Raw genomic sequence first — 72,089 nt, forward strand, 5'->3', positions numbered from 1 at the left:
TTTCCCAGATGATGGACTTCTCCTTGATTCTCAGTTCTTTGCCACCACAAAGAGAACTGCTATACATATTTTGGAACATCTAGGTTCTTTTCCTTTTTCCTTGATATACTTAAGAAATAGACTCAACAACAGTATTGTTTGGTCTAAGGGTATACGTAGTTTTATAGATTTTTAGAAAAGTGGTTTTACCTAGGGCAGATGCTGAAGTCTATCCCTCAACTCCCCGGAGCTCTGAAAGTTTGTGTGATATGGGTTTGGGTCCAAACAATGGTAGATTGCTACTGGCTGCTGTCCTTCTCAACCTCTGAGAAAACTCTACTGGTTAAAAGTGACAAAAGTATAGGAGCTCTGTGGTGTGGGATTCCTGCCCTTGTTACTCCACTATAGGCCAGCCTAGATGCTGGAACTGAGATCCTGTTATGTTCCTGGAGTCTAAGCTACATATCCTATTTGATAATGCCACTGCAAGGCACAAGTCCCTTTCTCAGTCTACCACAGTTCTGTGACAGAGAACTGGATAGTGGGCAACAAAACTTCCATTTGTCTCCTGTCCCTATCACATTGTGCTTGAATAGGACTGGGACCTCCTCTTATACTTATTCATAGTCTCTCCCTTGGCACTATATTTATTGGCCCTTGTGCCCATAGTGTCTGTCTCTATTTGCCAAAATAAACTAAACGTGTGATTTATTTTCTTCATTTATCCATCAGTATTTACTCTGTTGAATTTTATTGGAGAATTTTGGGGAAGGGAACTTGCAGTACTGCTTCGAGCTACTCTACCACCTTGGTTTCTCCTTTCATCATTAGACATCTTACAACAACACATCCAAAAGAGAACTCATTATCTTTCCTCTTAAGTCTTCGCTTCTGAGGAGAAGCTCCTACCATATGTGGAGGATTAGAAACTAAGGGATCCCTAGTAGTCACTATATGGGAATATCAGTTCATATGGTCTGTTGCAAGGTTCTGCTAAAGTAAAAAATTTCTAAAATGTTCTCCCAGATATCTTGAACACAATAAAATGGTTCATTTATATTTAATATTCTCACCTTAGTTAAACCCTGGAAACTTATAGGTAATACTAAAGATCAATTACTCTGCTTGTTATGGATTAATAATTACTCTCATTTCTTAATTATTCATGTGATATTTGCATTTTAAAAGGAGAGTTGTAATTGATGGATTATGTAGTTCTGGATAGAGGCAGCCTTCCCCTGTGTACTTTGCCTACTCTGGCTGCTGACATATTTCACTTTTTTCTACATTCCAGAGATAGAAGAGCCAATCACTCTTCTGAATTGACTGAAAAATTTCCTAGGCTACTTTTTAAGCATCATTGCTTTGTAACCCAAAGAAATACTGAATTTGTGACCAAATTCTAGTTTTATTATTTACTACCTCTGTGAAAAATCACCTAACTTCTACTTTTCTTTAAAATGAAGTGATTTGGATTAGATGATTTTTAAGGTCTTTTTCAACTCTAAATCCTTATGAACTGGTAGAATCTTTCTGTCAAAGAGAATACTGTATAGAAAATATATGGGGACAGGAGAGGGAAAAAAGAACCATATCATTACCTTGAATGGAAGGTAGGGGGATCTTAACACTTTGCCCTCTGCTCTGACTCTTCCCCTCCCTCACCCCCGATAGATTCTACAATACTGAATTTTTCAGTTACTCTACTGGATTTCACATCCTATCTGTTCTTTCATTATTCCTCCTCCTAGCACATCACAATCCAAAGACCAGTAGTGGAGAATAAACCTGACTAGGAATGTCATGAAAATAAAGAATTAGCTTTATTCCCTATAGTTCTGTCACTTAGCAGCTATGGAATCTTGGGGGTAAATCATTTACTCTCTCAGTCTCATCTATAAAATGGACATATTTGCCCCGTCCATATCACAAGAATGATAGAAAGATGAAATGATATAATGAGTGTTTTGAAAACTTTGAAGTGCTATTTACTGGCGAGGTGTTATTTTCATCCCTACATGTTTCTCATAAATTTTGCTATATTTGTTTCATGTCTTAGTCAATTTATTTGAATCTAGGGTCTCATATTTTTTATCCATTTATGTGACAAAACTCTCTCAATTTCTTCTTTCCCCTCTTTTTAATTCATCTTGTTATATCTACCTGTTCTTAAGCATCCCATTCTTTGAATCCTTTCTAGGTTTCTTAGTGTTTTAGGTTTATTGTTCCATATTCCATCAATAATATACAAACATACAATGTGAACTTTTCTTAACCGCATCTGAAAATTAAGAAAGATTTTCCTGAGAACCTGTAAATTTCTGGCATTATACCATATAAAAGTACCAAAAATATTTTTCCTTAAAATTATGCTATATGGAATTTCATAGAAATTCAGTCATATTTATTAATAACAATTTTCCCTTCAAAGTAGACATTTAAAAATAAAATCCACCTAGAAGTTCCAGATCTCAAACTGTACTTTAAAGCAGTAATCATTAAAACAATCTGGTACTGACTAAGGGATAGAATAGTAGATCAATGGAGTAGATTAAGTACACAATATGCACGGATAAATGACCTTGACAACCTAATGTTTGATAAACCCAAAGATCCCAGATTTTGGAATAAGAACTCACTCTTTTTCAAAAACTTCTAGGAAAATGGGAAAACAGTTTGGCAGAAACTAGATATAGATTGGTATTTCACATCCTATACCAAGATAAGGTCAAAATGGATATGTGATTTAGATATAAAGAGTGACATGATAACTAAATTAGTGGAACACAGAATAGTTTACTTGGCAAATCTTTGGAGAAGGGAAGATTTTATGACCAATCAAGAGATAGAACATATTATAATATGTAAAATGAAAATTTTTGATTATATTAGATTATGAAGCTTTTGTATAAACAAAACTAATCTAACCAAGATTAGAAGGGAAACAACAAAATGGGGAGGAAATTTATAACAAATGTTTCTGATAAAGGGCTAATTTCTCAAATTTACAAAGAACCAAATCAAATTTATAAGAATATAAGCCATTCCCCAATTGATAAATGGTCAAAGGATATGAACAAGCAATTTTAGATGAAGAAATCAAAGTTATCAATAATCATATGAAAAAATGTTCTAAATCACTTTTGATTAGAGAAATGCACAATCAGATTTGCCAATATGACAGTAAAGGAAAGTAGTAAATGTTGAAGAGGATATAGCAAAATTGGGACACTAATATGCATTGCTGGTGGAGTTGTGAACTAATCCAACCATTTTGGAGAGCAATTTGGAACTATACCCAAAGGACTATAAAACTGTGCATACCCTTTGATCTGGTAATACCACTACTGGGTCTGTATCCCAAAGAGATAATAAAAAAGGGGAAAGGACCCATTTGTACAAAAACATTTATAATAGCTCTTTCTGTGTCAAAGAATTTGAAATTGATGGGATGTCCATCAATTGGGGAATGCCTGAACAAATTGTGGTATGTGTGAGCAATGAAATACTATCATGCTCTAAGAAATGATAAGCAAGATGATTTTAGAGAAATCTAGAAAGATCTGTGGGAACTGATGCAGAATGAAATAAGCAAAATTGGGAGAACATTGTACAGAATAAGGGCCATATTGGATAATTACTAACTGTGAAAACTTGGCTACTCTCAGCAATGTAATCATCTGGGACAATCCTGAAAGACTTATGATGGGAAATGCTATCCACCTCCAGAGAAAGAACTGTGGGAGACATCTTTCACATCAGTGTATTGTTGATTGTATTTTGGGGTTTTAATTATATATGCCTTTGCTGCTACAACAATGACCAATATAGAAGTGTATTTTGTATGACAATAAAAATTAAAAAAATTTCAATAAAGTTCAGGGGCAGAACAAGGATGGTAGAACAGAAAAAGCTCTAACACTGAGTACTCCCAAGATTCTCCTCTAAATAACTTTAAAGTAATGCCTTGAATTGAACTCTGGAGCAGGAGAGTCCACAAAAGTCAATGAGCCATTCTTTCAACCAAATACTACTTAGGAGTTTAGAAGGAGACATTGATGACACAGGAGTAGAGATTGGTCCAGAGCCTATATGAATGCAACATGAGGAGTGAGAGTTGGAAGTGGTGACAGTAGTAGGAGAAGAAGCTTCAAATGCTCTCAAGTCAAAGCTGATAAAGAATTAGGCAGCTGGCCAAAAAAGAGATTATAGGTACCCTTGAAAGCTGTTTGATAGCTCCATTGCCTATACTCATTTCTGGGTCACAGTTCAAAGCAGATAGGAGCAGTTTCAGTCACAAGGTAATAGGGCCTCTGAGGAGCAGAATCACTTAATATCTATCTCAAGGGAGTAGGGGAGGAGCACAGGCGAACAGTGACCATAACTCTACACAGACCACAATGGAAATACTTCAGAACTAGCTCAATAAAAAGCAATACAAAGAAGCATGAAACTTGAAACAGTGCTTTTTCCTTATCTCTAATACCAGGAACAGAGCCTAACTTTAACATCAAGTTTGAAGCCTAGAAATAGGCTGAAAAAGAGAGCAAACAACAAGCAAAAACCTAACCATAAAAATGTTACTAGGGCGACAGGGAAGCTCAAGACAAAACTCAGAAGAAGACAGTGATGTTAAAACATCTTGCAAACAAAGCCTGAAAGAAAAAAAATGTGAATTGGACATAAGCCCAGCAAGAATTCCTAGAAGAGGCAAAAATGATTTTTGAAATCAAATAAGAGTAGCAGATCGCTGAACAAATTGTGGTATATGCTGGTAATGGAATACTATTGTGCTCAAAGGAATAATAAACTGGAGGAATTCCATGTGAACTGGAATGACCTGCAGGAACTGATGCAGAGTGAGAGGAGCAGAATCAGGAGAACATTGTACACAGAGGTAGAATACACCGTGGTAGAATTGAATGTAATGGACTTATCTACTAGCAGCAATGCAATGACCCAGAACTATTTGGAGGGACATATGAGAAAGAATACTATTCACATCCAGAGGAAGAACTGTGGGAAAAGAAACACAGAAGAAAACAACTGCTTGACTACATGGGTTGAGGGGGATATGACTGGGAATGTAGACACCCTAGTGCAAATATTAATAATATGGAAATTGGTCTTGATCAATGACACATGTTAAACCCAGTGGGATTTTGTGTCAGATATGGGAGGGGGTGGGAGAGGTGAGGGAAAGAACATGAGTCTTGTAACCATGGAAAAATATTCTAAATCATCTGATTAAATAAAATTTAAAAAAAAGAGTAGCAGAAGAAAAATCTATTAAAGAAATGAGAGCAAGGGAAGAAAAGTGTGACAATTACCAGTTTGGTAAAAGGCACAGAAACACCACTGAAGAAAACAATTTTAAAAGCAGAATTGGATAAATGGTTAAAGAGGTATAAAACATCAGTTATGAAAATAATTTATAAAAAAGCAGAATTAGTCAAATGAAAAGAGGTACAAAAATAAAATCTACCCACTATAACTTGTTAATAAGATTTCCAGAAAATTCTATATACTTTTATTTTGTAAGGGTTCATTTAAAACACAGCCTTCAATTCAATAAACATTTAATATCCCTTACTACGGAGCAGGGAGTGTCCTAAGAACTAAAGAGACAAAGATTAAAAAAAAAAACCAGTCCTTGACCTCAAGGATATAATAGTCTATTGGCTTTGAATATTTACATAATTGACTAGAGTTAGGAATAAATATCAAAGGATGTAGTTTCTCAAATCTATGTAATTTTTTTACTATTATTGTTCTTTTTCTCCTTACTCAGGAATTTTCTACAATGCTTCTTATATATGGTAATGTGACATGAAAAAAGTGGTTAGAAAGTTTTTAAAATGCTCACATTTTTTTCTATCAATGATGCTTCTCAATGCTTCTAGTAGTCTCTTGTTTCAAAGTCTTTTTTCTTTCATTGTCATGTCCTTTATATTAAGAGGAAACTAAAAAAAAAAAAAGAAATCCTGTACTAATTATTATAACAAATCCCCATAGCACTCATAGGAGTTAAAACACAATTTCCTGTGGGCAATGGGATCTTAGCATTTGTCCTCCATCATGTTCAATCATTATTCTTGTCTTATTCTTTAAAATTATTTTTAAAAGAAAGTAGATTAAACAAAGCATAGAACTGAATATTTATGATACCAGTGAACCACAGGCAGAGAGGCAGTGTGGCCTGGTGGAGTGCATGCTGGATTTGGAGTTGGGACTATTTATATTTTAATCCTTTTTCTGATACTTCTTAACAGTGGGGAAGCCACTTAAACTCTATGGGCCTCAGTTTCCTCATTTGTAAAGGAGAGGAACTAAGATCTATTACATCTTGCCCACAAGGTTATTCTGAGATTCAAATGAAATATTACATTTAATATACTATTTAAATCAGTTGCTATTCAAAATTAACTATGTCCTGTGGAAATGGTATACTTGTTTGCTGTTTAACATCAACCTAAACTAAATGTTTGCTGAGAAAAGTACAGGTCTGACCAAATAACTATACACTTAAAAAGTTTCACCATCTCTCTATTGCCTCAAAGTATTCTATTTGATATTTGAAATCCATTAAAATCCAGATCTAGCAGACTTTGGGGGATTATTACATGTTGCTCTCTTTTATGTACTTTAGCTTGGAACCAAACTGACCTACTTTTTGTAAATACTTTAAAAAATGAATCCATTATTGCTTCAAAGTCAATAGTTTTCCAATCTTTTAATTCATTCATCCATTCAAAAAATATTCTATTATGAGGGATACTGTGTTAGCCAAGTGCTGGGTATACAAAGACATAAATTAAATAGTCATTACCCTCAAGGAGCTTACATTCTATTTGGGAAAATTCACAGGTAATGCAAAAAGTAAAAAATAAAATGTGTACAAAGTAACTTATAGGAATTAAATGGAGGGGAAGGAATTGTAACTAAGGGGAGTAAGGATCAGGAAATGTCTTCCTTAGGAGGTAACCCTTGAACTGCTGTGCCTAGCTCCTGATATTCAAAGTTTGGACCTTACTTCACTACCAGGACAATTCTGTTGAGTTTGACAGTGGGGCACCTTGGGTATTAATGCCCTACTTGGAAGAGCTGACATATTGAAAATGAGATTAACACCTTCCTGTTTTTACATTAAGCAAGGCTAAAGTGTCATTTGCCTTATCGGGGGAATGAATTCAAGAGACAAAAGATGGAGTTATGAGCAAGGTATTTTTTAAAGTGTTAAATAGTAAGTATGTTTTCATTTTATTTTGGTTCTTTGAAGATAAATGCAAATAAAAGCCATAATAATCTGAATGAATGAAAGCCCACATAGGGTATTTACCTGTAACCCAGTAGTTCTTTTCTGACCAATGCTAACTGACATTTGGCTCAATGTAAACAACATGCAGGAGCAATTAAAAATATTAAAAGAAAACACCATTTTAAAGAGTTGTGATACTTTGCTGTTTGTTGTCAATTTCTGACTGTTCTAGAAACAGAATGGAGCTAATACCAACGATTTATCCATTCAGATACATGATAGCACTTTTTAATTCTCATACTTCACAAGTCATCTAGGCAGCTATTTACTAAAGATGAACTACTTTTATGAAAAAATATTGAAGATTCCAAAGCAGGACAGTCTCAAAATCAAGTGTTAAACAAATGGAAGATGAGGGAGGTGTCCCTTGCAGTAGGCTAGGACAGGTGTGACTCTTCTTCAGAGAGGAAAGTGATACCTTGGCTTTGCACAAACATAGGATATCTAGCTTCAATTGTATGCTACTAAATGTTTAACAACCAGCTCTCTGGGGGGGAAAAGTGTGCATGCCACACTTTTACATTTAATATGCATAATTAAAATCTCTATCACTTTAAGTTCAGCCTATCAACAAGAAAAAGTAAATCAAGCCCTGATTTTTAGTACTGCCAATTTCTGAGGTGTAAATGCTAACACTGAAAATTTAACTATTGTCTCTCCTGAGATAGTTTGAGCAGGCTTCTGTAGACCTCCCCACCTCCAGCTAAGCTTAGTCCTAGATTCATCTCTTGTCTATAGGTTTTCATCTATTTCTTTATTTGCACATCAAGTATAATAACACTTGCTCATTTTTGAGGGGAGGTAAGTTGTTGATATTTAAATTGTGCTTTGACCAAGTGCTTAGATATGCTTTTGGATAAAATATCATACTCATGGTATAAGGTATAGTGGAATGAGCAAGGAAGGTACCAGGGGATGAAATCTCGGTTCTATTCCCGATACTACTACTACTACTACTTTCTACTGCCACTAATTAGTTCTACTTCTATTAATTAGCTGGGTTTCTTTGGCTATCTCATTATCTTCTCTGGATTTCAGCAGGTCTTCTTCATCTGTAAAAAAAGGCCATTGGATTCGATAATTTTCAAGGTCCCATGAAGCTCAAAACACTGTGATATCTAAAATATTTCACTACTTCTGAAAGGATCTTGTGAAATCCATTGTATTTTATATATCTTTGTGAGACCTGAAAATACAGCTTTTGTATCCTAGTGTCTAGCTTTTAATGCCAAGCACATAGTAGGCACTTAATAAAATACTTATTGAATGGAACTAAATTAACTGAAGAAAGATGCTTAATATTCCTCGACCAAATATTTACCCATATAACTATCAGAATTAAAACAAACTGGTTGACAGTTCTTTATTCAGTTAAGGACATCTACTCGATTGTTTTTGTAAGTAGTTTCCACAAGGAGTTGAAAAAGGTGTATTGGGGATAAGGGGCTTGAAATCCTCAAATGACCATTCCTTCTTGGAGGGATCCAGAGATAATTCCAGCCTATGCTGTAGAGAAAAGTGTGAGGACAAACAGGTTAGGGTAGAGCATAGGGAGGAAAACCTAATGCATCCCCAAGGAGAAACTGCAGAGGGCTATGCTAGTGGTAAGAATAGCTATTGCAATAAAAATAATCAAACTGAGTGTGGGAGGAAGGAAGGAGATGAAGGATGATCACTCTAGGATGAGGTTGGAGAGAGAGGAAAGAAAGCAACCCTAACGGGTAATCTAGAAAATGAGTCTGTAAGCAATGTGAAGAATGAAAATGCCTTGAGCGGAAGCCCAGGAGAAGATACCATGACAAGGGACCTCCTAGGAATAATACAGTGTACAGATTGCATCATCAGGATCCCAGAGACTCCAGCTCACTAGGGATGTCATGTCTTTTTGTAGGAGATGTTTTGAAGATGAGGTGGGGTGGGGAGGGTAAAAGAGGAGGAGAATACATGAAGAAGAATTAAGGAGTCTGAAAGGAGTGTAAGATTATGAAGATAAATGTTTACCTCTCAGATGCATTGTATCTCTTGAAATGAAACTGTTTATGAATAGTGCTGCATCAGTACTGCAAGAATGTGGGCATTGTCAGCAAATTGACTGTCACAGATGATTTGACACATTCTGATTTCCGTTTAGGAAAATATCTGTTAATCCTATTAGAGAGAAAGAGAAGGAGCCAGTTTTGAGCAGTAGCTGTGAAAGATCGAATCACTCACCAATCTTATTCTCCTAACTTCAACCACCCTAAGTGTCAGTGGTTTCCAAGAGTCACCAAAGCAATACTTCTGGCCAGTCCAGCATCAGACCTCAGGGGTCCTTTAAACATTATCCTAGCTGCGTTATTGGATAGGAGCAGGTCAAAATTGAGGGGCTGTCCTTTTCCTAGTGGAAGAGAAGTCTTAAGAAATCGTCACCTTTCCTTCTTTAGCTTTGCTACTTTCTAGTCCCAGGTTCAGAGTGCTAAGTATGTTTAGCAAGAGATGTGGCTTTGTCGGTTGGTCATTTTAGGAGTGAATATGATATGTAGGAAGCCATCTGGGTTAAATCTTCTCAGCAGCATTAACTGTATCTACTCTCCCTGGTAAGGGAAAAGGGTCTCAAAGCAGTACAGAGGGTATTAGCCATTTCATGGGTGCTGACTTATTCCTGGCCAATATTATTTTTCTTTCCTTGGTATTTTATCATATCCTAAGGGCCCTAAATCTAAGAAAGTCAAAATAAAAAGGCCAAGATGGAAGCAATAGTGATGCCAAGTTACAAATGGTAAGGAGGAGATCTAGAGAGCATATAGCTCAATATCTAACTTCCACATTTTACAGATGAGGAAACTGAGGTCTTGTGAGACTAAATCACTTCTTTAAGGTTGCACAGCTAATAAGTGATATCTCCTCTGTCTTCTTATATTTCTTCAGACTCCCAAAATTTATTTAAGGTATCAATTGACTTGTCTATATAGGGATACAGTTATTGTTCCCAGAACAAAGCTCTATTATACAACTCAAAAACATTTCTAGAAAGTCATTTGTTCAACTCTAGATAAATGTCCTCACCTAGAAAACTGCTCTGTGCTAAAGCTAAAAGCCACTGTTGAGTCTCTTCTTAAAATTAGAAAATAAAACAGAGAGGATGGGGCTGGAAGGAAGTCAGAAATCCATATATATTTGAAATTTTTTCTTAAAGAAAAAAACGTGGAATTTTCTCTTTTTTTTTCTTTTACATTTTTACAGTTACTAAGGGTAGTCCAGATTCTGTGGAGAGACACTGGGGAAAGCTTTTGACCTTTTATTACTCATAGAATTTTCTATGCTTTGGGTAAGAGCAAGTCATCAAACAGGAATTCGGTGATGAGATCAAATGATATTCAAATGTTGGCTCATTGTTTTTCCTGCATTTTCTGTTGTTTTTCTGTATGTACAGAGACATCCACATCCTCTCAGAAAGTTTCTCAAGAAAATTCTCAGTATATTTTTGGTGCGGTTTGGTGCCTGCCAAGTGATTATATGGAGGCTAGTGCCTGCCCAAGTGTGGGCTTGTGTGAAGTTCACAAGTCTATATTCAAAGAAAGTCCATTTAAAGAAGAATGGTGACCATTCAAAGGAGTAGGGACTTCTTCTCCCTCTTTCTCCTCTTCCTCTTCTTGTGTTGTTTTCTAAAGGTTGATTTTGAACTGGGGGCGGGGCGGGGGGGGGACTTTGCAGTTGTCTTGTCACTTAATGTGATTTGAAAGTGAGAGTCTGTGTAGTGCTTGAGCCTGCCCTCAGCAATCAGGCTTTACACTCAGGAGGCTTTGATTGTAGGAGTTGCCTTATTTGCATTGATGAGGATGAGCCAGCTGCTGGAGCATACAGAACTGCACCTGACACAATCACCGAGTTCAGGATTAGCGCAGGGAATCAGGAATCCACTACGCTATGTGGCAATCTCAGCCCTACATTAGAAGCACTCATGCAAAATGACCCAAATTTGCAATGAGCACAATTAGCAATCCAAAGATGCATGTTAATTTGGGGGTCGGGTATTTTCATACATTTTCCCTTATTAAATATCATGATAATATGTGCCTTATTAGAATGCCCTGAGCAAGGAAAGGATCCACAGGATTGGAAAAATTGTTCAGGCTCAGAATCGGTGGGTTATTCAGAATCTGGTTCTTTTAAAAAAAAAAATTTACTGGATCTCCTAAGTTTGGCATTCTGCATGGTGAAGTTCTGGTGATGTCATTCCCCTTTAGGAATAGTTGGAAGGCAACCCTTTATAAATAGAGAAATAATAAAATTGATAATAATGTGGTGTTCCTTGAGAGGAAAATGGGAACTTCAAATACTGCATTCTATATTCCATATATAATAAATGGCATAGTACATATTTCTACATCTCTATATATTATACATATAGTACTTGTAGGGTATTTTAGTATATATCTCTTTATATTCCCAAGGTTAGTCTGGGTCAGGCGTAGCCACACACAGAGCTATTTTACAATTCTTTAAAAGTGCAAATGATTGTGTTGAATTTTGATAAAGATAGTTTATAAATCAAATGACTGAACAAAATCAAACCCTGGGCTGTGTTTTTCATATGGTTGCACTCTATAGGTATTGAAATGCTCACCTATACTTTGAAAAAAAACATTTTGCAAAAATTGAATAAATGATCATTCGAAGCAAAAGCATGCAGTTCAAAAGCTAAACCTCCCATTGGAGAACAGAAAATTTAATGAGCTTTTAATGGAATGCAATGCTCAGAGTAGTAAATTATTTGTTAGTTGACGATGCAATCAGCATGCTGATTAAGGTTGCTTGGTTTTTTACTAAACATTAACTGAATGAAAACGGGTAGTGCTTGTTCTGCTTGGGGGGCTTTAAGGAAGCAAATGGACTTTCAGAACAGAGATTGTCAATAAAGGTGAGTGCACTCCAGGTGTCATTTGAATATGATGATAAAATACTTCTGATAAATATTTAAAAGCATTTTAAATCCACAATGTTCGCCTAGTGTATTGTGGACTCTGTTTAAAGAAACAGTGGGCCTTAGCAGGCCTTACAACAATCCCTCTATCTCTCTGTAGAAAGAAATATATAGATTTGCTTTCTTCTGCTGCAAAAAAAAAAGGGGGGGTGGGGATAGGATTTGAAAATATAAGCTAGGTTAGGCTTGAGGACCAGGAATTATTTGAGAGTTTAGAATGTAAACCGACACTAGACAAAACAAAACCAAAAAAATTCAAAACAAAGAGGAAAAGAAATACTGAGACAGGAGAGAAAAGGAGGGATGCCTGTGTCTCTGACTAGATTGAGATAAAAATATAATTAAGTAGGTTTCAGTTTTTCCGTATTAAGGGAGTTGTGCCAATAATTGTGATTTAAAAAAAATAACTTTTCATGAATGTATAAAAGATGGCATTGTGGGACAAGACATATTTTAATATTGGTGTTACAGTTTGTCTGATTTGGGAGTCCTGTGGGGGGTGAAGGAGCACCAGTAACACAATGGGGAGGGGGTGTTGTGACTGCTTATTTATTATTTTCAGACTGTAAATATTGAATCTACAATATGATGACATTAGTCACGTATTCTAATCAATCTGTGTGTTGGCTACATATGTTCCTGTTTAGAAGACAGTGTACAGTATTTTGTTCTTAAATCTGTTTAAATTGGTTGATTTATGTACAAAGGAGGGGGGGGATTTTTTTCCTAAGAATTGAAGAATTATAGGTTCGGGATTTTATTTTGTCTGAACAGCTACAAGTTCGTCTATAAATCCCAATTAGTTTCATCATCGATGATTCTCTGACAATGATCAGGTACCCTTAAAATCCGATAAATAACCATCTCTCAGTTTTAACTATTCCTGTTTATGACCCAAGAGGTTAAAAGCCTTTGACTGGCATTTGACTTCTGACCTCATATAAATGTTATCTTATCAGTTCCTGCTTGTTAACTTGTATTGAGTGCTTGTCCCTGATGGCTTTTAGATAAAGGCTTGTTGTGTGTGTGTGTTTTTTTTTTTTTTAATATATTTCCTAGTGGAACTGAACCATTTGCTTTGTTCTTTGCCTGTACTCTGAGCCCACAGAATAACCTGCTAACCAGTTCTATTGCATGGTGCAACCCCCTATCCCATCCAATATAGCTTTATTTATTCAGTATATTGTTTTCAGTTTAGCTTTATGGGTGGAATCTTGTGATTTAAAAAAAAATACACTATTATCATAAATAATAGTGGTAATTATTAGTCATCAACCCTTTAATATATTTGTCAGGGAAACTGAGCAACTTGATATTGTATCTTAAAAAAATAAACCACACATAAAATTCAATTTTAGCTTTGCATTTTGCACCAGCATGAGATGAGTTACAGAGATAATTTATGGAAATCTTGTCTCCCCAGACCTCAGAAGTCTGCCTAATGAGAGAGTCATCAGTAAGATATATCTTAAAAAAAAAAATCAAATCTAGACTATGAGCACTGCATTTTCTAACCTTTGGGGAGGAAGGTAGTGGCCCTGGTGTTCTGGTTTGCCCTTCTGTCCTAAGAATTAAGTAGGATTTCTGCCTTTTATTCTGTGTTGCAGCTGTATGTGTGTTTCACACATGCAAGTGTGTATGTGTGGGTCTATTCACTGTGTACACATCTAAATACATTTGAATGTTTGCATTTTAATCTCTCTATACCATGATTAGAACATTGCAGTATTCCAGGAAGCTGTGGGTGCCACTTGGTCTACCTCATTTGCAAATGACCTAAAATGTGATTTCTAAGCAAAATATTACATTAATTTTTATGTGGAAACTGGGCAGTAAGGAGAGAGGAGAAGGCAAAGGCAGCCATCTTGAAATCATTTTGCTTTTTAATCCTTAAGTCTTTCTTTTCCTAGGGCTCTGTTAAAGGGAGAGTGTCTTTTGCTTTAATTTGTCCAAATTATAATGAAAAGAATTTAAGCATAACACAAGGGATGTAAACATAAATAGACCACTGTAAAAGTTCCTGCCCTTCGTGGGCTATAAATATTAACCGAAGCTAGAAGCAATGTACATATCTTGTTTTTCTGCCTTAAATAAATGTAGTCCTAAAGAAAAGCATATGCCACAGATTGGGAGAGACCAGCACACAACCTATTCAGAGACATAAATATCTACTTGAACTGGTCACGTACAGGGTCCAGTGCTGCTGTTATCTACGTCGTCTCCCCACCTCCCCACCCCTCATGCCCAGAAATGGCAAACCTGCAAACTCTTTTTTTTTTAACTCAATACCCTTCCCCCCTTTCAGTTGGAACTAGGATATTTTAGAAAGAGTGAAGAGAGAATTGGGGCGGGGGGAGAGGAAAGGAGGAGGCTTTCTGTGAAGAACTGATCAATCTCCATGATGTCACAGACCTGCTATTCATCATGCTCATATTCTTGAAACATGTAGGTTTAATGTAATTCATCGTAACTTTACATTTCAGCTATTGCTTTTCTCAAAGTGGCCAAAATTTAAAGGCTGCAAAAGGAAAGGGGAAAAAAGAATACCATGGCAAGGGGAAAAACAAACCAACCCCCAAACTGATGCTGGCATTCACTACACTGACACATTCTCAAATGTTTTCTCTGTAGTCATAACACAAAAGCTCTTTCTTTCCTGTTTTGATGTATTAAAGACAGGAAAGAGAGAGAAGATACTTCCAAGTGTTAAAATAAGCATTTGGAAAGCCCTGTGAAGGTATTTCTTCCTTGAATCTCCCATGTATTCTATTCTAGCATATATGCTATTAACATGTAGACAGTGTGCAGTTGGATGGCAGTTAAAAGGGGGGAAAAGGAAAAAATTTTTAATTATTTCTGAAATAACTTGCATTTTTAAAACTTTTAACTCTTTGTGTATTTAAAGTGAGATCTTAAGATGAATATCCTAGTGAAAACAGTGATAACAATGATTCTGAGAAGAGAAGACACCTCTGAAAGGGGTGTGAGTGGATCAATAACAAATTATAGTCTGATTCTGACATTTGTTAGAACAAACCTCAAACTTCTGCCTCTTCAATGTCAGAGATCTAGACTAATTTTGTTCTTGCTTTATTATGCCCCATTATCATTTGCAGAAAATTAACAAAGGACTTGAATGACAAATAATGATCTGATTTCTAAATACCTTATCACATCAAAAAATTATCAAGTTACACCCCATGTCCTTTTCCTGCTATATCAGCTACTGTGATTTATCTAAAAACAAGTTTCAGATTTTTTAAACAGAAGAAACTTAGCTTGACAAAAGTTACACTTCTTAGAACAGATCTTGTTTCTTGTTAATTTCTAGTGAAGGTGCAAAATACTTGGCATAAATAGAGAGTGAGGACATCTGTGATGGGGGGGGGGGATTGTCTATGCCAAATCACACTCATAAAAAGTCTTTTTTATGTAGTATTTTAAATGAGTAGAGCCACTGCAGCAGATGAGTACAGAGAAACTAAGGCATTTCAGTTTCTCTGGATAGATGGACTGTATTAACAACCTTTACAGAGTTATTTCTAAAAATCTATTGAAATAAATATTTTATTTCCCTCTTTCCTATCCCCAACCTGCAAACTAATTTTCTATTGGTAGGAAAAAGCTTGGGCCCCTACAATAACAGACTTTTTCCTATTTCCGTAAATGGAATATGGGACTGAAAAGGGAAAATACAGAAAATTGTGCTGTCCTCAAGTTTGTTTTGCCATACTACCATTTTCTGCCTAGCCTTGGGAAGACAAACGTGCTAGGATTTCTAGATCTTTCTTTTTTTAACTTCTCCATTTTGTCTCCTTTTGTTTTCTTAATCGAAATATATCTTACCCTTGAAAAATAGAATGTGCTTCCTTCCAAGAATGATTAATGTATTAACTATCTCCCTCTTAGATTTTTCTTTGGAGGGATTATTTATTTAGATAAATTTTTTAAAGATTCATTGTAGGTAAGTCCTCTTGCTGGTCCTCTGGACATATTCAAAGTACCCATCGGAGAGCCTTGCTACAACTTCTGGGAACTGATGCTGAGGGCATTGCCTAGCATATAATGCCCTCTGACTCCCTTCTTCCTTACACCCTAGAAAATGAACACACCCATCCTGAAATTGATGATTTGAGATGCCTCGTGAGATACTGGCAACCGGACTGGGGGTCAGTTTTCCGTCCTGCTGGACAAAGTGCCCATAAATCAGGGCAGTGTTGGATGGGGTGAAAGAGGAAGGTAGCCTCAGATCAGGGAGGGAAGACGGGTAAACTGCACCCCCATTCCCTCAGCTTTGTCTGGAGGAGGGGGAGGCGGGGAAGGCCTGGGGTTGAAGCTCCATTCTCAGTAACTCCCAGTCCAGAGTGTTATTAATGCCCCAGCCCCCCTGCAGTGGGTGCTAACTTGTGGGCCGCTACCACCCTTCCCAAGCACTGGGCAGTTTGGAGAAGTCAAGCACGGCTGAGCCCTGATTTTCATTTAATAGTCAAAACCAAGATGCATTTGGGCTATTATGATAGGACAGCTCCCTTGAAAAGATTATTTGAACTACAAAGGCATTCATTTAGGGCTAGCGATGTTGCAAAAAGGGCCTGCTAGAAATTAGCAGCCTGTCCTGGTATTTGGAGAGCAAGAGTGACAACTTATTGGAAGTTCTCAAGGAATCATTTATATTTCACACTCCACTAGGCAGCTGATTTGAGATTGTCTGTTAGCATAACAAAGGATCTGAGCCTGTGAACTTCAGAAACCTTTCGACCTCTTAGCTACTGGCATGAATAGCCCCCAGCCCTGCCTATAGAGATCTCCCAAAGCTCCCCTGTTCGTGGCTAAATTGTTAATCAGGGTAATTTAATATAGTTTTCAATATGCCTCATCTCTTATTGGGAAAGGTATTCACAGCTTCCCCCACCCCAGAAAAAAAGTTCTTTTATTCAAGTGTGAGAGGGGCAGCTGCAGACAGGCCCCTACCATTGCCTCCTGCCTCCCTCCCCCAGCCATGTTCCAAGCCGCAGCAACTCCAGGGAAGAGCAGAAAGAGGAACTCACAGCAACAATCGTTTTCCATGCACTCCAACCTGAACCTGAAACTCCAGCCTATTTACCCCTGGAATCCACAAAAGAAAAAACGGGGGCCCCAGCCATAACTGAAGCCACCTCACCAATACATATACACATGCCACACCTCCCCCCCTCCCATCCCTAGGCCTGCTCCCCACCCCCAAGCATCTCTCACAGTGCCCAACAAAACCCACCAGACACACAGGCCTGCTAATTTTTTTTTCAATTAATTTTCTCCCTCTCCCTCTCTCTCCCTCCCTCCCTCTCTCCATTCCTCCTCCTACTCTCTCTCTGTCTCTCTCTGTCTCTCTCTCTCTGTCTCTCTGTCTGTCTCTCTCTCTCTCTCTCTCTCTCTCTCCCTCTCCTCTAATCTCTCCTTTTCTCTCTGTCTCTGTCTCTCTCTTTCTACCCTCACACCTTCTCTGTCTCTCTCCTTTCCATGGTCACACTCAGCCTGCATGCACTCCACACCCACTGTTACAGTCACCTACAGTTGCTCTCACAGCCTCTCCCTGACACACACTATCAATTCACATGCACATTAGTTAGTTGAAAAGAGCTCTAGCACAAATATATTCATTTTAATCCAGTTAAGACCTAAGAGACCTCATAGGACATTATTCAATAGTTTGAAAATCAAGTATAAAACAGATTTTGCAACACTGGCAATCTCAAAGGGGACCTACCCATTGCCTTTCTCTCACTTTCTACCAATTGCAGTTCCTAAAAAAAGAAGAAAAAAAATATAAACGAAACCATATAGTCTCAGGCAGGCACTCTTTGATCACATTGTCATATGTAGCTTTTTTTTTATTAATAGTGAATTTTTTCCAGTAGACATGAAGCTAATTTAGAATGTCTGTTTCTTGAGAAAAAATTAAATCAACAAAAACAAAGACAACAGAACATCAACCCACTGGAAAGCTATTTGCATTTTTGAAAAAGTAAAAGAAAAGCCATGATTGTTTATTCTTACTTTTCACAATCCTTACCATTTCAGAATTTAAAATTATATTGATTGGGGTTTCTTGGGATACTTTGCTAAATTTTGGTGATTATTTTCTGTGCTGATGATAATGACTCTGAGCTGAGTAGAAACCCAGTGGATCTGACTTGTTTCAGTTTCTCTGGTCCTCCAGGAAAAGTAACATTATCCTCTGCCTAGCTTTCCTTGGTTTCCCTGTGTCTCTGTTTCTTGAAAGTTGGGCAAACCTTGGCCATTATATAGAAGTTTCACTGATTTTGCTTTCTCCAGTCACAGGGGTCATTGATGGAGTAGGAGGTGGGGGAGAGAGGAATTTTTCCTCTTACTTGGTTTACTGATCCATCTCCTCAGGTCTGATGGTGATAGGAGCCATTTTTCTGTTTATAGGAAAAGAATTTTTTCCAAAAAATCTGAAGCCCAAATGCTGGTCCATATTTAATAAAACAAAATAAAACAGATGCCTTTCACAGAACTCCTTTCCCAATGTAATGTTTCCTAGAGTGGAAAAGAATCCAAAGGAAGAAAAGGGTGTGTGTGTGTGTGTGGAAGGAGTCATGATCTAGTTTAATCTCTAAACAATGCAATGAACAGAGGTGACTTTGAAGCAGAGTGAAAAACATTTCTGATGAATGTATTATATTGAGATCCAAAAATATACCTTTGCATTTTACTTTTTTAGAACTAGTTTGACAGCTTCCATATTAATTTCAATGTTGTGGAAGTTTGAGGATTGTAAATGCTTTGTGGCTAATGTACACAATAATATCAAGAAAGTCTCTTTTAATCTGTCTGGTTTATTTTTTTCTCTTTGAAATTAGAGGTTTAAAATTTGTGATGTCTTATAGTATTAGCTTACAGCAAAAAAAGAAGTATTAATTGAGAATAAGTCACTGGGTAAATATTTCTGTCTATAAAATGTACCCTAGAAAATACAAAAAAAAATCCATATCTGAATAAACAGAATTGTGACTCAGGCTAAATTTAATAGAAAAAATGTTATTCCTTTTAAAGCTAGGAGGGTGAAATAACATAATTTACATTTTTCAGTGCTTTTGCTTGTTATCACTTTCCCTTTTTTCATTAGCCTTTTCTTCATTAGAATTTATGATCCATGCCCATCATTATACTTTCACATCTCTGATTTCTGTTAAATTTTCTTTAGAGGTTAATAAATGTAAAAGGAGAAAAGACATATTTGCTTTTATCCAAGGTGCTCAATATTTTAGAAATGCTTGTATTTGCATTCTAAATTGTTTCCAGGTTTTTAATTAAAATCATTGCAATTTGACTAAAATTAATTCTGGTTTGGGTTAAGAAATAACAGGAGAATTTCCCAGGAATTAAACAGTATGATTTTTCTAAATTGTTATGTTTCCTTGGGGTCAGGTCATCTAGAAGCTCTTTCTAAAGAGGTACAGTTAGTTTGGGCCTCATTTTTGAAGATGAAGAAGGAGTTGGGGGTGGTATAAGAAAGGATGTATCTTTGGAATGGTGTTTGACAGGGGGAATGAACGCAGACACCAGAACAATTATATTACTATCCCATTGGGAATGCCAGCACCAAATTTAGCCAGACTGATGGGGCACTGTCTAGACGGTCCCTTTTGTGTATCAGCTGTTTTTTCTCTGCTTTATTGCCCTGCCTGAATGTATGAGTTGAACATGCATATGGATCCCCAAACATAACCATCCCTGTAGCCATACATTGCTATTAAATGTCTTATCATCCATCGAGTGCTATGTATTTCTACTGTATTTTGTTTTTCCACACTTGGCAATTAAAAATGCAGCTTGACAGAATTAGTGATTAAGCAGAGGTCAGTAGATAAATGCACAAGGTACCTAGGGCTGTTTCCTTTTAGGAAAAATGTAGAGAAACAGTTCTATCTCATGTGCCCCATCTCTTCCTAACAGAAGAAGGAAAAGAAAGGGAGATGGGGAAAGAATATAACAATCAGGTTATAAGAAGTCACAGTACATGCAAATTACAACCTTTCATTTTTGAAAAGGGCAAAGGATAAAAGGAAGGAATATTTATTAAATGTTTACAATGTAATTAACAGCAGAGACTCATGCTCTTTTTTTTTTTTAACCTGGTAAACCAAATAGAGTTCAGTAATCAAGACTGTTTGCAAAGACTTGGAAATAGACAAGCAAACTCTTACAAATATTCACTTCTGTGTTGGCTTTAGTCTTGTCTGGCAGGTAGCAATTTCTAGTTAAATTTAAGGTATCTCGAGTTGTTAGTGTTTTTTTTGTTTTGTGTCAAGATGATGCCAGAAGGAAAAAAAGTCTTATAAAGATTACTGTATGCTTTTGATCATCCAAGAGTGAAAGAATGAACCCAAACAGTATCCAGTCTTTATGGGTGAAGGAAACTAAGTTGAAAGAACATTGAAAATGGAAAAAAGGGGAAAAAACAAATATTTCCAACCAAAACATTAGAAATGTCACATTGTAAACATTAGACATAAGGAAGGATTTTAACGGTAAACAACATGGGTGTCTTGGGCTTCTCTCTGTGTCATCCCAGGAAAGATAGTGCTTCTAAGAATCTTTCTTCCCATGCCAACCAAAAAAGGAAAGGTATAAAGAGTTAGATTTGATACACTCTGTCTAAATTAGAGACTTAAAAAAATCTCACTTTTAAGAAATTGAAATCAAGTGAATCTATTCTTTCTAGAGAAAGAATTCCACATCTCACATCAAAGATCCTTTCCTCCTATACAAAATAGCCATGAACTTTGGGGAGAACAATTCCCCCTTTCTACTTGCTAGGTTTATTTTTATTTTAGTGGTAGTATAGTCTTTGTAAAGATACAGTTGTTGTCCGTGATAGGGAAGAAGATTTAAGGGTCTAAAATGAGAACATTTTGGTTTTCCACTTGGTCAGGGTTTAAGAAGAGGACTTTAGGTTTAAATTTGTGATTCTCCATGCCTTCTCTCCACTCCTGGGGTTTAACACAGTACCTCCTGCTGTGGGCAATTACGATTTTATCCATCTTTGGGGGTTAGACAAGATAGGGAATGAGGTTGATGCCTAATTTTAATGAACAAGAAAAGATGAGGTGTGATGTTCTCTAACTTGGAAATTGAGGGCATATATACCCCTAGCCCTCCATCCACCCCAAGGCCTTGAAGAAGAGCTTTGAGAGGGGAATCTAAGCATTGGTGTTAGATACTTCTCAGGCCTGACTCACTTAGAAGAAGAAAAATAGATCCAGAGAGAGATAAGCTTTGCAAAAGAAATTGAGAAACAAGAGGGGGGGGATTAAAGCCAGGAGGAAGGATGGAGGGGGACACATTTGCTGCTCAGAGAATGAATATTCTAAGCATTGTTTTAATCTAAAGCACAGAAGCTTCCAGGAGAATGAATTTCAATGGAGCTGAGCCAAAAATAATTATAGAGATTTTCTTGTTTTGTTTTGTGAATGAAGAGCATCTCTTTTCTCTGGGGATGCAAGAGTGAAGAAAGCCAGAGCCAAGAGATTGGAGTGATGCCCCTCTGCCCCTTTCCTTCCACATAGCACAGTGGCAGACTTTTCTTTCTTTCCCTTTCCGAAAGACATTGGCACATGGAATTGAGCAAGGATGAGAGGAAAGTGGTTGTAGCCTTCAAACTTGACTGGATTGCATATTCTAACAATAGCTTGGCTCACTTTGATTAAGCTCACAGTATTAAAATCAAGGGAAGGATTTTTTTAAGAATGCAGTTTTAAAAGATTAGAAGCATAATTTAGTTATTTATAGATGGGAATTATATCTGGGTTTGAGGTAACTCTGGTTCCTTTGTAATCTTATTTTAGTGGTAATATTTGTTTTCCTCTTTTCAGACATTTAAAAATACCTTCTAGTTGCCTTCAGTTAGTCTATAAGGTAAAATATTCACCTGAAAACCTTATTTTTTTAAGGAGGAGGATATTCTTGAGCTATCACTGGATTTTTGCTGAAGAAATATTAAATGCCCTGCAAAGCCTCAGGAAAAAAAAACTTTCTAATGTATGTGGAATCCAGAGAAGTGAGAGATCTTAAATCAAATTTCTTGAGACAATATCATGACAAACAGCTCTGTAATGACACCCAGAGACCCTTATTCTCACTAAAATCTTCTGGACTACAAATGATCATGGCAGTGAAGTACAGGCTGAGCCTCAGTGTCTTCTATATACTAGCTATATTTAGCTTAGGTGTTGTGGCATTTGGGATGTGGCATGCCAAAAGTCCTCTTTCTATCCTTGACATTCACATTTATTCTACATTCATTTGAAATATGCAGGTGATCTGGGCTATTGTAATTACCTGGGTGACTTCTTTTTTAGATACCTGCCATATCTAGAAATCAGGTCTTTCCTACCATATCTGACTTCATATCTTATAAGAACCATTGTTCCTGTATGTTTCAACCTGTTAACATTTTACTTCCTCAAGAACTGGAATAGGTTGGTGGGTTTTTAGAGTGGTCAGAGAAACATAACATTTTATTAAAATCCAGAAAATTTGTGAAAAGGATTTGTAAGAACAAATTATTTGGGTCATTACTAATAACCAGATAGAAGTATATACTATCTCAACACAAAATATATCTTTGAATTTAACAGTTTTTCCCCATATCTTCTGCATTATTTAAAAAAATATAGGTTCTATTTTTAAGGCACTTATTTGAAAACAGTTCTCCAGTTCAGATGTATAGGGGCTGACAATAACAGGTTTGATATTTGATTCAGTTCTACAATTGTTTTTTTCCCAAGTTCCATATGAAAAGGAAAATTCTAATCATCATTCTGATTTGCTTTAAAACATTTAAAAACATAGTTAAGAGTTACTGTTGATATTTTATGTAAATCTGAAGTGGAAAAAAAATTATATGACCTTAATTTAATTAAGCATTCATTTGACCTTTTTCTAAATGAAAGTCTTCTATTTTTTTCAACCTTCCAAAAACAATCCAGTTGCAATGTTAGACTAATTTCTGATGTAGGTTTTTTTTTTTTTAACAAAGTCAGACAAAATAGTTTTGGAATAATTTGAATCAGGCTTGGTTTTGTTTCATTTAAATAAATGCAACATTTAAGCTGATGTCAGAAATGCAGTTGTTCATTTCTGTAATTCATATGTTTAACATCTGTTAAGATTAGTTCAATTGGGTTTTCTACTCTTAGAAGTAATAGGAAATACATAAGAAATTCAAAATGTGTATTCTTATTAATCAATATTTTTGTCACAATTAATAGATATCATATGAGCATATGAAATTTAACAGTAATAACTTTCTCCTTTGGGGAAGAAAACCATCTCATTTTAAAACAAAGATAGCACAAAATTTTAAATGTTTTTAATATTTGTTTTTTTTTTAAGTTTTAATAGCTCAATTTAAGAAAATGAATTTGGTTATTTTGTATAATTTTCATTAGTTTCATTAGAGAAAGTACTTCTCTAAATGACACAGCATTAAAACAAAGTGTTCCTTAAAAATCTTTTATATTTGCAAGGATCAGGGCATCATAACTATTCATATATTTATGCACTAACAATCTATGTAAAAGAGAGGCACATTTTTTCAAAGTATATACTGATAGTAAAATATGGAGAAATGATAATAGCCCAATCAGAAATAATGTGTTTCCTTGATGGATACTAAGAAGATCTCCATGTTTTAGGGCCAAATTCGGGACACATAGCCTTCTTTTTGGTCGAGTTCCCACCTGTGATGTCTTCTATTAATAGGGAACTCCTGGTGAGGAAACTTTTTCTCCCAAAGATTATGTAAAATAGTCTGGGGTAGGGAAGGGGGGTGATTAAGCGGTTAAATAATTTGCTCACAGTCCTCCATGCTGTCTCCCTCATTAGACTGTGAGCTCTGTGAGAGCAGGGACTGTCTTTTACCTTTCTTGGTACTTCCCCAACTCCAGTGTTTAGCACAACACCTGGCACACAGTACAAACTTAATAAAATGTTTGTTGACTGGCAGATGGACAGCCAATACACATAGGACTTCAATCTATGTCTTCCTGTCTCCTTGGTCTGCTCTCTATACACTAGCACATGCTTTCTATGCACATGTGTGTATATATGTCTGCACACATATATGTACACACATGCATTCCTTTATGAACACTGGAATTGGAAGGAACCTGAGAAATCATTTAAGTCCAACCCTCTCATTGTATTGAAAAAGGAAACTGAGGCACAGAGAGATTAAAAGAATTAGTAGTAAGCAGCAGTTGGGACTTATATTTACATTTTTTAACTTCAAATGCACTGTTCTTTGAATTATATAGCATTCTGCTCTGTGTCTACCTGTCTACCTGTTCTCCTTTCATTTGTTTCCTTTGCTTTTATAAAAAGATTAGATTCATTTTTTAAATGGAAAAAGCAAGCACCCTCTCCTATCTTCATCACGTCTATTCTTACTGCACACTGGTGGGCCAATTTCGGAGCTTTGTTCAAAAAAGTTACATTTCAGCTAAAACCATCCATAGACATTTCCTTTCCCTCCCCACCCAAAGTCTCTAATTTAAGCCTCCAAGGACCTTTTTCTCCCTCATTTGCTTCTGTGGTTTCTGTTGTAGGTATGGGAGAGGTATGTAGGTGGGTATGGGAAGAGAGGAGGCAGAAGGAAATGAAAAGAAAAGATTAGGACGGGAAAGCTTCCTGAAGCTTCTTCACTGGCTTGTTTGCTAGCCACAGATGCCCTTAGAGAGGCTAGATAAGACATGTTCAATATTTAGACTTTGAAAAGAGCCATGCCACCCTGGAAAATTCAGAGTAAAAGCCGAAACTCCCTTTACCCCATACATTTCAATACTTTTGGTACAGCAAGGCTGGTTAAAGATAGTTTCATCTTGCTCATATAGATGGGTTTTGTCACTTTGTGTCATAACCTCAACATGACTTAAATGTAGTTTTAAAATGTGTTAACAGAAATGCTGATATAAGCCTAAATGTAGCTGTACTTGCTATCTCTGCTTTAAGTTTATTCATCCTGCTGGATTAAGTTAAAGGCCCCAATGCAGTTATGCTTTTAGTTAAGGAAACAAAATCCTTTGGGTTTCAATGAGGGGTAGGTATATGTCAGAGCTGAGGGAACACACAGGAGATATTTTAAATAAATCTCCTCTGTGGAAGTCCTCAATTTCTTTGGTCCCCTTAAGAATACATTTCTATTTTGGGTGCCACTTTTACAAACAAGGCCATCAGAATTTTTAAAAAAATAAAAGTCCATTTTTATATTGATTCCACATATGGAATATGTAGTCCCATTTATGATCAAAATAGCTGAGTCCAAATAGGACTTGATAATGATCCTCAGAGTCTCTTTAGTCATAATCAAGGGCTACCGAGAAAACATTAAGTGACAATAAATGCTATTCTTGATAAAAAAAAATTAGATGAATTGATAATGGAGAAACTGGTCACTTTGACAAAAAAGTCAACAGAAAATAGTGGTAATTATATTTGCCAAGCAGGGTAGGTACACTGTGTTACACCCAGGGTACAATGTGCTGTTAGAGATAGATAAGTGTGGTACCCCAGCCTGATGTAATTCCCTCCTAGGAAGTTTTATAGATAGATTTACTTTTTGGAAAACGGTCCATCACTTTCCCAGATGTCTTAGATGGTGAATTTCCCTCCCTTCACTTCACAGTTAAAAAAATTATTTTCATTGGCCAAGTGCATAACTCTTTCTGTATCTTATAATAGCTAACAATGGTTGTATGCCCCTTCTTCATAGCTAGAGAGAGCCAATAGTTTGTGTTCCACATTGACATTGTTTCTATGTCCAAGGTGAATGTGAAAAGGAATGTTGATCGCATATACCCAGCCTCTTAAAGGGAAGTAGAATAGGAATTCTATAAATCTATGTTGGTTTAACTTGAAATATCATCATGGCTATGTGAGTTTTCTTCCTACAACATAAAACTAGAGATAGCTAGAGACAAGAAACCTCACAACATGGAAATTACCCAGTACACAAAGAAAGTCTCTCTCATATAGATATACAATGGGTAACTGAATAAAAAGGGCTGTTGAAGGGGATTTGTTAATAGTGGCATCATAGAAAAGCCTGGAATCAGTGTTTGTGAGATTTGTCACACCATAAAACAAACATGTATTTTAAATCATTCAAAAACATCTAATCATTTTATACCATTCACAAAGGTTGTTCCTATAAATGAAAATTAAGCAGAGTCCCTTCTGCCACCCTTCTTTCATCTTACAGCAGCCTTTTCTCTTTCTTTTTCTTCCAACTCCTGTTTGTCTCTGTCTTTCTCCTTTCTTTTAAGTTCTCTTTACTCCTCACTTTCCCATGCCCTGCTCAAGTCCCGTTCACCATCGATGCCAACAAAAATAAACAAACAGTCTGTTTAAAACAAATGAGCCAGTGCCAAGAGAGAAGAGCTTCTTTTCAATAGCCCTACACCTGTGGCACTACCTCATTTCCCTTCTCTTTATTTCTTTAAAGAAGCAGAAACATACACACACAAAAAAACCAAAACCCAGGCTACCACCGATCTCTGGTTTAATGTCTCTGCATTTATTTATACATATATGTAATGTTAAATGCAATGAGACCCTTCTGAGACTACTTTTGTGCTCACTGATCCCAGGGCACCAGAAGAATTAGCTTATCCAGGAAAACTCAAAGTCATAATTAGTCTTGTGAATTATAATAATCGGGCCTCATCCTACATTTCTTTCTCATGTGGTACTCCCAGTGGGAGTTCTGCTTGTGGAAAGACTACAGGATTGGGCATTAATAATGGTATACCTGTGAAATATGAGCATTTTCCTACAGTGCCAATCAGTGAAATTAAAAATTGGCCCAATCCTGGACCTATATTCTTTAAGTAATTAAAAAGGGCAACATAGGCAGATTTTTCATAATTTCAAAAAATTATTTCATTTCTAATCTGAAAAAAAAACAAAGGCTAGAAATAGTGGGAGGAAAAAGCATTTCCTTATTGTCTTCCCCTTCTGCAATGCATGGCATAATTATTAAGAATGAGGATACAGACATATGGTTGATAATTGTTTTATGTTTTAAAACTTGTCTTTTAAACTGTAGGTTAAAATATATATACATATATAATGCATACAGAAAGACAAAAAAATAACAAACTCTTAAATTGACCATCTTACAGTAAGTTTTCCAAAACAAAGTAGGTAGGAGTAAAATAAAGAACAAGCAAAAAATGCATAAAAGACTGTGTTCAGATCTAAGGCATTTTGACTCAAATTTCTTTATACCATCATGACAATTTAAGAACCAACAACATTAGCCAGTTGTTTTCATATGTAGACACAGTCTAAGTAAAAAATTCTGTGTTCTCAACTTGGAATTCATGGCTATAGCTGGCCAATTTTATGACCTTGGCCATGTATGGATCTTCTCAGTTCGAGTTTTCTCACCCAGGAATGAGGAATTATTGACTCTTGTCTTTTTAAAGACAAATTATGGAGAACTGTTAATTAAACAAAATAAATTTTGCAGCAGACAACAACTTAATAAAAATGCTTTTAAGACAAACTCTACACAGCTCAGAGTACCTTGAAAATTCAGACAAAAGGTTCTTAAATTATCTGGATAATTGGGGTCATGAATTGCTGCACTTACTGTAGCATTTAAGGAGAACTTTGTGACACATTTTAGCCTCTTCTTTCTCTAGGAGATGTCTAAGGCTATTGGTTTAACTTTAACTTTTTTTTTTTCATTTCTCAAGATGATAGTGCAAAACCAGGCAAGAGTTAAAAGACTTGGAATCTGATCTCAGCATTGGTGCAAATTGTGTGACCTTTGGCAGTGACTGAACCAGAATCAACTCACCAGGAGACAAATGTGGAAAGAGAAATATTAACAAAAAAGAATCTCTAAAGTAGTTTTTCATAACAAAACTCAGTCTGCCCACCAAATAGTTTCCAAGAATGTTTGTTTCAAGTTAGCACATTTTCTCATTTTGGCCCAGATGTTTTCCTTTCAATTTCTTATCTGCCATATAGGTAAGCAAATAGTTTTCTGTTCTTCCTATTTCTTTTATGATGTATAGTTAAAGAATCGGGGAAGGGAGGAAGAATATTTTGAGCCAAACTTTAATTAGGTATATTTACCTCATGGCAACAAGACTTCATCAACAGGTTAGTTGCTTTGCATGTAAAGAGACGTTCCAAATACCTACTTATGGCATAGCAAAGATGTAAGAGTAACTGAGGGACACACATTACAGTGGTTTGAGCTATTCAGCGTAAATGATCTATATAAATGTAAGGCAGAATTTTCACTGTTTTATTTTTGAGTCAGAACTATATCTATCTATGTATGTATGTACAGCTAAATTAAATGAAAAAAAATAACCTAACTGATTTTTAGCATGCATTTCTATTCATCTCTTTTTTTAAAAAGCCCTTCCTATAATGAAATTGTTCTGCTAATTATCGTATGTTACTCTCATTTGCCCTACTACACACATAGTCAGTTTTTAAGAAACAATGAGAACTAAATTTAAAGCTAAAAGGCATATAAAAATAAAGTAACATATTTTATATAATTTTTGCTGGGTATATTGTTAAAACTTTGCACTTTTTTATATTCAGTTGAAAATATAAATAAGATGTCTCAAGGCATATATATGTGAAAAGAAGAAAGGTATACTAATACATTTTTAAAATATTTCCACATTATATGATTATTTTAAATGATCATTCTGGCTTTGCAGAAATAACATTTGAACATTTTGTTATGAAAAACATTTAGAGATATTGGGTCCTTTATATTTTGAATTATTCATTGTATATCTGTTTTTCTTTTAGGTAGATGTGTTGTTGTTCAGCCATTTCAGTGGTGTTAGAATCTTTGTGACAGTGTTCGAGTTTTCTTGGCAAACATACTGGAGTGGTTTGCTATTTCCTTCTCTGGTTCATTTTACATAGGAGGAAACAGAGGCTGATAAGGTTGGGTAACTTGTCCACAGTCACACAACTAAGGCTAAATTTGAACTCAGGTCCTCTTGACTCCAGGCCTAGCACTCCATGCCCTATGCCACACTAGCAGGATAAATTTGTTATATTTAGGTTTTTGGATAAAAGATTCACAATTAACTCAGAGGCAAACAAACAGCTGGTTTTATTTCTGGAAATAGCTGCCTTGACATTTTAATATCTTTTTGCAATAGATATAAGTATCATCCTGTTTTCAAGACTGATGATAAAAGTATTCGGAGGAAATTTTCTCTTTTCTTTCTTCTCCCATATTCTTTCCCTTCTCTGGCTGTGTCTGTGTGTGTGTCTCTCTCCCCATTTCTCCCCTCCCTCTCCTCTTGGCCCTCTCCTCCTCCTTTGCTATTGAGCCAATAACAGTTTCTTCTGTTATGCTTGGTCCCTGCTGTTGCTCTCACCCCAGGAATAGAGCAGGACACTATCACATTCTGTAGTTTCAGGTACATTTTTGGCAAGGTCTCATTACTATTTCCTGACTCTACCCAGGGTAAAAAATGGCCCAGGAAAAAGGACATCAACGTTTCTTTGTTCTTTCTCATTCAGCTTGGTTTCTCTTGGCTTTTAGATTTTTCTTATCACTTAGAGTTCTAGAATTAACCACATACTACTCTAGGATACCAATAAAAAAGAGAAAGCATCTCCCTTTTCTTTTTCTCTATCTTCAATCCTGATGACCCATGAAGTCGGGAAAGGATTCAGATCAAGCCAGGTGGAAATGAAAATATAGGGAGGTAAAGTCCTGCTGTTCATGAAAATGCAAATTTAGCAGAGCCCTTCCTGCCTTCCTGGAACTGGCTATTCTTCTGATCAGTAGGTTGTAATCTCTCAAGAAGTTAATTTCTTTTTTGCTCAGAATTAAGAGAAAAGTTACACGGATTCTTGACCAGCCCCAACTGATAGATCTTAACTGGTTTCCCTTAATCTGAGAAATGAGGTTTAATAGTACATCGCATTTATGATGCTTCCTCTTCATATTCTAAACTATGTCAGGCTTTTCCATAGGGCTGCCCCAGTCCTCAAACAATCAGACCTGCAGAACTAGCCTTTCACAGGTTCATTGGGTCAGAGATGTGTGGAACCAAACAGAACCTGAATCAAACAACCTGATGGCCAGTGAGTGCCAATTACTTGCCCAAGGCCACCTGGCTAGTAAGTGTCAGAGGTGAGATTCAGGTCCAAGTTTTTAATGATTTGAAGATCATTGCTCTGTCCACTGTATTATCTATACAAGGTCACATTCACATGAAAAACATCAGAGTTGGAATTTGAACCCAGGTCCTATGGCTTCAGAGTCAGTACTCTTTCCAATTGTATTACATTATCTCTATTGACTTTGAGTTACAACTCATCCTCTTCAGACAGAACCAAATTCAAAATGTTATTGAAAGAATATTGAATTTAAAGTCATGAGTTTTGGAAACAAATCCCAATTCTTCTATTCACATTCCACATATTAAAAAAAAATAAGAATTTGGAAAAGATAACCTTCAAAGTATTTTCCAGGGGACAGCTAGGTGGCTCAATGGATTGAGTGCTGGGCTCAGAGATAGGAGTTCCTGGATTCAAATCTGACCTCAAACACTTCCTATAATATGACCTTGGGCAAGTCACTTAATCCACATTACCTAGTTCTTACTGCCCCTTTGCCTTGAAACCAAAACATGATATTGATTCTAAGATGAAACGTAGCTATTTTAAAAAATAAAACACTTCAGAGCTCAAAATCTAGGACCTTGTAGTCCCTGAGAGTTGGATACTGCACCTCTACAAGTCAGAGAAAAGAAATATTTTCAGTGTTTCTACTCACCATCAAACACAATCTATTTTTTGTCATTCTGAGAAGGTATTTTTAGCTGGTAGTCATACGTGTACAGTCATAGTACATAAGTGATCTAGGAAGGATAATCAGTCAATCAACAAACATTCCACACTGGACATAAAAAGAAAGACAAACATATAACCCCTACCATCAAGGAGCTTACATTTATTGGCAGTAGGGGAGACAACACATGAACAATTGTGCTCATACCTACAAGAGCTATACAGAATAAGTGGGATACTTAAGATATAGGTATTAGGTAGTTGATAGATGGTGTTTGGGGTGGGTTTCATTCAGAATCTTATGTACAATTTAGCCACTTGAAATGTATAATACAATGTTGATGATGGAATACAATCAATAAGCAGGTTGATTTTTAGAAAAAGCTGGAAAGATCTACATAAACGAATGCAGAGCAAAATAAGCAGAACTGGGAGAACATTGTACACAGTGACAGCAATATTGTACAATAATCAACTGTGAAAACTTGGCTACTCTAGCAATGCAATAAACTGGGGGCACTTCTGAAGGATGTATGAAGGGAGATGCTATCCACCTCCAGAGAAAGAGCTCTTAGATTCCAATGGATGGGGATCAAAGCATACTATCTTTCACATCAATGTATTTAGGGTTTTATTTTGGGATTTTGGCTTTGTATGAATGTGCTCTTTATAGCAATGACCAATAAGGAAGTGGGTTTTGCAAGAGAATACATGTATGGCCCAGATTAAATTGTTTATCCTTTCTGAGTGGGGAGGGGGAAAGGGAAGGAGGGAACCAGTTTGGATCTTCTAATTTTAGAAAACACAGTTTGAAAATTATTCTCACATGGAATTGGAAAATATCTTAGAATGAAAAATAAGATGGACAACACAAATTTTGTGAGCTCAGTAAATTTGAGAATGAAGGATTATAATATACAAAAGTGAAAATCATAAGAATCCATTTAAAATGCTACAAAGTCCAAATAACTGATAAACAGTACCTTTGTTATTTGTTTAGTATATAAAATTTTATCCTATGAAATTTCCTGAGGTACATAAAAATTAAATGACTTACCAGGCATCACAGAAATACTGAATGTTAGAGGTAGGATTTGAATACCCATTTTCATGACTCTAAGCCCTGCACTATGCCAAGCTGCTTCTTAATTCAGGGTGGAAGATAGAGACTGACTTGTGATGTCATTGATACAGAAAAGTTCTCTGGTAAGGAATAGATCATCACCTTCTTTGCAAAGTAGTCTCAGATAGTCTGCTAGACTAAGTGACATTCCTATAGTAATATAGCTGATATGTGTCAGGGGCAGGACCCTAACACAGATCTTTCTGGCTTTGAGGCTAGCTCTCTGTTAGCTGCACCATGCTGTCTTTTTAAAAATATTTCTTGATATGTATGCCTTTTAATATATGAATAGTAAATAAATTATATCCTTAACAAGACTTAATGGCGTCAACCATAAGAACCACTGATTGATGGCTTGGTCTACATGTGAGGTCAAATATGATTATTTCATCTTTCCTTTTGACCTATTCTTGGCATCAAGATGGGAAATGATTCTGCTCCTTCAGTGTCTGGGAGTCATTTTAGTAACCTGCCCATCTATCCCTCATATCTGCATTGCTTAGTAGCTCCTAAGGCTAGAGAAGTCAAATTAGCCTCACTAATGCCTTCTACATCCAGAATTACACTCCAAAAACACTTATATAGAAACTGTGACCAGAACTTGGGCTTTATGATTATAAGAAATTATTACTTAAGTAGCTTGAAGTTGAGGGAGGAGGGGCAGCTTATACTCCAAAATTTGTATCTGCAATATTTCTCCTGAATTTAAAGTTGAAAGCATTTTCTTTTTTTATACTTAAAGTCTCAGAGCCTGAATCTTTAGAGTTAACAAAAGACAAAAAATACCTTTCGCTATCTTTAAGAAAATTCTTGAAAAAATTTAGAAGATGTGAGATTCTATGCAATTAGTATATACTAAAATTACTTCTTTTGCGTCAAACATTTATTTAACTTCTTTTTCTATTTCAGATCTATGATTTCATCAGTGTGAAGAATTCCCACTGGGGAAACTTCCTTTGCTGAGGCAGATCAGCAGTTCATGAGTAATTTATAGTTTTAGAGAATTGCTTGGTATACTGAGAAATTTAAGTGATTTGCCTAGGATGTCCAAATATTATGTATCAGAGGCAGGTTTGAGTTCAGAGCCTGGGTTCAGGTCTTCCTGATCCCAAGGCTATTCCCCTATCTAATGACTATGCTTCCATCTTACATACACATGACTAATATTAACTGGTGTTAATTCCATTAACACCAGCTTCTATTTAGTCATGTCTTCTTCCTAAGTTTAAAGACCAACTCACTGTCTCAGTTCTTTCCCTACAAATCACTGCTTCAAAAGCAAGCTAGAATATAATACTGATTATTGGGAGAATGATTAATGAGGCATCACAAATACCTCAAGTAAGTCAAGGTTAGGTTAAGAGGAAAAGTTCCCCCCAAAGCACTAAGAATGAAGAAGATTTATCCTAGATCTCATATACTTTAAGTGCTCCTAAGATAAAAAGTAATTTTCTTCATCTTTTAAGCACAATATACATTTCTATTATGATGATTACTCTTAGTTGGCTTTATGTGCCAAGAAATAGTTAATGAAATAAGGAAGACATTATTTAACTCAAACTATGTCTAGGTCAGTTAGGTGGCAGAGTAGATAAGAATGTGGATCCTAGAGTTAGGAAGAACTGAATTCAAATCCTCATTAGCCTCATTAGCCTTGTGACCCTGGGCAAGTTACTTAACTTTTCTCAGTCTGTTTCCTCACTGGTAAAATGGGGTTAATAATAGCACTTCTTACTATGCCTGAAGGGTACTAAAAGACTGTCTGCCCTTTGATCCAGCCATACCACTGCTGGGTTTGTATCCTAAAGAGATCACAAGGAAAAAGGCCTGTACAAGAATATTCATAGCTGTGCTCTTTGTGGTGGCAAAAAATTGGAAAATGAGAGGATGCCTTTCAATTGGGCTGGAAAAATTATGCTATCAGATGGTGATGGACTACTATTGTGCTCAAAGGAATGATGAACTGGAGGAAATCCATGCAAACTGGAACAACCTCCAGGAATTGATGCAGAGCAAAAGGAACAGAACCAGGAGAACATTGTACACAGAGGCTGATACACTGTGGCACAATCAAATGTAATAGACTTCTCTACTAGCAGCAATGCAATGTTCCAGGACAATTCTGAGAGATCTATGAGAAAGAACATTATCTACATTCAAGGAAGAACTGTGGGAATAAAACACAGAAGTAAAACAACTGTTTGATCACAAAGGGTTGATGGGGATATGATTGGGGATGTAGACTATAAACGATTAACCTAGTGCAAATATCAACAATATGGAAATAGGTCTTGATCAATGACACATGTAAAACCCAGAGGAATTACACATTGGCTGTGGGAGGTGGGTTGAGGGAGGGCAGGGAAAGAGCATGAATCTTGTAACCATGGGGAAAATATTCTAAATTAATTAATTAAATAAAGTTTTCAAAAATAAATTAGTAACACTCTCCTTGTAGAATTATTGTAAGGATCAAATGAAATGTTAAGATATTTTCAAACCTTAAAGCTCTATGTAAAGACTACCTATTATTATCATAATCAGTCATCATCAAAACTTTTCCATTATGGAGAGCTTAAGAGAAGTGGCAAAACAAAGTGAAAGCATTTCTTTATAAGGAGAAAAATAAGTTAAGAAAAATGGTTTTCATGTAAAATAAAGTTGTCTAGTTGAAAAATAAATGTAGTCGAGGATGAAAAGTATATTAGATGGTCCATAAGAGAAAATGAATATTCCCAATTCTGTGAAATCATGCTCAAGATTATATTTTTTTCTCCTCATTTTTTTTCCTCTGACCTATTCCATGGTAACTAAGGCCAAAGCAGAAGCCAAAAAACTGGCTCTGCCACAATGACAGGTTGGATACTAATTGTCTGAGGACCAATCTAGACTAATTTAGTGAGATTCACCATCACCACATTTGCCACAGCAATTCCCAAAGACCACTTATATTAAGTTGTAGAGGGGTTAAAATCTGTTATCAGATATATTTGCTGCACTGAAGAAAGAAAAAACATTGTGCAGGAGAGTTCAGTGTGAAGAATAGCATTTGAAGAATATTATGTATACAACTGTTTTTGACAGAAAATAGAGTTAGAATGATGAGCTAAGACCCTGCTCTGGTGATGGAATTGTGGCGATGGAGCCCTAGACAAGAATGGTAGGTGTGAAAGCAAAGAGAGTAGGTGGAATTTGATACTGCCAAGAAAGTATCGACAGATCTTAGTGACTAATTCAATATAGAAGAAGAAAGTGGGGGCGGGGTATAGTTAAAGATACACCAGTCATAACCCTGTGCACATGGGAACTGGAAACAGGATGGTTATATTGACAATACAGGAAATTTTAAGAAGGGGGTTGAATGTATAGAAAGAGAGTTGATAAGTTCAGTCTTTGCCATGGAATCTCAGGTTTTGGTGGAACATTCATGTGAATGACAGTTATATTCAATGTGGATAACTAGACATTTATGAGTATGAGTTTACCTCAGGTTCAAGAAGACCTGAGTTCCAATTGTATTTTGGACATATATGGGCTGAGTGACCCCAGGCAAATAATTTAATCTATCAATATCCTCAACTTTTTTCTTCATTCATAAGCTTAAAAGAAATTATCTATCTGCATCAGTAGAGAGAATTTCCTCTCCTAGAAGATTCCTCTACCAATAAAATAAAAAATCTAGTCTCTATTCTGACAAAGTATTTTCACTTTAGATTCTTAGTTAGCTTTCTAGGCTCAGGAATAATATTCAATAAACTTTATTTTAACTCAGAATTTTCATTTCCTTTTCCACTAAATATCTCATCAGGACTATTCAGAAATAACTTTTTGAAGGGATTTAAACTTATATTTCACATTTTTCTCTTTCTCTAGGTCTTTTCTACTGGAAATGCAAATAGGCTATGTAAATCCTTGAAAGAGGCAGAGAGAAAGAAACCATGCATGGAATGGTTAATATACAATCAAGATAATCAGACAAAAGCTACATAAAGAGGAAACTTTGTTGTTTGGTCATTTCTTAGTACCATTTGACCAGAAAATCTTGAGCTTCTAGCAAGAGATGCAATACTTTATTAAGGAAGCACACAATGGGTTATGGAGAAGGAATGAAAGTATGGCAAAGTTTTCATGAGAAAAGGGGAAAAATTGTAGAATCCATTGCTGTGAATCTCATTCCAGGCCCATAGCCACTAGATTCAATTACTTTTATTTTTAATCTTTGTAAGAGTAGACTCATATTTGGACTCTAGAATCCAATTCTGATCTTGTGTAATGTAGAAAGAATTGTAGGACTTTTGTTTGTTTTTAAAGTACTCCAACTTGTTTAGCATCAATAAAAGAAAAACAATGAATGAACACAGAATCATTACTCAGGGTGAAGGAGATAGTGGGTGAGAAGCTGAAATCAATAGTGTTACTTCCTATGATCAGGATTAAAGGCACAGCAAAACTTAGATTCATTCAGTCAATAAACAGCACCCATGTGCCAAGCACTGTGAAAACTCTGAGAGTACAAAGCCAATGAAGGGAAAAAATATCCTTATTCACTTTCAGTGTTTCACTTTTTGATATGGATGACTTGAAAAGGGACATTAGCTAATTAAAGCCACTGTGAACTATTCCTTTCTTGTAATCTCCCTACTGTTGTCTGAAGAGAAAACATGGGCCCTTTTACTTCCATAAATTCACCCAGAGGCTTGTCATATATTGGGTTAAATAGAAAAAAATACATATGCTCTGGTTTTGACAATACGCTTGAACAACTCAGATGCTGACTTTTGATTATAGATCATGGGATCAAGTTGTTATCAAAATGTCTAGAGTTTAAATGAAGAGTAGTTGAGGGGTATTTTTCTCAGTTCACTCTCTAGATTTGGTATATTCTGCCTAACCACAGAATCATACTCTTCCTTCAAAGTTTGATAGATACCATTGATTTTTTAGATGTAATATTACATCTAACTGGCCACTGACAGGCATTTTATGCCATAATTGTTTTGTAATCATCTGTGTGTGTTTGTTTGTTTGATAAATGTTTCATTGCTACTCTTCTCTAGTGTACTTACATAAAGGAAGGTGTTTTTCTCAATGGAGTTTTATCCATGCTACAATTAAAATAAAATGCAACCAATAAAATCTTAATGTATAGTTATATCTGAAAATTAACTATGTAATAGTTCCCCCAATATCAGAGATTGCCTAAATTATTGGGGGTCATTATTAATCATATTAAGAAATTTAAGTAACAAATCAGAAATCCAATGCCTCTGGACTTTAGTCAAAGGTCTTTTATTGTTTTCCTATAGAAGGACCTGACTTTCTTGGTGAGGCTTGACATTATCACATCCTGCCAGTGGCCCCTTCTCTCAGTTTTGACTCTCCTAATAAAGTATAAGTTCATCTGATGGCATGTTTAATTTCAGAAACCCATATACACAATAGAAAGAAGCACACGAGGTGAATGTTTAGGAAAATTTCCCTAAACAGACTGAGCCCAAAGTCTGGCTTTTCTGAAAGGTAACAAACAACTCAACCAAACTGGCCTTCTTGCTCTTTACATACAGTACACCAGCTTCCAACTCCTTTCCTTTACTCTCTATCCCCCTGTCTGACTCATATTCCCTCTTTGTCTCCACCTTTGAGAATTTCTGTCTTCCTTTAAAACTCAGCTCAAACACAACCTCCTTACAAGAAATCTTTCTCAACTGCTTGTGTTCTTTACTCCCAATTCCTATGTATTTTTTGTACATAGTTTTTCATATATCTATGTTATGCTTCCCTGGGCAGAGTGTGCATTTGTTACTCAGCTGTCACCTGTGGCTCCAAAGAAGCTGTCCCATGCTCAGACATCAGACCCTGGTAAAACCATCTTGGCAGATAGGTTAAACCAGGTAGAGGGAAATTGACAGGCCTCAGACCCTCAAAGCTGATGGTGAGTTAGTGAAGTATCTTCTCCAGGCATATGAAGACCTTCATGGCAGAAGGGGCAGATGAAAACAATTTATTGCAATGACCACGAAGGTGGCTGAAACAGGCACCATGGAACACTTAGAACTTGCTTAGACATGGAAGAAGCCAAGATCATCTGCTGTGTCCTGAATCATCACCAGATATCTTGACTTTTGTCTTGATAATGGACTTGGATGACTCTGGAAGAGAGAGTGAGGCTGATGATTTTGTGTAACTCTGCCTCCCAAAAAAGTAGGAAAATAAATAAATTTTGTCCCAGTTTATGCTTGAGTTAAAAGAGAAATCACTAGTAATATCACTTTGGTCTTCTTCAAGTATGAAGAATAACAACCAATGTTTTTCAAGGGGAAGGACTAATGTGGAGGAACAAAGAAGTAGCAATGTCTGTGCTTGATGACTACCTAGTGCCGTGTGTGGATCATGGAAATCATTCATCTCTTGGGTAGAAATATTCTGACTCTACTTCACTTTCTCAGTCATAAACTCAGAAATGACTGTATGGCAGATCATAACATTGTAAGGTTACTGACTTGGAAAAGACATTAAAGATCACCGAATAATTTTGACTCCCAATTCAGTGCTTTTTCAGTTATACCACTAAACATTATGAATTAGAAAAGGTAATAAATACTTCTATCTAAGAGCCAGAGAATTAGCTATATACTCAACTAAAGTCTGGTAAAGTGAAATGGATCAGTGAAAGAAACAGACATGATAGAGGCCATTTTGGTTTTCTATATTGACAAGCAGGTTGTTCCAAGTGATACTTAATAGTGCATTGAATCTTCACAATTTTCACTTGAATGAAAGACACAAAGAATATAAGATTTCATTGCACTTATTTTTATTATGAAAAAATAGCATGTGCTGGAATGTTATCCTGAAGGTTCTTTTCCAATAAGATATCTCCTATATTCCTTGAAAAATATAACGTTAGAGGTAGCCGGGTAGGTACAGTGGACAGACTATTCAGTATCAATTAAATAGGAATTCTTTGGGGATGGTGAAGTCCTTTAGATGCTCTATTTTGTACATGACATTTTTTAGGATTGAATTTAACCTCAAGAAATTGTAGATCCTCTTGGAAGAGAGCTAAGATCACTCAAAGGAGTTGATATGAATGTTTATACAGGAAAAACAAGAGGATGAAGAACAATCAAAATATTACCAATATTTTGACATGCATTTAGTGAAAAGTTGATAGGGTTTGTCCATTAGTATATATAGTTGTGATATACAGAATGGTTGGACAATGAGTTTGAAGCAAAGATAGACAAAATGAGGAAAGAGAGCTCAATTGGCTTTGGGAACTTGCCAAACTCCATTAATGACTATAAGTCTTAGAGGAAACAAAAGCCTGTCTTGTTAGTGTCTACATTTTTGGGTGTTGTTTTATGCCACCATGTCATTTAACACAACCAATTCTGAAGAATTAAAATGCATATAAGGTAGAAAGCAGTGGAGAGGTTCATCATAGTGTAAGCAAGACAGGCTACAACATATGGCCAATTTAGAACTCTCAAGAACAAGAAGAAAAACTTTCTCCAAGGAAATGCATAAAAAAGAAGATAGTTATTTCGAAAAGGCAAAGATAAGAAGAGATAGTTGAGTAGCAAGAGGATTCACTGATTTCTTTGCAAAATCAAGAGGAACTGAGGGAAACCTCCAGCACATTGGATAGATTCCCTTTGGAGAACTAATGGTAGGTCATAAGGAAGAATTCCATAGGATAGACAGGAAACAGAGAGTTTCCAAATCCAGAGAATACCTATCCAAGTGAATCTGGTCAGGTCAAATCAATAAACATTCATTAAGAAAAAATAGATGCTCTGCTGAACTCTGAGAATACAAACATAAGAAGAAAGACAATCTCTGCTCTCAAAGAGCAGTTCTGACAGGGGAAGAGAATAAATAAAAAGGAATCTGAAAAGGATAAAGGGATAACAGAAAAGAGATGAAGAAAGGTACTTGGTAAAGAGATCTTAGTCCTGGAGAGTTAGATATGAAATCTGGAGGAGAGTGAAGATATGATTATTTTCCTTAAGATGGTTGTTTTGTTTAGAACCAGCTTATCAGAAAGAAGGGGGCACAGAAGTGGACAGGACTTCCAGTGGGCAAAGTCCTGGAGTAGAGTGAACTTCTAGGGTGAAGAGGTTTCTGGCACATTGTAGAGAAAGTCCAGGAAAATCAGTAGTAACAGCAGCAGTCCAAGGATTCTTTGGATTCATTGAGTTAAAAAATTTTCACTCTGCCATATCTTAAGCACAAGGATTCTCAGAAAATTTTTGAATCATTTTCGATTCTAGTAGCTTTCTTCACAATAGGGAAAATGACCTTTCTGGTGGTATAAGTAAGTAGTTATTTGTTTTCCTACATGTTTTCACTACTTTCTTTTTTTTTTCTTTTTTTTTAAATATATTTTATTTGATCATTTCCAAGCATTATTCGTTAAAGACATAGATAATTTTCTTTTCCTCCCCCCCCCACCCCCCATAGCCGACGCGTAAGTCCACTGGGCATTAGATGTTTTCTTGATTTGAGCCCATTGCTTTGTTGATAGTATTTGCATTAGAGTGTTCATTTAGAGTCCATCCTCTGTCATGTCCCCTCAACCTCTGTATTCAGGCAGTTGCTTTTTCTCGGCGTTTCCACTCCCATAGTTTATCCTTTCCTTATGAATGGTGTTTTTTTCTCCTGGATCCCTGCAAGTTGTTCAGGGACATTACACCGCCACTAATGGAGAAGTCCATTACGTTCGATTATACCACAGTGTATTAGTCTCTGTGTACAATGTTCTCCTGGTTCTGCTCCTCTCGCTCTGCATCACTTCCTGTAGGTTGTTCCAGTCTCCATGGAACTTCTCCACTTTATTATTCCTTTTAGCACAATAGTACTCCATCACCAACATATACCACAGTTTGTTCAGCCATTCCCCAATTGATGGGCATCCCCTCGTTTTCCAGTTTTGGGCCACCACAAAGAGCTCAGCTATGAATATTTTTGTACAAGTCTTTGTGTCCATTATCTCTTTGGGGTACAGACCCAGCAGTGCTATGGCTGGGTCAAAGGGTAGATATTCTTTTGTTGCTCTTTGGGCATAGTTCCAAATTGCCCTCCAGAATGGTTGGATCATTTCACAGCTCCACCAGCAATGAATTAATGTCCCTATTTTGCCACATCCCCTCCAGCATTCATTACTTTCCTTTGCTGTTATGTTAGCCAATCTGCTAGGTGTGAGGTGATACCTCAGAGTTGTTTTGATTTGCATCTCTCTGATTATAAAAGATGTAGAACACTTCTTCATGTGCTTGTTAATAGTTTTGATTTCTTTATCTGAGAACTGCCTATCCATTTCCCTTGCCCATTTATCAATTGGAGAATGGCTTGATTTTTTGTACAATTGATTTAGCTCATTATAAATATGAGTAATTAAACCTTTGTCAGAGGTTTCTATGAAGATTTTTTCCCAATTTGTTGTTTCCCTTCTGATTTTAGTTATATTGGTTTTGTTTGTACAAAAGCTTTTTAGTTTGATGTAGTCAAAATTATTTATTTTACATTTTGTGATTCTTTCTATATCTTGCTTGGTTTTAAAGCCTTTCCCCTCCCAAAGGTCTGACATGTATACTATTCTATGTTTACCCAATTTACTTATGGTTTCCTTCTTTATGTTTAAGTCACTCACCCATTTTGAATTTATCTTGGTGTAGGGTGTGAGGTGTTGATCTATTCCTAGTCTCTCCCACACTGTCTTCCAATTTTCCCAGCAGTTTTTATCGAATAGTGGATTTTTGTCCCAAAAGCTGGGATCTTTGGGTTTATCGTATACTGTCTTGCTGAGGTCGCTTTCCCCCAGTCTATTCCACTGATCTTCCTTTCTGTTTCTTAGCCAGTACCAAATTGTTTTGATGACTGCTGCTTTGTAATATAGTTTTAGGTCAGGGACTGCAAGGCCCCCATCATGTGTGTTTTTTTTCATTATTTCCCTGGATATCCTTGATCTTTTGTTCTTCCAAATGAACTTTGTTATAGTTTTTTCTAAATCAGTGAAGAAGTATTTTGGTAGTTCAATGGGTATGGCACTAAATAGATAAATAAGTTTGGGTAGGATGGTCATTTTTATTATATTGGCTCGTCCTATCCATGAGCAGTTAATGTTTTTCCATTTGTTCAAGTCTAGTTTTAGTTGTGTGGCGAGTGTTTTGTAGTTGTGTTCATATAGTTCCTGTGTTTGTCTTGGGAGGTAGATTCCTAGGTATTTTATTTTGTCTAAGGTGATTTTGAATGGGATTTCTCTTTCTAGTTCTTGCTGCTGAGCTGTGTTGGAGATATATAGAAAAGCTGATGATTTATGTGGGTTTATTTTGTATCCTGCAACTTTGCTAAAGTTGTTGATTATTTCAATTAGCTTTTTGGTTGAATCTCTAGGATTCTTTAAGTAGACCATCATGTCATCCGCAAAGAGTGATAACTTGGTCTCCTCCTTGCCTATTTTGATGCCTTCAATTCCTTTATCTTCTCTAATTGCTACTGCTAGTGTTTCTAGTACAATGTCAAATAGTAGAGGTGATAATGGGCATCCTTGTTTCACTCCTGATCTTATTGGGAATGCATCTAGTTTATCCCCATTGCAGATGATATTAGCTGTTGGTTTTAGATATATACTGTTTATTATTTTTAGGAATGACCCTTCTATTCCTATGCTTTCTAGTGTTTTTAATAGGAATGGGTGTTGTATTTTATCAAAGGCTTTTTCTGCATCTATTGAGATAATCATGTGGTTCTTGCTATTTTGCTTGTTGATGTGGTCAATTATGTGGATGGTTTTCCTAATGTTGAACCAGCCCTGCATCCCTGGTATGAATCCTACTTGATCATGGTGAATGATCCTTCTGATCACTTGCTGGAGTCTTTTTGCTAGTATCCTATTTAAGATTTTTGCATCTATATTCATTAGGGAGATTGGCCTATAGTTTTCTTTCTCTGTTTTTGACCTGCCTGGTTTTGGAATCAGTACCATGTTTGTGTCGTAAAAGGAGTTTGGTAGAACTCCCTCTTTGCTTATTATGTCAAATAGTTTGTGTAGTATTGGGATTAACTGTTCTCTGAATGTTTGATAGAATTCACAGGTGAATCCATCAGGCCCTGGGGATTTTTTCTTAGGAAGTTCTTTGATGGCTTGTTGGATTTCAATTTCTGATATGGGATTATTTAGGAATTCTATTTCCTCTTCTGTTAGTCTAGGCAGTTTGTATTTTTGTATATATTCATCCATTTCTCCTAAATTGGTGTATTTATTGCCATATAATTGGGCAAAGTAATTTCTAATGATTGCCTTAATTTCCTCTTCATCAGAGGTGCTGTCCCCCTTTTCATCTTTAATGCTGTGAATTTGCTTTTCTTCCTTCCTTTTTTTAATTAGATTGACCAGTACCTTGTCTATTTTGTTTGTTTTTTCAAAGTACCAGCTTCTTGTCTCATTTATTAAATCAATAGTTCTATCACTTTCGATTTTATTAATTTCTCCCTTAATTTTTAGGATTTCTAATTTGGTTTTCTGCTGGGGGTTTTTAATTTGATCGCTTTCCAGTTTTTTCATTTGCATTTCCAATTGATTGATCTCTGCTCTCCCTTGTTTGTTAATATAAGCATTCAGGGATATGAATTTACCTCTGATTACTGCTTTGGCTGCATCCCAAAAGGTTTGAAAGGATGTTTCGCCATTGTCATTTTCCTCGATGAAATTATTAATTGTTTCTATGATTTCTTCTTTAACTAAACGGTTTTGGAGTATCATATTGTTTAATTTCCAATTGGTTTTAGATTTGGTTTTCCATGTACCATTACTAATCATTATTTTTATTGCCTTGTGATCTGAGAAGGCTGCATTCATTATTTCTGCTTTTCTGCATTTGTGTGCTATGTTTCTGTGACCTAATGTATGGTCAATTTTTGTGAATGTGCCATGTGGTGCTGAGAAGAAGGTGTATTCCTCTTTATCCCTATTTATTTTTCTCCATATGTCTATTAATTCTAATTTTTCTAAGATTTCATTCACTTCTTTTACCTCTTTCTTATTTATTTTTTGATTTGATTTATCTAAATTTGATAATGGTTGGTTTAAGTCTCCCACTAGTATGGTTTTATTGTCTATTTCTTCCTTCAATTCTCCTAGTTTCTCCATTAGAAATTTGGGTGCTATATTATTTGGTGCATACATATTGATTAATGATATTTCCTCATTGTCTATAGTCCCTTTTAACAAAATATAATTACCTTCCCTATCCCTTTTGATCAGGTCTATTTTTGCATTGGCTTTATCGGATATCATGATTACCACTCCTGCCTTCTTTCTATCAGTTGAAGCCCAGAAGGTCTTACTCCATCCTTTAATTCTGACCTTGTGGGTGTCAACCCGCCTCATGTGTGTTTCTTGAAGACAACATATGGTAGGGTTTTGGATTCTAATCCATTCTGCTATTCGTCTACGTTTTATGGGTGAGTTCATCCCATTCACGTTCAAAGTTATGATTGTCATTTGTGGACTCCCTGGCATTTTGATTGCCTTCCCTAATTCTAACCTATTCTTCTTCGGCTCTACCTTTTAGTCCAGTGATTTACTTTGAAACAGTCCCCCTTGTCCCCTCCCTTGATGTTTCCCTTTTTAGTCCCTCCCTTTTTATTCCCTCCCCCTCCCCCCTCTCTTTCCCTCCCTTTTTGTTCTCCCTCTCCCCCTCCCCCCCTTGGTTTTCCCTTCTCCTTACCCTTGTTGGGTAAGATAGAATTCAAGATCCCAATGGATCTGGATGTTTTTCCCTCTCAGAGTTGATTTCCCTGAGATTGAGGTTTAAGTAAATCCCCCCCCCCTCTCTTCCTCTCCTTCTTATAGGAGTTTTCTTCCCCTCCCCTTCCCATATGAATCTTTGTGTGAGAATGATTATTCTATTTGGTCTTTCTTTACCCCCTATTTATACATTACATTTTCCCCACATATTAGTATACATAGGTTGATATAAATGTAGTCCTTATAGAAGAGAGTTTGAGTAAAAGAAGAAGATAACATTTTCCCCTTTCCTTAATATTTACCTTTTCAGGTATTCCTTGCTCTTTGATTTTCGGTATCAAACTTTCCACAGAGCTCTGGTCTTTTCTTTGCAAAAAGTTGGAAGTCTTCTATTTTGTTGAATGCCCATACTTTCCCTTGGAAGTATATAGTCAGTTTTGCTGGGTAGTTGATTCTTGGTTGGAGACCCAGCTCTCTTGCCTTTCTGAAGATCATGTTCCATGCCTTACGATCATTCAGAGTAGAACTTGCAAGGTCTTGTGTGACCCTGATTGGCATTCCTTTATATCTAAATTGTCTTTTTCTGGCTTCCTGTAGGATTTTTTCTTTTGTTTGATAGCTTTGGAATTTGGCAATTACATTCCTGGGAGTTGTCTTTTGGGGGTTTAGTGTAGAAGGTGTTCTGTGAGCTCTGTCAGTGGCTGTATTGCCCCCTTGTTCTAGAATCTCTGGGCAATTTTCTTTGATTATATCTTGTATCACCATGTCCAGTTTGGTGTTTATTTCTGGCTTTTCTGGGAGTCCAATTATTCTTAAATTATCCCTTCTCCCCCTATTTTCCAGATCTATCACCTTGTCGGTGAGATATTTTATGTTCTCTTCTAATTTCTTGGTATTTTGGCTTTGCTTTATTGATTCTTGCTCTTTTACACGATCGTTGTCTTCCAGCTGCCTGATTCTGGCCTTTAAAGCCTGGTTTTCTTTTACAGTTTGGTCAAACTGGTTTTGTAGATGCGTGAATTTCTTTTGCATTATTTCCAACTTTTCCTCCCAGAAGGCTTCCATCTTTTTGGTCATTTCTGATTCAAATTCTTCATAGGTTTGTGGAGAGTTTCCATTTCCTTTGGAAGGTTTTGGAGCATTTTCTTTTATATTATCTTCTATCTGCTCTGTATTTTGTATTTTGGCTCCATAGAATGTGTCCAAAGTCGCCCCTTTCTTCTTATTTTTCTTGGTATTTTGGGGCTTCTGGGCTTCTGTGGAGTTTTCCATCTCTGAATGTGGAGGATTGGCTTTTCTTGTCTCTGTCTGGTGTTCAGAGGCTTTAGTCCTGGGCAGATGGTTCTATGACTTTCCCTGGGTTAAACTGAATATGCCTCACTGGAACTGGAATGGAAGGGTCGGACCACGTTGCTTTCAGGAAGTTGCCTTCAGAATTGCTGGCCGTGAGGCTATTTCGTCGGCCTGCGGGGGGATGGGTTGCAGCTAACCCAAGCTCCGAGAGCAAGGACTTTCACTGAGACTTGGATAGCAGGATCCAGCCCTTGAGGCTGTCTTGCCCGCCCTGAGGGTTGCTGTTGTTTCGACCAGCTCTCTGCAGCGGAAGCCCCAGGCAGTAACTTTCACCGGGACTGTAGAAGGCCCTGAGGGTTCTGCTCTCTGAGCCCGGCTGGGCTGCGGCTTCCGGGAGCCTTGGACTCTGCGCTCCTACCCCTGAGGTCCGAGGGATCTCGGGTTCTGGCTTTTGAGGGGAGCCGTACCTTTTGAACCGGGTCCAGGTCCAGGAGGAGGGTTCCCAGGGTCTGTGCTGTTGATCGTTTTGAATTTCGGCGCCTTAGGAGCTTATAGTTTGAGATCGGTCGGGAAGGTTTTTCCGGAGATCTGAACTTGAGCTTTCTCTAAGCCGCCATCTTAACCGGAAGTCGTTTTCACTACTTTCAAAAACATATCCAATTGTACAATCTTATTTCAACAATAAAAGAATCATCAATCTATCAATTAACAAACATTTATGGATCATGTACTGTGGTAGGTTATAAGGAAACAAAAACAAAAAAATGAAAAAGATCCCAACTTTCAACAAATATATCCTATTTGGAGGTATAGCTATATTTATAAGTATTTTTCAAATAAATTTGTTAAGAAAAAGTGCAAAAGCAATACAAAGTAGTTGGAGATAGAGGGCACTAGCAGTTACCAGATTATGTGAGACTTTATGGAGAACGTGATGTTTAAACTGATTCTTGAGAGAAGATAGGGTTCTATGAATTAGTAGTAGAGGGAAAGCATTCCAGGGATAGGAGGTAGTGCAGAGGCATAGACAGAAAAAAGAGATGGAATATTATGTGTGAGGACCACAGAGAGAATAGCAGTCTAGATGAACAGTAGAGTGTAGCAAGAGGAACAACATATAATGTTATGAGCTAGATAGCTTCTGGTCAACTTATGAAGGACTTGATTTTTTCCCAAACTATTAATAATAATTTTCCACCACTTGCATGTAAAAACAATTTTAAACATTAATTAAAAAAATTGAGTCATGAAGGACTCTAAAAGCCCCAAAGATGGGTTTATGTTTTATCCAGGATGCTGTAAGAAGGCATTAGAATTAACTAGGTGGGTGAATGACTTGATCATGCCTAATAAAAAGTTATTTTGGTGGTTTGTTGAGGATGAACTAGAGGAAAGAATAACAAGGCAGAGAGATGATTTAAGAAGCCATTGAAGTAGTTCAAGCAAGAGGTGATAAAGGCTCAAATCAAAGTGGTAGCTATGTGAGTAAAGAAAAAGGATCAGATAGGATAAATTTTGTGAAGACATCAGAAGGCAAGATCGGACAACTGATTTTATATATATGGTAAAGGAGAATTATGAGAGGTTTATGGAACATCTAATTTGAAATTCCCAATAGGTAGCTAATGATGTAGGATTGGAATTGAAAGGAGACATTTGTCCTGGATATATAAATCTGTGAATTATCTGCATAGACTCATAGGAGTTAATGATGTCACCAAAAAAGAAGAGATAGAAGGAAGATGACTTAGGTATGAATCCTGTGGTTTCCAACTCTTATGGGACATGCTATAGGTTAAGATCCAACAAAGGAAACTGAGAGGAAGTCAGACTTGTAGGTGAGAACAGTGCTGTGAAAGCCCAGAGGGAAGAGAGTGTCCAGGAGTAGAGGTCCTTCACTAACTTGTATTTGTTGAACTGAATTGCATTGTCTGTACCCTAGATAGTTAATGGTGGGATTGTAACTAACAACCAAGTCTTCTATTACACCACTCTGCCCCAACAAAAAGACCTAGTGAGCCTTTCACTCCATCTTGACTCATTCAATTTCCCTCACTGGTATGAGTATCAAACACATTTTAAGTCTGATATTGAAGTCCCTTTGCAAGCAGTCATAGTGTTTTAATTTCTTCATCTCATTAATGTAAACAGTATTAACGTTATATGGTTATTGGAAAAATAAAACAAATAATTTCCAATATAAAATGATATAAATAGGTTATTAGCAATATTATTGGAGATATTAGAAAAGCTAAGTCACCTTAGAGAATGTAAAGCTAGTTAGTGAACAGAGAGAAGGGAAAAAATAATTTTCCCAATTTAGAAACTTACTCTGATTAAATTCATAGCTGAACTAGAACCATTTTTTCCCATTGAGGCCATTTTGTCTAAGCAAATCACAGTGTGTTTTGTTTTGTTTTAAATTTACATGTCTTGGATTCTTGGAAACATGGCAAGAATAACTTTCTAACCAATAATTTTATTTTTTACATGCACAGGCTTTCATTGAATTACAAAACTGAAATCCTGCTAGAAAAAGAAAGGTTTAAATTAAGGGAAAATTATGTGTCTCACAAATCTCAAAAATGATAATTAAGGCTGAGGTTTGAAGTGAAGAAATCTAGAGGTTTTTGTGAAATCAAAGACTCTCTGGAAAAAAAAAAGTGTTTGTGTGAGATCTTTAGGGGATATAGAGGTAACTTCCTCCTACTCCTGGGTAACATCTTTTCTTCCAAATTGTTCTGGACCTGCTCTAGTCAAGTAGGATTTTGGAGGACAATGGATTAAATTTTAGAATGACAAAAGGATCAATATATTGCTTACTGGTGCCTTATTATTCTTACATTTTGTCCTCTCTTCCAGTGTACTTTCTAAGAGACAAAATGAATAGATGACCTTGTGGCTGGAGGCAGGGTGATGGGTAGTTGTGGAGACACTTGAAATAGAATTGGATGAAAATATGATTGAAGGTGCTTGTGTTATTAACACTAACAGTAATCTTAGTAAAACAGTGAATAGTTATATATGATATATACATATAAAATTTATCCTCTCCTTGCTAGGCTTCCATGATTTATATTCATTGATCCCTTCAAACATTTATTTTAGTTTAATTAATTAATTAAGAATATTTTTCCATGGTTACATGAATCATGTTTTTATTCTCTTCCTCTCACCCCCCTTCCATAGCCAACAAGCAATTCCTCTGGATTTTACATGTGTCACTGATCAAGACCTATTTCCATATTTTTAACATTTGCACTAGGGTAATGGTTTAGAGTATACATCTTCAATTATATCCCCATTGACCCATATGATCAAGCATATTTTTCTTCTGTGTTTCTACTCCCACAGTTCTATCTCTGAATGTGGATAGCGTCTTTCTCACAAATCCCTCAGAATTGTCCTGGATCATTGCATTGCTGCTAGTAGAGAGGTCCATTACATTCGATTGTACCACAGTGTGTCAGACTCTGTGTACTATGTTCTCCTGGTTCTGCTCCTTTCACTCTGCATCAATTCCTGGAGGTCATTCCAGTTCACATGGAATTCCTCCAGTTTATTATTCCAATAGTATTCCATCACCAACATATACCACAATTTATTCAGCCATTTCCCAATCAAAGGACATCTCATTTTCCAAATTTTTGCCACCACAAAGAGCATGGCTATAAATATTTTTGTACAGGTCTTTTTCCTTATAATCTCTTTGGGGTACAAACCCAGCAGTGCTCTGGTTTGATCAAAGGGAAGATAGACTTTTAGTGCCCTTTGAGCATAGTTCCAAATTGCCCTCCAGAATGGTTGGATCAGTTCACAACTCCACCAGCAATGAATTAATGTCCCAACTTTGCCGCATCCCCTCCAACATTCATTACTTTCCTTTGCTGTCATATTAGCCAGTCTGTTAGGTGTGAGGTGGTATCTGTAATGGAGGGTGGTTTGGGGATGGGATTAGGTGGTTCAGATAGGGCCAGTATCAGAAGATTTAACTGATTCTGGGAAGGCAGTGTCAGTAGGTTGATTATGGGCTGACAGAGGAACAGACCCAGTCCAGGCAGAGCCTGTCCTGAGGTAACAAATACAGACCACTATATAACAGGAACGGATGTTGGATTTATTATGACAAGGAAAGGTGAAAAGGGGATTTGGATAATTCTAAGCTAATAACAACTATCTTAACCTCCCTCAGATTGATATGTCTTGTAACTGAGAGTCTTTACATATTTTGAGCAATATAGCAGGACAGGGCCCAGGGAGAGATTCTGAATCTAGAAGTACCCCAGACCCAATCTTACAGACAGATGGCCCAAATGGTTCAGGATCACACCAGGAAGTTCAGTAGATGACAACAAGCCAGGAGGTAAGCAGGTAGGATGGGAAAGACAAAGTGGAAACAGGCACCAAGGGAAAGCAGCCAGTCCTTCCAGGTCAAACCAGAGAAAGACCCAGCTCCAGCCCTAGTTAACAGTCTCACATTCTTTCCCCCATCTTTTCTCTGCATCTGCATCTCCCTTCAGACCCATCTCATCTTCTCTCTTACTTATAACATACCTTAGTTATTTTGACTTGCATTTCTTCGATTATAAGAGATTTAGAAGACTTTTTCATGTGCTTATTGATAGTTTTTATTTCTTTATCTAAAAACTGTCTATTTATCTCCTGTCCATTTATCAATTGGGGAATGGCTTGATTTTTTTGTACAATTGATTAAGCTCCTTATTAATTAGACCTTTGTGAGAGGTTTTTGTTATAGATTTCCCCCAATTTATTGCTTTCCTTCTAATTTTGGTTATGCTGGTTTTGTTTGAACAAAAACTTTTTAATTTAATGTAATCAAAATTACTCATTTTATATTTTGTAATATTCTCTATCTCTTGCTTGATCTTAAAATCTTTCCTTTCCCAAAGATCTGACAAGCACACTATTTTGTGTTCACCTAATTTACTTATAGTTGCTTTCTTTATATTCAAGTCATTCACCCATTCTAAATTTATCTTGGTGTAGGGTGTGAGATGTTGATCCAAATCTAATCTCTTCCATACTGTTTTCCAATTTTGAATTTCTAGCAATTTTTGTCAAATAGTGGATTTTTTTCTCCAGGTCATTTACCCCAAATCTATTCTACTGATCCTCTCTTCTGTCTCTCCATATTATTTTGATGACCACTGCTGTATACTACAATTTAAGATCTGGTACTGCTAGGCCTCCATCCTTTACATTTTTTTTTCATTATTTCCCTTGATATTCTCAATCTTTTGTTCTTCCAAATGAACTTTGTTATGCTTTTTCTAATTCAGTAAAAAAAAGTTTCTTGGTAGTTTGATAGGTATGGCACTGAATAAGTAAATTAATTTGGGTAGCGTCATTTTTATTATGCTAGCAATCCTACCCATGAGTAATTAATGTTTTTCCAATTGTTTAGATCTAGTTTTAATTGTGTGGAAAGATTTTTGTAATTGTGTTCATATAGTTCCTGTGTTTGTCTCAGCAAATAGATTCCTAAATATTTTATGTTATCTAGGGTTATTTCAAATACAATTTCTCTTTCTAACTTTTGCTTCTGAGATGTGTTGGAAATATATAGAAATGCTGATGATCTATGAGGGTTTATTTTTTATCTCGCAACTTTGCTAAAGTTGTTGATTATTTCCACTAGCGTTTTAGTTGATACTCTAGGATTCTTTAAGTAGACCATCATATCATCTGCAAAGAATGAGCGTTTAGTCTCTTTGTTGCCTACTTTAATTCCTTCAATTTCGTTTTCTTCTCTCATTGCTACTGCTAGTGTTTCTGGTACAATGATAAATAATAGAGGTGATAATGGCCATCCTAGTTTCATCCCTGATCTTACTGGGAAGGCTTCTAACTTGTTCCCATGGCAGATGATGCTTGCTGATGGTTAAATATATACTATATATATATATATATATATATAAATATAAATATATTTTTAGGAAAGGTTCTTGTATTCCTATACTTTCTAGTGTTTTCAATAGGAATGAGTATTATATTTTGTCAAAGGCCTTTTCTGCATCTATTGAGATAATCATGTGATTTCTGTTGGTTTGGTTGTTGATATGGTCAATTATGTTGGTAGTTTTCCTAATAATAAACCATTTTTGCATTCCTGGCATAAATCCCACCTGATCATAATGAATAACCCTTGTGTTCACTTGATGGAGTATTTTTGCTAGTATTCTATTTAAGATTTTTGCATCTATGTTCATTAAGGAGATTGGTCTGTAGTTTTCTTTCTCTGTTTTTGATCTACCTGACTTTGGAATCAGTACCATATTTGTATCATAAAAGGAATTTGGTAGAACTCCTTCTTTGCTTATTTTGTCAAATAATTTACATAGCATTGGGATTAGTTGTTTTTCAAATGTTTGATAGAAGGTACATGTGAATCTATCTGGCACTGGGAATTTTTTTAGGGAGTTCTTTGACGGCTTATTCAATTTCTTTTTCTGATATGAGATTATTTAAGTATTCTATTTCTTCTGTTAATTTGGCAATTTATATTTTTGTAAATAGTCATTCATATTACCTAAATTGCCATTTTTATTGCCATATAGTGGGACAAAATAGTTTTTAATAATTACCTTAATCTCTTCTTCTTTAAAGGTGAATTTGCCCTTTTCATCTTTGATACTGTTAATTTGGTTTTCTTCTTTCCTTTTTTAATTAGATTAACTAGCACTTTATTTATTTTATTTGTTTTTTCAAAGTACCATTCCTAGACTTATTTATTAATTCAATAGTTCTTTCACTCTCAATTTAATTTCTGCTTTAATTTTTAGGGTTTATAATTTAGTTTTCATCTGGGGATTTTTAATTTGTTCTCTTTCTAGTTTTTTAATTTTCATGCCCAATTCATTGACCTCTGCCCTCCCTAATTTATTAATATTTGCATTCAAAGATATAAATTTCCCCTTGAGTACTGCTTTGGCTGCGTCCCATAGATTTTGATAGGATGTTTCATCATTGTCATTCTCTTTAATGAAATTATTAATTGTTTCTATGATTTGTTCTTTAACCAATTTTGGAGAATCATTATTTGATTTCAAATTAATTTTTGATTTGCCTCTCTCTGTACCTTACTAATTATTATTTTTATTGCATTATGATCTGAAAAGTTTACATTCATTATTTCTGCTTTTTTGCATTTTTTTGCTATGTTTTTATGGAGTAGTACATAGTCATTCTTTTTGAATGTACCATGTGCTGCTGAAAAGAAGGTGTACTCCTTTTTGTCCCTATTTATTTTTCTCCATATATCTATTAATTCTAATTTTTCTAAGGTTTCATTCATGTCTCTTACCTCTTTCTTATTTATTTTTTGGTTTGACTCATCTAGATCTGATACAGTAAGGTTCAGGTCTCCCACTAATATAGTTCTATTATGTATTTCTTCCTAAAGACTCAGTAGTTTCTCCTTTAAAAATTTGGATGCTATACCATTTGGTGCATACATGTTGCGTACTAATATTTCCTCATTTTTTATATTACCTTTTATCAGGATACAATTATCTTCCCTATCTCTTTTAATCAGATCTATTTTTACTTTTGCTTTGTCAGATATCATGACTGCTAATCCTGCCTTCTTTTTCTTAATTGATGCCCAATAGATTTTGCTCCAGCCTCTTATGTTTACCCTGTGTGTATCTACCTGCCTCATGTGTGTTTCTTATTAACAACATATGGTAAGATTTTGGTTTCTGGTATTTGCTTTTATTTTATGGGAGAGTTCATCCAATTCACTTTCAGAATTATGATTACCACCTGTGTATTACACATCATTTTGATTTCCTCTCCTAGTCTTACCTTTCCTTCTTTCACTGTTGCCTTCTAGACCAGTATTTTGCTCAATTCCCCTAATCCCCATCCTTATTTTACTTCCATTCCCACCCCTTCCCTTTTTATTACCCTCTTATTTTTCTTTATTGTCTATTAAATTCTCTCCTCCATCTCTTTCCCTCCCTTTTTGTACTCCCCACCCCATTCCCCCCTTGGTTTTTCCCTCTCAACTTCCCTGTAGGGCAACATAGAATTCAATACCACAATGGAGTTAGATGCTCTTCCCTCTCAGAGTTGATTTCACTGAGAGTAAGGTTTAAGTATTACCTAATAGCACTCTCTCATTTCCTTCTTATAATAGTATTCTTCCCCTTCCCCATCCATGTGTCTTTTTATGTAGTATAATTAACCCTATTTTTCCTATTCCTTCAAGTTTCTGTTTGTGCCATCTTCTATTTCTCTCTTTCTTTTTTTACATACCATTTAAACCACTTAGTACCCCAACCACTACCTATGAATAATTCTTCTAACTACTATGATAGTTAATACAGTTTTTGAGAGTTACACATATTTTTCCATATAGGAATATAAACAATGTGACCTTACTGAAGTCCTTAAAATTTTTCTTCCCCCTCTTTCTTTTTTACCTTTTCATGTTTCTCTTGAATTTTGTATTTGGACATCAAAATTTCCATTTAGTTCTGGTCTTTTCTTTACAAATCCTTGGACATCTTCTATTTTGTTAGATGCCCATACTTTCCCCTGAAAGTATATAGTCAGTTTTGATGGGTAGGTGATCCTTGGTTGTAGATCCAATTTTCTTGCCTTTCTGAATATCATATTCCAAGCGTTGTCTTCCTTTGGTGTTGAGGCTGACAGATCATGTGTAATCCTTATTGATGCTCCTTGGTATCTGAATTGTCTCTTTTTGGCTTCTTGTAATATTTTCTCCTTAGCTTGGAAGCTCTTGAATTTGGCAATTATATTCCTGGGGGTTGTCTTTTGAATACTTAATGTAAAAGGTGAGCTATGGCCTCTTTCAATGTCTATTTTGCCCTCTTGTTCAAGAATACCAAAGCAGTTTTCTTAGATAATTTCTTGTTCAAGGTTTCTGTTTATATCCAGGTAGGCCTGTGATTCTCAAATTGTCTCTCCTCAACCTGTTTTCCAAGTCATCCATCTTCTCAATGAGACATTTCATGTTTCCTTCTAATTTGTTGTTCTTTTGACTTTGCTTTATTAGTTGTTGCTGTCTTGTGAAATCATTAGCTTCTACTTCCCCAATTCTAACTTTTAAAGACTGTTTTTCAGCTATGATCTTTTGATTTTCCTTTTCTGTTTGGTCTAACCTGCTCTTCATGGCTTCCAGCATGTCATTTATGGTCTTCAATTTGCTTATCATATCATTTGATTTCTGAGATTCTTTTTCCAAGAGGGAGAATCTGCCTTTTAAACTGTTATTTTCTTTTTAAACTATTTCCCACTTTTCTTGCCAAGTTTCTTCTATCTTTCTTACTTGGCTTATAATCTGAAATCTGAGCTCCTCAAAAGCTTGTGACCAATTTCCATTTTTGGGAAGGTTTAGATGTGTTTCCTTGTTTGTTGTCTTCTGTTGTCTCCCCTGTAGTCTGGGGGTTTTCTTCATAGAAATTTTCATGGGTCAAGATTCTTTTCTTAAGTTTTTTGGTTGCAGATTGTAGTTCCTGGGTGTTGGTGGCCATTTCTGTGCTAGTTATTTCTTCCTTTTTCAGTCAGAAGTCTGAGTGAGGAGGGTAGGCAGGTCTTTGTATGGAACTACAGAGTGGTTTTTGCCCTGAGATCACTTTTCAGTCTCTGAAGATTCTGCTCTGTGCATCCCCTCTCTGCCCTATCTCAGCTCCTAATCTCCACCATTCCTCAGCTTCCTGGGGTCCCAAGTCCTGCTGCTCTCTGTATAAGTCTGTGGTGTCCTCAGCCCCTGAGAACCTAGTGATTGCCCCAAGCTCACTCTGACTCTGGAGCCATAGGTGGAGTGGGGGAGGGGTGATCAACTTGAGCTCTGGTAGGAGTAAATTTACCCCCTTATAGTGTGGAAATGCCCAAATCCTGCCTAGCTTCAAGGCTGCACCCTACAGAATAGCGTCTTCACTAGTCTGATTTTGATTTTTCTCCTTGTGAGGCATTTTATATTGGTAAGTGGTGAGGAAAGAAGACCCTTGCTCCTATGCTGCAGTCATTTTAGCCTAGAAGTCCCCCCTTTAAATATTTCTAACAATTATTTTCCTTGCCTTCTTTACTAGCTTCTTGTCTTTCTCCAGCAACCCAAAGATAGGTGTCTCCCAAGTTCCCATATGTGTCCTTACTTATGTTCTCCCCCTTGTTTATTTTCTCCCATGCTTCCCTTATTATCGCTATACAAATAACCTCTAAATCTGTAATTCCAAATTTGTCTTCTCCTCTGCTCTCCAGTACTATATTTCCAATTATGCCCCATAAATTCCTCAAACTTATGTTCAAAACTGAACTTAACCCACCCTCCCAAATGACAATTTCCCTAATTTTTATATTTCTATTGATGAAACTACTTCTTCTCAAGCTTTGTCACCTTTGAGTCAACTTTGAATCTTCTCTGTTCCTTATAGCCCAGTGAGCTATCATGCTTTGCCAATTTTATTGCCTTTAGCCTCTCTTTATACTCCCATTATAACTGTCTTCATTTAGGCTTTTGTCTCTTCTTTACTAGGTTAATTTCCAAAAGCATATTATATCCTTTTTAATCCATCATTTATATTGGTACTAAAGTAATATCTAATACTCTACTTTGATCACATCATTCTTCTATTACAAAATCTTAGTGACTCCCCATTGTTCTAGTCCTTTGAGAATTCCCAAGGCATTTATGTAAACCACTCTCCCATAACTACCCTATTTCCCAGAGACCATGAGAGGTCAAATGTCATTTTAGGAGCTACCTACTCCCAAGGGAGAGGCAGGCAAATTCTGCCATCCCTGATTAAAACTTGTAAGGATTTTTTGATGGGGGTTTTTGAGGGGGAGGGTTTTATGAGCAGACTAATCTTAGATGCCTTCTCTCTCTTAGGAAGTTTACTCTCAGGAAAACTATATCATAATGTAAAATTCTACATATAAGCAGAAAAACTTTGATACTTCCATGAATATATCTTATGGCATGTCCCCCCCAGTGATATGACAATTCATCCATCTTGTCCATCTTATATGATTCTTGTCCATGTCCTCTTTAAATTGTCTAAAGGCATTATACCCCAAACACTAGAAGCTTTTATCTAGTTCTCATGATATGTTACTAGTAGAACACACAGGTTGACTATTAATTGTATTTCATTCTCATTATTTTATACAATCTTTTCCCAAAAGTATATCTCTCTGAAACCTTTTTTTTTTTTTGGTGAGGGGAAGTTCCAGTTTTCTGTATAATTTTTTCATTTATTATGTGTTACACCCTGTTCATATGCAGCATGGAACTATCCATGGTTTTATTGATGCCTCTCAACTTTATTTTCTTTTCTATATTGTGGCATTACATAAATTATAGCATCTTTAGGAGAAGATTTTGGGGCCTTTGACTAAGGGAGATACTTGAAGTCATTAAAAGAACTTAATAATTTCCAAAAGACAACTCTGCTTCTTCATCCTCTCATTCCATTCTGAGTCTAGCTTATTCTCCATTTACATTGTATGTTCAGTGTAGTGACAATATGTAGTGACAAATTATTCTTATGGGCTGCCTATCCAACTCCATATCATAGTCAGACAATGGAAATTCTTCATTCACTTAGTTTTTCCTGCATTAATTAGAATGCTTTGAGTAATTATGGATGTCATTTAAGAAGCTTGTCCATGTTGTAAGGCTTAAGTTAATTAGAATAATGTTATAAATATAAAAAGCAATATTTTGAATCTCTTGCCATTGATAAGAAGTCTCTATTTCATTTAGATTTTTGTCTAACCCTATTTCTTCCATGAGAGTGGCAAAAATATAAGGTCCCTTATCAGATAGTAATGAAACAAAATTATCTCTATAGTATGAGGAATCAACATGATATCCTGTAATTTCAACATATGTATGAGAGAAACTTTGTTGGAGGAGAGCCTTTAAGGCAGATTTTAGCTCTGACCAATAAAATTCTTTTGTAATTTTAAAAATCATAACAATATCATGTGATCTCTAGATCTTTCAATGAGTTGTGTGATTATATCTTTGCCAAAGCTAGTTTATAGACTCCCAAGCCATCATCAAGGATGTCCTCAATACATGTGTAGATTAATTTCAGTCTTTTAGAGAGAGGAAATTAGGCACATAGGCCAGTAGTTAGTTATTCTTAGTCACTTAAAATAATACAAATTCAAGATTTTTCTTCTTCCATTCTTCCATTAGATTTTATAAATCAGTTTATATCTCAAACTAGTATTTGCTAAATCTTTGTCCTCAACAAGGGGGTCAAATGTTTATTGACTAAAATTATTTTTAGGCTTTTTCGGTCTCCTTATTATGGAAAATTTTTTTATCAAACTATTTATTTTTACAAAATGAAGTTTTTATTGATATATTTTGGTTTTCCTTTTTTGCATCACCACAATTTTCCCTATGTACCGTGCTCTCCTCCTTACAAAGAGTCATTTGGTATAATATGTTTGAAGGCAAAAAAGAAGTAAAAAAAGTAGCATAACATCAAATATCTTAAAATACATGAAATATGCCACTCTTATGGACTTCCCACCTTTGCAAGGAAGGTGCCTCATATCTCTTCTTTCAAGTCATGCTTTTTCTTTTTCAATTGTACAATATTTCCTTTTGATTTTTTATGTGGTTCCCCCTTCCCCCATATTTGTTGTATATTATTGTCTTGGCTCTTCTTACTTTGATTCAAATCAGTTCATATAGAGATTTCCATTTCTTATAATCAAATAGTATTTGATTGTGTTTATGTGCCACAATTTGGATAGTTATTCCCTGGTCAATAGATATCTACTTTGTTTCTAATTTTTTGCTATTATAATAAGTACTGTTTTAATTATTTTGCTGTAGATGAGGACTTTTTCCTTATCAGAGGCCTTCTTGGTGTAAAAGGTTACTAGTAGAATTTCTGGGTAAAATGGCAGAGATTTTTTAGTTACTTTGTTTTCATAATTACAAATTTCTTCCCAAAATGCTTGTATTGATTCACAAATCCACCAACGTAGAGAGCTTTCAGTGAAAAACTTCCTCTATCAACTCAGACTAACATCTTTTTTGTGACTTAAAGTCACTTAAAGTGGTCTAGACAAAAAAGGCGATCTACTGTCATAGAAGGAATTGATGTCATCTGAATGCAGATTGAAGGATATAATTTTTCATTTTATTTTCTCCACTAAATTTTCTTTAATATAAATGATATACATCTTCTTTCACAACATGACAAACATAGAAATATGTGTATAATATATGTATGTATTAATATAAATATATATATGTAGATGTATAATAATACATCTACATTTTTGTCATATTTGATATCTTGGGGAAGGGTGGGAGGGAAAAAGATAACATCGACTGCAAGATGTCAGAAAATTATTATTAAAATTGTATCTTATAATTTGGAAAATTTTTTTTAAATTTAAAAAGAGAGTAGTCTAGGGCACTGAGAAATTAGGTGACTGCCCAGGATCAGGAAGCAGTATGTATCAGGGGAGGGACTTGAACCCAGAATTTCCTGATTCCAAATCTACCTCTCTACTATAATGCACTGTTTTTCTTAATGTTTTTTTCTATATATAGTTCATTTTTACATAGCACTTTGAAATTATGACTGACTGTACGTTTTATACATTCATAAAGGCAAAGTCGCCTTGTTCAAGGTCACACAACAGACAAATAGCAAAGTAGGACTCAAACCTAGATCTTATGACTCCAAGTTGAATGCTTTCTCTCGTTCTGATCTTCGTTAGATAATTCTTTCCCTAGACACACAGGATATAGAAATTTATACAACCACAATTTCCAGATAAGCTCAGAGGTCTCTATTCTCTCAAAATAATCCCCATTAATCTTGATGATGTCCAAGGGATGATAATTCTTATTTTAAAGATTAGGAAATTGATTTATAAAGAGAATTTTAGTAACATTCCAAGTTTCTTGGAGGAGTAAAGTAAGCCAGCTTAGCTAGAACTATAAAGGAGCCTCTTGATTCCCTTAAGTGAAACTCATTTTTGCAAACCATGTTTCAAACCAAGAGATCTTTTGCTATTTGGTACATTATCCAATCATTCTGTGTCCATGATAACTTCTTCTACTCACTGACTATAAGTCATGTCCTATAGCTTGATTGAAGTCATCTGGCAGATTTTCCATTGTATTCACCATCACATGCACTTCAGAGATCACGCAAGTTTGTTTTTTTTTTTTTTGGAATTTTTTACTATCCTTTAAGAGTTGAATTAAGCTGATTTCTAAAGGAAGGTGTTAAATAATTCTTCAAAGGGAGCCACTATCACTTGTGGCTTTAATAATTCATTTGTAAAAAATTAAAAATTTGTAATAAGACATTATAAATTGAACAAGTTATTTGATCCTTCGGTTTCAGCATATTTACCAAGGAAATGACCAGAAGCTTTATAGTTCCTCAAATGTTGACACCTCAGAGATATCTGATCATTATGAAGGGTCCTAAAATCTCTGAATTGTTTTTTGGCATCACACAGACTAAGTAGAATGGATTTGCCACGGATATTCTTTCCTGTTATTGGTTAGTGCCACAAGCGGATAACTGGATTGTAGTTAAGTAGCCCCAGGACATTGAGGATAAAATTAGCCTCAGCTAGTAATAATGTGCTTGATTCTTGCTTGTCTCTGAGAGAACATGGCAATGCTTCTTGTGTAGACAGGGTGTGGAGAAGGAAGAAAATTCTGCAAAATCCCTGTGTGGAGGTAGTCTGAGTTTTTAAACCATCATTCCAGGTTTCTTTGTTATTTCCTTAATAAAATTTAATTAAAAAAATAATGTATCAACATATAAAGGACTTCCTAGATGAGAGTATTAGTGGGAAATAGACATAATTTTTGCAAGTGATCTTTCAAAGTAGTAGGCTGCATTTTTGCCATTATGCAGTTGATAGAGATGTAAAGATGAACAATCTTACTGTCACATTTGGTTAGTTAAAGCAAAAACTTGCTTTAAAAGCTCCCTTCCAACAAGGTATCTCCCAGGCGCAGATCAAAATAATGCAAGATTCTTGGAATATAATAACAACAGTTAACTTTGTTTGATGATATCCCTGTTATTAACAGAAGGACATAAAATAAGATATAAGGTTGCCAATATCAGCAGATCCAGGGCAAAGTAGAAATTGAAGAGGAATTCCCTATAGGTAGTTAAATTCTCAGTACTCCAAACCAATTTGTCTAAGATGTTCCTGTTTGTAGATGACCTTGTGTTGGTGACATAGAAGCTCTGAATATTTCAGAGACTCTAGAATAAGACTCATAACTACTCCAAAGAGTTTGGCCAAACCATCCACTCAGGAAAAACCAAGTGGATGAAGAATGGTATCCCAAAGAGGATATGCAGTAAGATAAAAATCTATGTAGAACTCATATATCAAAATATAGGAAAGAAGGCTGGATTGCTTTTTATAGTAGTAGTAATAGTAGAAGTAGTAGTGGTTAGTAGTAGTTAATAGTACTACTAGTAGTAAAATAGTTAACAGCTATATAGAATTTTTAAGTTTGCAAGACACTTTAAATATATGTATTATCTTATTTGATTCATGCAATAATTCTTAGGGGGTAGATTCTATTATCTTATTTTTACTCACAAAGAAATTGAAGCTAAAAAAGGGCTTAAATGACTTTTCCAGGGTCACAAACATAGTATCTGAAACAGGATTTGGAAATGTCTTCTAGCACTCTATTTACTACTAGTAGTTAGAGAATTTGTGAACCACCTTAGTGATTCCAAGTTTTTCCCTAAAATAAAGGCTCACCTAAAGTTATTTTTGAAAAGTATTTTTATCAACATTTTGAAAAGTATCATCATTTTCATTTCCAAAAAAATCCCTTCTTTTCCCACCCAGAGTTGTCCCTTACTTAAAAAATAATGAATAAAAAGGAATGCTAAGAAATAATTTATTAAAACTAACCAACCCATCAACCAAAAAGCAACTATATATGGAATGTTTCACACCAATAATTTTCAACCTCTGTGAAAATGGAAGGGAAGTACATTTTCTCACCTCTCTTTGGTACCAAATGTGGCTATCATAATTACACATCTTTCAGTTAAAAGTGTTTCTTTTTAATGCCAGTATTCTATCTGTTCCTATGTCTGTAAGTCATGAAACACAGTAATTTCTGAAGATTTAAAAATAAATATCATTCAGAGGTCATGAGAGAGGCTAATGATAGATATGAGTAGGCTGTTAACATATATAACAAATGGGGAACTCTGAAGAACTGGAATAAAGAAGGCTATGATTTAAAAAAGAGCCAATGAATCAATTAATTTACCAAGATTTATCAACCATCTTGTGTTCCAAAGTGTTCCAAAGCACTATTATGTTAAAGTACTGGAGATATAAAAGAGGCAAAAGACAATACCTGTTCTCAGAGCTCACAGTCACATCTTGCTCTGAACATGCAGCCACATGCAAAATGTCCCAGGTTGGTACATTGCTTTTCTTTATGTCTATACCTGCTTCTTTACTATTTCTCCCCATTTCCCCTACCTATACCCAGTAGGACCAAGAAGAAGACTAAATCTAATCCTTCTTCTGCATGACAATGCTCACAAATGGCTTACAGATGGCAAATATGTTCTTCTTTTTTTAATTCTTACTTTCTGTCTCAGAATCAATACTCTTTCAATTCCGAGGCAGAAGAGCAGTAAGGTTAAAGAATTGAAGTCAAGTGACTTGCCCAAGGTCACAGAGTGAGGAAGTTTCTGAGGTCAGGTTTGTACTAAACATCACTTAGCAAAGTGTCTGGCACATAGTAGGTATTATAAAAGCTTCTTCCTTTTCCTCTCGCATGAGTTTTACAGACTAAGTAGTTTCAAATGTATATAGTCAAAATTTGCAAAATAGAATGAAAGAAGATGCACAAGAAGGGAAGAGAGTATTGTGTAATGTCAGAAAGGAAAGATCAGGAAAGGGTCCTTAGAGTAATTGACATTTGAACTGGGTTTCAAGGATATATAGAATTTCCACAGGAGGAGCAGAGAAAAAAATTCAAGTACAGGGAATGTTATAAGAAGAAGGCATAGAAGTGAGGTTGCCTAGCTTGTTCTAGAGATGGCTAGTAGCACCACTTGGCTAAAAGGTAGCATACAAAGTGTGAAGTCTATTTCTGAAAATAAGGAGCTTTTAAGAACAATTAGATCCACCAGTTAATGCTGAAAGAAATAAGACATTTTATTTGGTTGGTAGGCTTAGAAAAGGCCAAATCATTCCAATAGTCTGTTTGTATTCTCTTTTAGCTTTCTCACTCTATCAAGAAAAAGTGAGGAAGGTCTCCAACATGTTGGGTGGGACTCCTATAGCAAACTCCTGGAAAGAGATGGACAAGAGTTACACAGAATGAGGAGCAGCCATGGTTGGTTTGGTATCTTCATTACTGGAGGGAAGACGCATTGCTAAGATCAAAGGTCCATTTGAATAGTTGAGTATTAAAGTTGATTCATGTTTCTGTGGTTAGTGCACTGAGTTTCTATATAGGAGATTTGGTTGAGGTTTCTCAGAGCAAGAAGAACCATCATCTTTCATTAACAGAAGTAAAAATTCCTATCTCTGCTTTGGCCACAAAACTTACCTTAGAAGATATACCATTGAATTTGAGTTGATTTTAAAATGATTTTTTTAAGTCGATAAATGCCTGGGTTTAAAAAAGCATTTATTAAATGCCATAATTTTCATTGTTAATTGATCTGATAACCATGTTTACATTAGCTAGCACCTTAGAGGATGCCCTTTCTCTATGTGGACATGACAAAAGGGGTGGAGGAATACACTCCAAGATGGCTTTAGGAAGGATGTATGGATGCTGGATTCATAGCTCTCTTCCCTCAAAAACCAGAGTTCAGAGATGAATCTGATACAAGGTAATGAATCTTAAAGGATAGTATCATAGATGGTGTTGCAAAATTGTGCATGGTTTGTAAATAAGAATGGGGTCAATGGGCTCTAACCTTGAAGATAAGAAAGATTTGATGATTCATATAGAAAAGGGACAATGGAGCCAGGAGGCAACATGAATGTGTGTGAACCAATTGGGAGGTATTATTTTTCTGCAAAGAGTTTTGTAGAATGTTGAGTTGTTTCAAAAGGTATTCTATATTTTTGGACCTATTCGTCACAACACTGTCTGCTTTTTTAGGGGTAATTTAGCCTGAGTAATGTGTTGACTAGACCTTTTTAAAAAATTGGTAAAATTCATGTATTTCCTCTTTCTTTGCAATCTTGAGTCTATGTTTCTTTCACAATATAAAACCACTGGGCATGTCCCCTTTTATTACATCCTAAATTGGTAAGAAACATGCCAGTCTCCCAAAGTGCAGTCTGTCAAATTCATTTTAATTTTCTTAAGGTATTGGTTATTATAGACCTAGAGCCACATCATATGAACTGTAATAAAGATCAGTACTGAAGAAAATGATTCAGACAAGATGCCACTGAAACCCCATCTCTTCTAGAACGTGCAAATGCTCTTTGCATAGAACTATTTAGAAACCTTTCACTGTCATTTAATCAAGCTCAGGTTTGCTTTTAGATTACACATCTTCAGAGTAGATGGAGAATCTTTGGGTCTAGTGAAGAAGTATGTGAGTGTCAGTTTTAGAAAAGGATTTCACCCTATTCACCACTTCCATGTGACCTAAGAACCTACTTGCTACCTGTCTAACACACTTCAGTTTTTCCCCACCAGAATAAACATGAAAAGTATGGATGCTTTTGATGAGATCCCAGAGGAGATGCGTTCTATTTATTTATTCTCAAACGTTTCTTTGATTTTGTTAATTCAGGATATCCCTCCAATGGTATAAGGGATAGTACATCTATCTATATGTGCCCATCCTGTGTTACTACTCCTTTTTTGCCCCAAAGTTCTTATTCTCACTCAGCAATTCTGGAAGCCTTCTTTGCCTTTGCCTGAAGGAGCCAAAGGAACACTCTGACTGGCCATTTGTCATCCCCCACTCTTACCATGTATTAGTCCATTTTCTCTTCCTATTATAAAATCCCCTTATTCCTTTCTTCAGATTTCTTCAGACTTCCTCAGTGGCCATCTCTTGTAACACATTCTCACTTACCACATGACTTTCCATTTTCTCCTGTGGATGGTGATCTTTGGTTCTTTAGAATAGTGGTATTCCACTTCTAGCTACAATATAGCAATCAGGGAATCGTGGAGCAATTTGTGGAAAGCAATATAGCCTATACTTCTCATCCTGTGTGCCTCTGGGGCTAGCTCAATGACCATTTGAATTATGTCTCAGATATTATAAAGTAAATATTAAATGTATGTGTATGTATATATGTACATATGAACATACACGATTCAATAAATTCTCTAGAGTGTCCATGCCATTACATGTTGAGTGGTTAGGTGGTATAATGAATAAGATGCTGGACTTGGTGTCAGGATCAACTGAGTTCAATTCCCCTTTCAGATATTTCCTAACTGTGTAACCCTGGGCAAATCATTTAAACCCTCAGCCTTAGTTTCCCTTTCTGTAAAATTGGGATAACAATAGGACTTCTCTCCCCTTGTTGTGAGGATCAAATGAGAACATATACATGTTCTTTTTAAGCCTTAAATGAGCATATAAATTCTAGTTGTTGTCTGTGTTATCTTAGCTGTTAGTTATATTTAAATCTGAGCAAGGGATATCTTTCTGCTTGGTCTTTCTTGGGTCAGTGAATAGACCAAACTCCTTATTTATACTGCATATCACAAATAATAAATAATCAATGTCAGAAGTAAAAGCACATTGTCATTTTAAAAACACAAAATAGATTATAAGCTTCCTGAGGGCAGAGACTATGTTGTTCTTTAAAAACAAATAAAAACCAGATAATGTATGGGAAATGTTCTTGTTATATATATATATATATGTATATATATATAATGGTTATTATAGTGTTCATCAGAACCCACTTTCATGTCTTACACATGGAAAATGCTTAATAGATGCCCCAAACCTTTCTTAAATGTCTCTAGAGACCACCAGAGGTCAATGGATCATAGTTTGAGAATCCCTACCATAGTGCAATTTGTGCTTGTGCCATCTAAGCAATCATTTGTATCTAGGAAATATAGATGGTGGTTAGTTTTGTCCCTGGGGCAAAAATGCATCTCTGGACCTAGTAATGGCAATGGTGTATTCCTTAGATCTGGCCCTGGAAGGACTGAGAAATGTTCTGTGGTAAACAGTTGCAAAAGGGTTTCAAGATTGGGTGACACATAAATTAATACCATGCCACTGATTGGGATTGCTTGGGTTCTGATGGACATTTTCGGGAAGTTGGATGTGGGGGAGGAGGAAGATTTTTAGGATCCCTAATATCCAGTGTCCTTTTTTAAAAAAACCCTTCCCTTACAATACTGTGTATTGATTCCAAGGCAGAAGAGTGCTAAGGGCTAGGCAATGGGGGTTAAATGACTTGCCCAGCGTCACACAGCTGGGAAGTGGCTGAGGCCAGATTTGAACCCAGGACCTCCTGTCTCTAGGCCTGGCTCTCAATTCACTGAGCCACCCAGCTGCCCCCTCCAGGGTCCTAGAAGCAGAAATTCTTTGCTGCACTAAGATGCTTTTTCATGATTTGGTGTTTTATTTCATAGGAATCTGAAATGAATTTGGATTTGACAGGGATTTGGCATTGAGAATAAATATGTAGTAGAAGGAAGCCCATTATATATTATATTTGTATATTTTCCCCTCTTCAGTGATTACTTATCTACAGATGTTTCTGAAACTCTGGTATCACTTCATTTTGATCTCCAAGCACAGCAAAGGTATCTTCTCTAGACAGGGAAATACACACTTTCTCCCCTTTATTAACACTGTTTCTGTAGAACTCATCAACCAATATAAGGTTTAGGGAGTTTGTCATTCTAATTTTCACATGTTGAAGTTCAGAATTAAAAAATAATGAAGTGTGTTGAGAAAATCTCAGAGTTTTCCTCTTCCCCCCTCCAACATCCCACCCCTGGCCCTAACACCACAGCAGGAGATGCATGCTTAATGTGAAAAATGGTGGTGAGACAGACTAGATTTCACGTCTTGCTGAAAGATTTAGAGTCTGAATAAGGTGCCAGGCAAAGAACCAACAGGAGATTCAATGTGATTCAGTTAAACGGGCAGAGGAGGAGGGAGGACGTGCTACAGGATTCGTGAGCCATTATTTCAAATGCTTGTGTAAATATGGTTTAGTTCATCATCACTTTTTCAAATTATGTTTATGTTCAGCTCCAAATTATAGCTTCTGCTTCCTTATTTGAAATGCCACTGACTGAACTAGCATTTTAATTAATAGCAAAAGCATTCTCTGTTATCAGAAGAGGTAGAAAAAGAGTAGTAGTAGTAGTCTCCGTTTTTTGTTATCCCCCAATATGGATGGACTTCAAATATAGATCCCTTTGTTTCCAATTTTACTTCATGACCAAAATAATTTAAAGTAAAATAACTCCTGGATTCCATCTAGTATTTGTTTCTTTCTATAATAATTAGTCTGATCATGGTAAATATAATTCACATAAAACTAAAGGTAATGGAAATCACAACATCATTCAGTTATGCATAATAAATAGTCTGAAGGTCCGTGACCCATTCAATACTTGGAAGCAAGGCTTACCATTTTTTGTATCCTTGGAAGATCATACCACTTCATCCAGAATACACATGTATTCACATGGCACCTGGGTGGCACAATGGATAAAGTGCTGGGGCCTGGAGTCAGAAAGATTCATCTTCCCGAGTTCCAATTCAGCCTCATATACTTACTAGCTGCATGACCCAGGGTAAGTCACTTAATCTTATTTGTCTCTGTTTCAGAGAAGAAAATGGCCAAATACTCCAGTGTCTTTGCCAAGGATATCCCAAATGAGGTCACGAAAAGTCAGACACAACTGAAAAACAACTGCATATGAGGATAAACAATGGCTACAAGAAGAGGATAGAAATGGTACATACAGTTTCAGTAGTGTCCTAAGGATCAAACTATATGCGCTAATTTAAACGTTTAATCAGCATTTTAGAAGGTATTATTTTGTTGTTCAGAGAGGGAGTTTTTGGCTAAATTGGCTGACAGTTTCAGACTGATCATATCAGTCATAGAGAGCAGTTAATTCATTAGGCATGGTGGCAAGGATCAAGATGACAACTTCCTAAGCAGAACAACAAAAAAGCGTGCACTTTCACAGAATCCTTAATGATTCCGATCGGATATTTCAAGTTCATCTGGTTCCTTCCTCTGTTGAACATTTTTACAAATGGTTATTGTCACCTGCCCCAGACCTCCTACCTATCCTTTGGCTCTCTGCTTCTAAGTTCAAGACAAATAGCAGAAAATCCATTGCTATACAGCTACTAAAAGTCATAGTTACAGAAACTAAAGGATGCCCATTAATTGGGGAATGGCTGAACAAGTTGTGGTATATGATTATAATGGAATACTGCTGTGCTATATGAAATGACGGGGGGAGGGCAGCTAGGTTGCTCAGTGAACTGAGAGCCAAATCCAGAGAGAGGAAATCCTGGGTTCAAATCTTGCCCCAGGCATATCCCAGCTGTGTGTGACCTTAGGCAAGTCACTTAATCCCTATTGTCTAGCCTGCACCACCCTTCTGTCTGGGAACCAATGCAAAATATTAATTTTAAGATGGAGGTTAAGGATTATTTTTTTTAAATGATAAGCAGGATGATTTCAGAAAAACCTGGAAAGACCTATGTGTACTGATGCAAAGTGAAGTGAGCAGAAACAGGAGAACAATATACACAGCAACAGTAGTTTTATATGATGACTGTTTGTGAATGACTGCTATTCTTATCAATGCAGTGATCAAAGAAAATTCTCAAGGACTCATGATTAAAACCACCATCTGCTTGTAGAGGAGGAACTCATGGTATCCAAATAAAGACTGAGACACACTTTATTTCACTTCATTTCTTCATTTTTGTTTATTTGAGTTCTCTTTCACAAAATGACTAATATGGTAAGATGCTTTACACTATTACCATGTAAAATCTATAACATATTGCTTGCCACCTCAGGGAGGAGGGAGGGAAGGGAGGGAGAGGATTTTTGTTTTTAAACATAAAAATAGGTTAAGTTATTTTTCATGTAGTTGAGGAAAAATAAAATATGTTTTAAAAAAATTATAGGCACATCGGAAGCATAGTCATTTTGATGAGCTGTACAGTATCCAGTGAATGTGGAGAAGGAATTTAGGATTCAACAAGAGCTGCAAGAAAGGTCAAATGATTGACAATTGATACTCACCTGAGTATCTTTCCACTTAGAATGTAATTTCCTTGTGAGGAGGAGACTTGGTTTGCTTTTCTTTGTATACCCAGGGATTTTTATTGCATATTACTTATATAGTAAATTATTATATAGTAAATATTATGTGTATATGTATAATATATAAACTAATATAATATATATTAAAATATACAAATTAAAATATTGCCTTCTACATAGAAAGTGTTTAACAAATATTTGTTGACTCTCAGAATGAGTAGACCAGGAAGAGCTGAGGAATCCAATCCATGAGTAGAAATTTTTAAACCCAGGCAAAATACCACAAATGGTAATTGGGAGGACCAGCATGAAGTGTTCCTTTGGTTGAGGATGGGATGGGGGCAGAACAAGACTTTATAGATGGGTGAGATGAAGACCTCCAGGCACAGGCACAAGGCGACTGCTAAGTGGAGAAAAACAAAGCAAGTGTCAAGAAAATCACCATAGTCCACCATTCCGGAGTATCTTATTTTAACCATTTATTCTTCATCAACCAAAATGACTCTCTCCAAAGTTGCTGATGATTTCTTTTTTTCAGTTATCTTTCTTGACCTCCCTTCTTTCTAGGTTTTCTGAACTGTTCTCTCCAAGTTCTCCTCCTACCCTTCTGACCACTCTCATCTCTTTTGCTAGCTCTCCATCTAGGGAACTCTCAGTAACTGTAAGAATCCTCCAGAGCTCTGTCCTCATCCTCTCCTTTTCCCCCCTCCCCTCCCTAAACCTTTCCTTTCTTCTCACCTGCTCTCTTCTCTGCTTTCTTCTCCACTCCCTTCCTTCCCTCCTTTCCTCTTCTTTTCTCTTTAATTAAGCACTGATACAAGGAAATGCAACAATGATCAGGAAGCCAGCCAAGTGGCATGGACTGTCATTAGGGTAACAGAAACTTCAGAGATCAATCTTTGGGCTGTTCATTATTGTTCTTAGTGGAAGAGAAGAGAGAGACTGGCTGTTCATTTTGAATGAACCCATGCAAACATTTATTCTTGCTTTTTATTTATTTATTTATATTTATTCTTGCTTTTTCTTTTGTATCATTCATGCCGGTAGATGAAAGGAAAATTTTTTTTAAGGACAACATAATTTGGCCAAAATTTCTATCAAAATAAAAAAGAAAAACCCTTCACAAAATAGACCAGTCAGAAAACTTTCTATCGTTTGGACATATTCGCAATGTCTTCTAATGTGGGTACTCTACCTTTTATTTGAACCTGTACTGTTGTGTAACAGTAACAGGTTTCTGGCCCTGGGTATTAATCTTCAGCACAAATTCTTTTAAGAAGCAAAATGAAGAAAGAAGGTGACAGTGAAGGCAAAGCAATTTTAGTTTTTCCTCAAAGCTCTACATTAGCATGATTGTTAATTTTAACATTTCAAAAGATGTATTCTAGGGATCAAGGCATGGACCTTCCCAGGAGGAGGAAGAGGAGGAGGTAAGCTCTATTCTTAGCTATTTTTGCCTATTGAGAAATGTGTTTATTGCCCCCTGCTTTGCTCTTCGTATATTGTATCTCTGTTGGAAGTGCTAGTGCTATTATTTTTCTAGTCTTCCAAGCTCATACATCTGACATTTGCTTCTCTCCCTCCCACATTTAGCTGCTGGCTGATTTGGTCATTTTTTCCCCTTTTATTTCTAGAATTCCTCAAGACCATCTTTTCTTCTTCAGCCCACATTTGGGTCATTTTTGTCTTTCATCTCTGTAACCTCATCCTTATTGCTCCCTGTTTCTCACCTTGCAGAACCTCAGAAAGAGGATATTAAAAAATAAAAGGAAAATGTGTGACAGCCTTCTCACCTGGGCTTTTGGATGTAGCAGCCCTATTTGTACCCTCATTTAACAGGGGAAAACCATATTTCATTTGTGTTATTTTGGGCTATCTACTTTGCTTGTTTTAAATGATTAATTATAATATTTCTGTTTTTATTTGGCTTTTCTTAAAAGAGTTTAGGAAATGGGAAGATTTTGCAGGCATATTACATAAATAGACATTGGTCCAATCTTACAACTCTAAGTTGCAGAGATAAGAATATGGCAAAAAAAGAAACCAAACTTCTTGGGGTTTGAGATCAACTTGAGTCTATAATACAGTAGTTTTAGAGCCAATGTATCTCTTGGAGTAATTTTTCTTTTTCACTGCATGATAAAGTTATAAAGTCTTTCAAAATTGTTTCTCTCTCAGATATTATTATCATTACATAACTAGTTCTTGTAGCTCTGCTTCCTTTACTTTGCATCAGTTCATAAAGATCTTCCCACTTTCCTATGAAACTGTTCATTTCATAATTCTTTTAGCACAATAATATTCCCTTATACTCATAAACCACAATTTGCTTAACTATTTCCAAATTAGAAAGAACACCTTTAATTTTCAATTTTGGACTAACTTGAAAAAACTGCTTTAAATATTTTTCTCAAATAGAGACTATTTTCCCCTTTCATTGATCTCTTTGCAGTATAAACCTAGTGGTGTTAAAATAGATTCAAGAGGT

At 36.0% G+C, this 72,089-nt stretch overlaps 1 long non-coding RNA gene across 1 annotated transcript; it reads left to right on the forward strand.

Moving 5' to 3' along the window:
* The first annotated feature begins 11,822 nt into the window (after positions 1-11,822).
* On the forward strand, positions 11,823-34,678 carry LOC103104796 (uncharacterized). The gene is made up of 3 exons (XR_464587.3): positions 11,823-12,197; positions 28,028-28,304; positions 33,151-34,678. It is a non-coding gene; the product is annotated as an uncharacterized LOC103104796 (long non-coding RNA).
* Positions 34,679-72,089: the final 37,411 nt, after the last annotated feature.

This window comes from Monodelphis domestica, chromosome 3, assembly GCF_027887165.1.
Source record: "Monodelphis domestica isolate mMonDom1 chromosome 3, mMonDom1.pri, whole genome shotgun sequence".
Lineage (NCBI taxonomy): Eukaryota > Metazoa > Chordata > Mammalia > Didelphimorphia > Didelphidae > Monodelphis > Monodelphis domestica.